Consider the following 68,183-nt stretch of genomic DNA (forward strand, 5'->3'; position numbering starts at 1 on the left):
TGGGATCCAGCACCCCTCAGCGTGCGAATGACAGGCTCTCTTGGCCTTCGGGAGGCAGCAGAGAGAGAGAGCAGCAGCATGTGTGGAGCTGTGAGTGGGGTTGCCTGGAGACTTGAAGAACAGCAAGAGCTTTTTGTCCTGGCTCCTCTGGTGTGCGAGGAATCCCTGGACGTTCGCAAATGCTGAGCTGGGATCCAGCTCCACTCAGTGAGCCAGGGACAGGCTCTCTTGGCCTTCGGGAGGCTGCAGAGAGAGAGAGCAGCAGCATGTGTGGAGCTGTGAGTGGGGTTGACTGGATACTTGAAGAGCAGCAAGAGCTTTTGGTCTTGAGACCCTTTGGAGTGAGAGGAATCCCTGGATGTTCGCAAATGCTGAGCTGGGATCCAGCACCGCTCAGCGTGCGAATAACAGATTCTCTTGGCCTTTGGGAGGCTGCAGGAAGAGAGAGCAGCAGTATGTGTGGAGCTGTGAGTGGGGTTGTCTGGAGACTTGAAGAGCAGCAAGAGCTTTTTGTCCTGTCTCCTCTGGTGTGGGAGGAATCCCTGGACATTCGCAAATGCTGAGCTGGGATCCAGCACCCCTACGCGTGTGAATGACAGTTTCTCTTGGCCTTCGGGAGGCAGCAGAGAAAGAGAGCAGCAGCATGTGTGGAGCTGTGAGTGGGGTTGCCTGGAGACTTGAAGAGCAGCAAGAGCTTTTTGTCCTGGCTCCTCTGGTGTGGGATGAATCCCTGGACATTCGCAAATGCTGAGCTGGGATCCCGCACCTCTCAGCGTGCCAGGGAGAGATTCTCTTAGCCTTCGGGAGACTGCAGAAAGAGAGAGCAGCAGCATGTGTGGAGCTGTGAGTGGGGTTGCCTGGAGACTTGAAGAGCAGCAACAGCTTTTTGTCCTGGCTCCTCTGGCGTGGGAGGAATCCCTGGACGTTCGCAAATGCTGAGCTGGGATCCAGCACCCCTCAGCGTAGGAATGACAGGCTCTCTTGGCCTTTGGGAGGCAGCAGAGAGAGAGAGCAGCAGCATGTGTGGAGCTGTGAGTGGGGTTGCCTGGAGACTGGAAGAGCAGCAAGAGCTTTTGGTCCTGTCTCCTCTGGTGTCTGAGGAATCCCTGGACATTCGCAAATGCTGAACTGGGATCCAGCACCCCTCAGCGTGTGAATGACAGTTTCTCTTGGCCTCCGGGAGGCAGCAGAGAAAGAGAGCAGCAGCATGTGTGGAGCTGGGAGTGGGGTTGCCTGGAGACTTGAAGAGCAGCAAGAGCTTTTGGTCGTGGCTCCTCTGGTGTGGGATGAATCCCTGGACATTCGCAAATGCTGAGCTGGGATCCAGCACCTCTCAGCGTGCCAGGGAGAGATTCTCTTAGCCTTCGGGAGACTGCAGAAAGAGAGAGCAGCAGCATGTGTGGAGCTGTGAGTGGGGTTGCCTGGAGACTTGAAGAGCAGCAACAGCTTTTTGTCCTGGCTCCTCTGGCGTGGGAGGAATCCCTGGACGTTCGCAAATGCTGAGCTGGGATCCAGCACCCCTCAGCGTAGGAATGACAGGCTCTCTTGGCCTTTGGGAGGCAGCAGAGAGAGAGAGCAGCAGCATGTGTGGAGCTGTGAATGCGGTTGCCTGGAGACTTGAAGAGCAGCAAGAGCTTTTGGTCCTGGCTCGTCTGGTGTGAGAGGAATCCCTGGACATTCGCAAATGCTGAGCTGGGATCCAGCACCCCTCAACGTGCGAATGACAGGCTCTCTTGGCCTTCGGGAGGCAGCACAGAAAGAGAGCAGCAGCATGTGTGGAGCTGTGAGTGGGGTTGCCTGGAGACTTGAAGAGCAGCAAGAGCTTTTGGTCCTGTCTCCTCTGGTGTCTGAGGAATCCCTGGACATTCGCAAATGCTGAGCTGGGATCCAGCACCCCTCAGCGTGTGAATGACAGATTGTCTTGGCCTTCGGGAGGCAGCAGAGAAAGAGAGCAGCAGCATGTGTGGAGCTGTGAGTGGGGTTGCCTGGAGACTTGAAGAGCAGCAAGAGCTTTTGGTCTTGACACCCTTTGGAGTGAGAGGAAAACCTGGACGTTCGCAAATGCTGAGCTGGGATCCAGCACCGCTCAGCGTGCCAGGGACAGGCTCTCTTGGCCTTCGGGAGACTGCAGAAAGAGAGAGCAGCAGCATGTGTGGAGCTGTGAGTGGGGTTGCCTGGAGACTTGAAGAGCAGCAACAGCTTTTGGTCCTGGCTCCTCTGGTGTGGGAGGAATGCCTGGACGTTCGCAAATGCTGAGCTGGGATCCAGCACCGCTCAGCGTGCCAGGGACAGGCTCTCTTGGCCTACGGGAGGCAGCAGAAAGAGAGAGCAGCAGCATGTGTGTAGCTGTGAGTGGGGTTGCCTGGAGACTTGAAGAGCAGCAACAGCTTTTTGTCCTGGCTCCTCTGGTGTGGGAGGAATCCCTGGACGTTCGCAAATGCTGAGCTGGGATCCAGCACCGCTCAGCGTGCCAGGGACAGGCTCTCTTGGCCTTCGGGAGGCAGCAGAGAGAGAGAGCAGCAGCATGTGTGGAGCTGTGAATGCGGTTGCCTGGAGACTTGAAAAACAGGAAGAGCTTTTGGTCCTGGCTCCTCTGGTGTGCGAGGAATCCCTGGACGTTCGCAAATGCTGAGCTGGGATCCAGCACCGCTCAGCGGGCCAGGGACAGGCTCTCTTGGCCTTCGGGAGACTGCCGAAAGAGAGAGCAGCAGCATGTGTGGAGCTGTGAGTGGGGTTGCCTGGAGACTTGAAGAGCAGCAAGAGCTTTTTGTCCTGGCTCCTCTGGCGTCGGAGGAATCCCTGGACGTTCGCAAATGCTGAGCTGGGATCCAGCAATCCTCAGCGTGCGAATGACAGATTCTCTTGGCCTTCGGGAGACTGCAGAGAGAGAGAGCAGCAGCATGTGTGGAGCTGGGAGTGGGGTTGCCTGGAGACTTGAAGAACAGCAAGAGCTTTTGGTCGTGACTCCTCTGGTGTGGGAGGAATCCCTGGACGTTCGCAAATGCTGAGCTGGGATCCAGCACGGCTCAGCGTGCGAATGACAGATTCTCTTGGCCTTCGGGAGGCAGCAGAGACAGAGCAGCAGCATGTGTGGAGCTGTGAGTTGGGTTGCCTGGAGACTTGAAGAGCAGCAAGAGCTTTTGGTCTTGAGACTCTTTGGCGTGGGAGGAATCCCTGGACGTTCGCAAATGCTGAGCTGGGATCCAGCACCGCTCAGCATGCGAATGACAGGCTCTCTTGGCCTTCGGGAGACTGCAGAGAGAGAGAGCAGCAGCATGTGTGGAGCTCTGAGTGGGGTTGACTGGATACTTGAAGAGCAGCAAGAGCTTTTTGTCCTGGCTCCTCTGGTGTGGGAGGAATCCCTGGACGTTCGCAAATGCTGAGCTGGGATCCAGCACCGCTCAGCGTGCGAATGACAGATTCTCTTGGCCTTCAGGAGGCAGCAGAGACAGAGCAGCAGCTTGTGTGGAGATGTGAGAGGGGTTGCCTGGAGACTTGAAGAGCAGCAAGAGCTTTTGGTCTTGAGACTCTTTGGCGTGGGAGGAATGCCTGGACGTTCGCAAATGCTGAGCTGGGATCCAGCACCGCTCAGCGAGCCAGGGACAGGCTCTCTTGGCCTTTCGGAGGCTGCAGAAAGAGAGAGAAATAGCGTTCGTAGGGCTGTGAATGGGGTTGCCTGGAGACGTGAGTAGCTGCAAGAGCTTTTTGTCCTGGCTCCTCTGGTGTGGGAGGAATCGCTGGACATTCGCAAATGCTGAGCTGGGATCCAGCACCGCTCAGCGAGCCAGGGAGAGATTCTCTTGGCCTTTGGGAGGCTGCAGAAAGAGAGAGCAGCAGCATGTGTGGAGCTGTGAGTGGGGCTGCCTGGAGACTTGAAGAGCAGCAAGAGCTTTTTGTCCTGGCTCCTCTGGTGTGGGAGGAATCCCTGGACATTCGCAAATGCTGAGCTGGGATCCAGCACCGCTCAGCGAGCCAGGGACAGGCTCTCTTGGCGTTCGGGAGGCAGCAGAGAGAGAGAGCAACAGCATGTGTGGAGCTGGGAGTGGGGTTGCCTGGAGACTTGAAGAGCAGCAAGAGCTTTTTGTCCTCGCTCCTCTGGTGTGGGAGGAATCCCTGGACGTTCGCAAATGCTGAGCTGGGATCCAGCACCGCTCAGCGTGCGAATGACAGGCTCTCTTGGCCTTCGGGAAGCAGCAGAAAGAGAGAGCAGCAGCATGTGTGGAGCTGTGAGTTGGGTTGCCTGGAGACTTGAAGAGCAGCAAGAGCTTTTGGTCCTGGCTCCTCTGGTGTGGGAGGAATCCCTGGACGTTCGCAAATGCTGAGCTGGGATCCAGCACCGCTCAGTGAGCCAGGGACAGAATCTCTTGGCCTTCGGGAGACTGCCGAAAGAGAGAGCAGCAGCATGTGTGGAGCTGTGAGTGGGGTTGCCTGGAGACTTGAAGAGCAGCAAGAGCTTTTTGTCCTGGCTCCTCTGGCGTGGGAGGAATCCCTGGACATTCGCAAATGCTGAGCTGGGATCCAGCAATCCTCAACGTGCGAATGACAGATTCTCTTGGCCTTCGGGAGGCTGCAGAAAGAGAGAGCAGCAGCATGTGTGGAGCTGTGAGTGGGGTTGCCTGGAGACTTGAAGAGCAGCAAGAGCTTTTGGTCTTGAGACCCTTTGGAGTGAGAGGAATCCCTGGACGTTCGCAAATGCTGAGCTGGCATCCAGCACCGCTCAGCGTGCGAATGACAGATTCTCTTGGCCTTTGGGAGGCTGCAGGAAGAGAGAGCAGCAGTATGTGTGGAGCTGTGAGTGGGGTTGGCTGGAGACTCGAAGAGCAGCAAGAGCTTTTAGTCCTGGCTCCTCTGGTGTGGGAGGAATCCCTGGACATTCGCAAATGCTGAGCTGGGATCCAGCACCCCTCAGCGTGTGAATGACAGATTCTCTTGGCCTTCGGGAGACTGCAGAAAGAGAGAGCAGCAGCATGTGTGGAGCTGTGAGTGGGGTTGCCTGGAGACTTGAAGAGCAGCAAGAGCTTTTTGTCCTGGCTCCTCTGGTGTGGGAGGAATCCCTGGACGTTCGCAAATGCTGAGCTGGGATCCAGCACCGCTCAGCGTGCGAATGACAGAATCTCTTGGCCTTCGGGAGGCAGCAGAGAGAGAGAGCAGCAGCATGTGTGGAGCTGTGAGTGGGGTTGCCTGGAGACTTGAAGAGCAGCAAGAGCTTTTTGTCCTGGCTCCTCTGGTGTGGGAGGAATCCCTGGACGTTCGCAAATGCTGAGCTGGGATCCAGCACCTCTCAGCGAGCCAGGGACAGGCTCTCTTGGCCTTCGGGAGACTGCAGAAAGAGAGAGCATCAGCATGTGTGGAGCTGTGAGTGGGGTTGCCTGGAGACTTGAAGAGCAGCAACAGCTTTTGGTCCTGGCTCCTCTGGCGTGGGAGGAATCCCTGGACGTTCGCAAATGCTGAGCTGGGATCCAGCACCGCTCAGCGAGCCAGGGACAGGCTCTCTTGGCGTTCGGGAGGCAGCAGAGAGAGAGAGCAGCAGCATGTGTGGAGCTGTGAGTGGGGTTGCCTGGAGACTTGAAGAGCAGCAAGAAGTTTTGGTCATGTATCCTCTGGTGTGGGAGGAATCCCTGGACGTTCGCAAATGCTGAGCTGGGATCCAGCATCACTCAGCGAGCCAGGGACAGAATCTCTTGGCCTTCGGGAGGCTGCAGGAAGAGAGAGCAGCAGTATGTGTGGAGCTGTGAGTGGGGTTGCCTGGAGACGTGAAGACCAGCAAGACCTTTTGGTCGTGTATCCTCTGGTGTGGGAGGAATCCCTGGACATTCGCAAATGCTGAGCTGGGATCCAGCACCGCTCAGCGTGTGAATGACAGATTCTCTTGGCCTTCGGGAGGCAGCAGAGAAAGAGAGCAGCAGCATGTGTGGAGCTGTGAGTGGGGTTGCCTGGAGACTTGAAGAGCAGCAAGAGGTATTGGTCCTGGCTCCTCTGGCGTGGGAGGAATCCCTGGACGTTCGCAAATGCTGAGCTGGGATCCATCACCTCTCAGCGTGCCAGGGAGAGATTCTCTTGGCCTTTGGGAGGCTGCCGAAAGAGAGAGCAGCAGCATGTGTGGAGCTGTGAGTGGGGTGTCCTGGAGACTTGAAGAGCAGCAAGAGCTTTTTGTCCTGGCTCCTCTAGTGTGGGAGGAATCCCTGGACATTCGCAAATGCTGAGCTGGGATCCAGCACCGCTCAGCATGCGAATAACAGATTCTCTTAGCCTTCGGGAGGCAGCAGAGAGAGAGAGCAGCAGCATGTGTGGAGCTGTGAGTGGGGTTGCCTGGAGACTTGAAGAGCAGCAAGAGCTTTTTGTCCTGGCTCCTCTGGTGTGGGAGGAATCCCTGGACGTTCGCAAATGCTGAGCTGGGATCCAGCACCGCTCAGCGTGCGAATGACAGGCTCTCTTGGCCTTCAGGAGGCAGCAGAGAGAGAGAGCAGCAGCATGTGTGGAGCTGGGAGTGGGGTTGCCTGGAGACTTGAAGAGCAGCAAGAGCTTTTTGTCCTGGCTCCTCTGGTGTGCGAGGAATCCCTGGACGTTCGCAAATGCTGAGCTGGGATCCAGCACCTCTCAGCGAGAGAGGGACAGGCTCTCTTGGCCTTCGGGAGACTGCAGAAAGAGAGAGAATCAGCATGTGTGGAGCTGTGAGTGGGGTTGCCTGGAGACTTGAAGAGCAGCAACAGCTTTTGGTCCTGGCTCCTCTGGCGTGGGAGGAATCCCTGGACGTTCGCAAATGCTGAGCTGGGATCCAGCACCGCTCAGCGAGCCAGGGACAGGCTCTCTTGGCGTTCGGGAGGCAGCAGAGAGAGAGAGCAGCAGCATGTGTGGAGCTGTGAGTGGGGTTGCCTGGAGACTTGAAGAGCAGCAAGAAGTTTTGGTCATGTATCCTCTGGTGTGGGAGGAATCCCTGGACATTCGCAAATGCTGAGCTGGGATCCAGCATCACTCAGCGAGCCAGGGACAGAATCTCTTGGCCTTTGGGAGGCTGCAGGAAGAGAGAGCAACAGTATGTGTGGAGCTGTGAGTGGGGTTGGCTGGAGACTCGAAGAGCAGCAAGAGCTTTTTGTCCTGGCTCCTCTGGTGTGGGAGGAATCCCTGGACATTCGCAAATGCTGAGCTGGGATCCAGCACCGCTCAGCGTGTGAATGACAGATTCTCTTGGCCTTCGGGAGGCAGCAGAGAAAGAGAGCAGCAGCATGTGTGGAGCTGTGAGTGGGGTTGCCTGGAGACTTGAAGAGCAGCAAGAGGTATTGGTCGTGAGACCCTTTGGAGTGAGAGGAATCCCTGGACGTTCGCAAATGCTGAGCTGGGATCCATCACCTCTCAGCGTGCCAGGGAGAGATTCTCTTGGCCTTGGGGAGGCTGCCGAAAGAGAGAGCAGCAGCATGTGTGGAGCTGTGAGTGGGGTTGCCTGGAGACTTGAAGAGCAGCAAGAGCTTTTTGTCCTGGCTCCTCTGGTGTGGGAGGAATCCCTGGACGTTCGCAAATGCTGAGCTGGGATCCAGCACCCCTCAGCGTGCGAATGACAGGCTCTCTTGGCCTTCGGGAGGCAGCAGAGAAAGAGAGCAGCAGCATGTGTGGAGCTGGGAGTGGGGTTGCCTGGAGACTTGAAGAGCAGCAAGAGCTTTTTGTCCTGGCTCCTCTGGCGTGGGAGGAATCCCTGGACGTTCGCAAATGCTGAGCTGGGATCCAGCACCACTGAGCGTGCCAGGGAGAGATTCTCTTCGCCTTTGGGAGGCTGCAGAAAGAGAGAGCAGCAGCATGTGTGGAGCTGTGAATGGGGTTGCCTGGAGACTTGAAGAGCAGCAAGAGCTTTTGGTCTTGAGACCCTTTGGAGTGAGAGGAATCCCTGGACATTCGCAAATGCTGAGCTGGGATCCAGCACCCCTCAGCGAGCCAGGGACAGGCTCTCTTGGCCTTTGGGAGGCTGCAGAAAGACAGAGCAGAAGCATGTGTGGAGCTGGGAGTGGGGTTGCCTGGAGACTTGAAGAGCAGCAAGAGCTTTTTGTCCTGGCTCCTCTGGTGTGGGAGGAATCCCTGGACATTCGCAAATGCTGAGCTGGGATCCAGCACCGCTCAGCGAGCCAGGGAGAGATTCTCTTGGCCTTTGGGAGGCTGCAGAAAGAGAGAGCATCAGCATGTGTGGAGCTGTGAGTGGGGTTGCCTGGAGACTTGAAGAGCAGCAACAGCTTTTTGTCCTGGCTCCTCTGGTGTGCGAGGAATCCCTGGACGTTCGCAAATGCTGAGCTGGGATCCAGCACCGCTCAGCGAGCCAGGGACAGGCTCTCTTGGCCTTCGGGAGGCAGCAGAGAGAGAGAGCAGCAGCATGTGTGGAGCTGTGAGTGGGGTTGCCTGGAGACTTGAAGAGCAGCAAGAGCTTTTTGTTCTGCCTCCTCTGGTGTGGGAGGAATCCCTGGATGTTCGCAAATGCTGAGCTGGGATCCAGCACCGCTCAGCGTGCAAATGTCAGATTCTCTTGGCCTTCGGGAGGCAGCAGAGAGAGAGAGCAGCAGCATGTGTGTAGCTGTGAGTGGGGTTGCCTGGAGACTTGAAGAGCAGCAACAGCTTTTGGTCCTTGCTCCTCTGGCGTGGGAGGAATCCCTGGACGTTCGCAAATGCTGAGCTGGGATCCAGCACCGCTCAGCGTGCCAGGGACAGGCTCTCTTGGCCTTTGGGAGGCTGCAGAAAGAGAGAGCAGCAGCATGTGTGGAGCTGTGAATGCGGTTGCCTGGAGACTTGAAGAACGGCAAGAGCTTTATGTCCTGGCTCCTCTGGTGTGGGAGGAATCCCTGGACGTTCGCAAATGCTGAGCTGGGATCCAGCACCACTCAGCGAGCCAGGGAGAGATTCTCTTGGCCTTCGGGAGACTGCAGAAAGAGAGAGCAGCAGCATGTGTGGAGCTGTGAGTGGGGTTGCCTGGAGACTTGAAGAGCAGCAAGAGCTTTTGGTCTTGAGACCCTTTGGAGTGAGAGGAATCCCTGGACGTTCGCAAATGCTAAGCTGGGATCCAGCACCGCTCAGCGTGCGAATGACAGATTCTCTTGGCCTTTGGGAGGCTGCAGAAAGAGAGAGCAGCAGCATGTGTGGAGCTGTGAGTGGGGTTGGCTGGAGACTTGAAGAGCAGCAAGAGCTTTTTGTCCTGGCTCCTCTGGTGTGGTATGAATCCCTGGACATTCGCAAATGCTGAGCTGGGATCCAGCACCCCTCAGCGTGTGAATGACAGATTCTCTTGGCCTTCGGGAGGCAGCAGAGAAAGAGAGCAGCAGCATGTGTGGAGCTGTGAGTGGGGTTGCCTGGAGACTTGAAGAGCAGCAAGAGCTATTGGTCTTGAGACACTTTGGAGTGAGAGGAATCCCTGGACGTTCGCAAATGCTGAGCTGGGATCCAGCACCTCTCAGCGTGCCAGGGAGAGATTCTCTTGGCCTTTGGGAGGCTGCAGAAAGAGAGAGCAGCAGCATGTGTGGAGCTGTGAGTGGGGTTGCCTGGAGACTTGAAGAGCAGCAAGAGCATTTTGTCCTGGCTCCTCTGGTGTGGGAGGAATCCCTGGACGTTCGCAAATGCTGAGCTGGGATCCAGCACCGCTCAGCGTGCCAGGGACAGGCTCTCTTGGCGTTCAGGAGGCAGCAGAGAGAGAGAGCATCAGCATGTGTGGAGCTGTGAGTGGGGTTGCCTGGAGACTTGAAGAGCAGCAAGAGCTTTTTGTCCTGGCTCCTCTTGTGTGGGAGGAATGCCTGGACGTTCGCAAATGCTGAGCTGGGATCCAGCACCGCTCAGCGTGCCAGGGACAGGCTCTCTTGGCCTTTGGGAGGCTGCAGGAACAGAAGGAAGCAGTATGTGTGGAGCTGTGAATGCGGTTGCCTGGAGACTTGAAGAGCAGCAACAGCTTTTTGTCCTGGCTCCTCTGGTGTGGGAGGAATCCCTGGACGTTCGCAAATGCTGAGCTGGGATCCAGCACCGCTCAGCGTGCGAATGACAGATTCTCTTGGCCTTCGGGAGGCAGCAGAGAGAGAGAGCAGCAGCATGTGTGTAGCTGTGAGTGGGGTTGCCTGGAGACTTGAAGAGCAGCAACAGCTTTTGGTCCTGGCTCCTCTGGCGTGGGAGGAATTCCTGGACGTTCGCCAATGCTGAGCTGGCATCCAGCTCCACTCAGCGAACCAGGGACAGGCTCTCTTGGCCTTTGGGAGGCAGCAGAGAGAGAGAGCAGCAGCACGTGTGTAGCTGTGAGTGGGGTTGCCTGGAGACTTGAAGAACAGCAAGAGCTTTTTTTCCTGGCTCCTCTGGTGTGCGAGGAATCCCTGGACGTTCGCAAATGCTGAGCTGGGATCCAGCACCTCTCAGCGAGCCAGGGACAGGCTCTCTTGGCCTTTGGGAGGCAGCAGAAAGAGAGAGCAGCAGCATGTGTGGAGCTGGGAGAGGGGTTGCCTGGAGACTTGAAGAACAGCAAGAGCTTTTTGTCCTGGCTCCTCTGGTGTGCGAGGAATCCCTGGACGTTCGCAAATGCTGAGCTGGGATCCAGCATAACTCAGCGTGCCAGGGAGAGATTCTCTTGGCCTTCGGGAGACTGCAGAAAGAGAGAGCAGCAGCATGTGTGGAGCTGTGAGTGGGGTTGGCTGGAGACTTGAAGAGCAGCAACAGCTTTTTGTCCTGGCTCCTCTGGCGTGGGAGGAATCCCTGGACGTTCGCAAATGCTGAGCTGGGATCTAGCACCGCTCAGCGAGCCAGGGACAGGCTCTCTTGGCCTTTGGGAGGCTGCAGGAAGAGAGAGCAGCAGCATGTGTGGAGCTGTGAGTGGGGTTGCCTGGAGACTTGAAGAGCAGCAAGAGCTTTTGGTCTTGAGACCCTTTGGAGTGAGAGGAATCCCTGGACATTCGCAAATGCTGAGCTGGGATCCAGCACCGCTCAGCGAGCCAGGGACAGGCTCTCTTGGCCTTCGGGAGACTGCAGAAAGAGAGAGCAGCAGCATGTGTGGAGCTGTGAGTGGGGTGGCCTGGAGACTTGAATAGCAGCAACAGCTTTTTGTCCTGGCTCCTCTGGCGTGGGAGGAATCCCTGGAGATTCGCAAATGCTGAGCTGGGATCCAGCACCGCTCAGCGAGCCAGGGCCAGGCTCTCTTGGCCTTTGGGAGGCTGCAGAAAGAGAGAGCAGCAGCATGTGTGGAGCTGAGAGTGGGGTTGCCTGGAGACTTGAAGAGCAGCAAGAGCGTTTTGTCCTGGCTCCTCTGGTGTGGGAGGAATCCCTGGACGTTCGCAAATGCTGAGCTGGGATCCAGCACCGCTCAGCGAGCCAGGGAGATATTCTCTTGGCCTTTGGGAGGCAGCAGAGAGAGAGAGCAGCAGCATGTGTGTAGCTGTGAGTGGGGTTGCCTGGAGACTTGAAGAGCAGCAAGAGCTTTTTGTCCTGGCTCCTCTGGTGTGCGAGGAATCCCTGGACGTTCGCAAATGCTGAGCTGGGATCCAGCACCGCTCAGCGTGCCAGGGAGAGATTCTCTTGGCCTTTGGGAGGCTGCAGAAAGAGAGAGCAGCAGTATGTGTGGAGCTGTGAATGGGGTTGCCTGGAGACTTGAAGAGCAGCAAGAGCTTTTTGTCGTGGCTCCTCTGGCGTGGGAGGAATCCCTGGACGTTCACAAATGCTGAGCTGGGATCCAGCACCTCTCAGCGAGCCAGGGACAGGCTCTCTTGGCCTTTGGGAGGCTGCAGAAAGAGAGAGCAGCAGCATGTGTGGAGCTGGGAGTGGGGTTGCCTGGAGACTTGAAGAGCAGCAACAGCTTTTGGTCCTGGCTCCTCTGGCGTGGGAGGAATTCCTGGACGTTCGCCAATGCTGAGCTGGCATCCAGCTCCACTCAGCGAACCAGGGACAGGCTCTCTTGGCCTTCGGGAGGCAGCAGAGAGAGAGAGCAGCAGCACGTGTGGAGCTGTGAGTGGGGTTGCCTGGAGACTTGAAGAACAGCAAGAGCTTTTTTTCCTGGCTCCTCTGGTGTGCGAGGAATCCCTGGACGTTCGCAAATGCTGAGCTGGGATCCAGCACCTCTCAGCGAGCCAGGGACAGGCTCTCTTGGCCTTTGGGAGGCTGCAGAAAGAGAGAGCAGCAGCATGTGTGGAGCTGGGAGAGGGGTTGCCTGGAGACTTGAAGAACAGCAAGAGCTTTTTGTCCTGGCTCCTCTGGTGTGCGAGGAATCCCTGGACGTTCGCAAATGCTGAGCTGGGATCCAGCATAACTCAGCGTGCCAGGGAGAGATTCTCTTGGCCTTCGGGAGACTGCAGAAAGAGAGAGCAGCAGCATGTGTGGAGCTGTGAGTGGGGTTGGCTGGAGACTTGAAGAGCAGCAACAGCTTTTTGTCCTGGCTCCTCTGGCGTGGGAGGAATCCCTGGACGTTCGCAAATGCTGAGCTGGGATCTAGCACCGCTCAGCGAGCCAGGGACAGGCTCTCTTGGCCTTTGGGAGGCTGCAGGAAGAGAGAGCAGCAGCATGTGTGGAGCTGTGAGTGGGGCTGCCTGGAGACGTGAAGAGCAGCAAGAGCTTTTTGTCCTGGCTCCTCTGGTGTGGGAGGAATCCCTGGACGTTCGCAAATGCTGAGCTGGGATCCAGCACCGCTCAGCGAGCCAGGGAGAGATTCTCTTGGCCTTTGGGAGACTGCAGAAAAAGAGAGCAGCAGCATGTGTGGAGCTGTGAATGGGGTTGCCTGGAGACTTGAAGAGCAGCAAGAGCTTTTGGTCTTGAGACCCTTTGGAGTGAGAGGAATCCCTGGACATTCGCAAATGCTGAGCTGGGATCTAGCACCGCTCAGCGAGCCAGGGACAGGCTCTCTTGGCCTTCGGGAGACTGCAGAAAGAGAGAGCAGCAGCATGTGTGGAGCTGTGAGTGGGGTGGCCTGGAGACTTGAATAGCAGCAACAGCTTTTTGTCCTGGCTCCTCTGGCGTGGGAGGAATCCCTGGACATTCGCAAATGCTGAGCTGGGATCCAGCACCGCTCAGCGAGCCAGGGCCAGGCTCTCTTGGCCTTTGGGAGGCTGCAGAAAGAGAGAGCAGCAGCATGTGTGGAGCTGTGAGTGGGGTTGCCTGGAGACTTGAAGAGCAGCAAGAGCTTTTTGTCCTGGCTCCTCTGGTGTGGGAGGAATCCCTGGACGTTCGCAAATGCTGAGCTGGGATCCAGCACCGCTCAGCGAGCCAGGGAGAGATTCTCTTGGCCTTTGGGAGGCAGCAGAGAGAGAGAGCAGCAGCATGTGTGTAGCTGTGAGTGGGGTTGCCTGGAGACTTGAAGAGCAGCAAGAGCTTTTTGTCCTGGCTCCTCTGGTGTGCGAGGAATCCCTGGACGTTCGCAAATGCTGAGCTGGGATCCAGCACCGCTCAGCGTGCCAGGGAGAGATTCTCTTGGCCTTTGGGAGGCTGCAGAAAGAGAGAGCAGCAGTATGTGTGGAGCTGTGAATGGGGTTGCCTGGAGACTTGAAGAGCAGCAAGAGCTTTTTGTCGTGGCTCCTCTGGCGTGGGAGGAATCCCTGGACGTTCACAAATGCTGAGCTGGGATCCAGCACCTCTCAGCGAGCCAGGGACAGGCTCTCTTGGCCTTTGGGAGGCTGCAGAAAGAGAGAGCAGCAGCATGTGTGGAGCTGGGAGTGGGGTTGCCTGGAGACTTGAAGAACAGCAAGAGCTTTTTGTCCTGGCTCCTCTGGCGTGGGAGGAATCCCTGGACGTTCGCAAATGCTGAGCTGGGATCCAGCACCCCTCAGCGTGCCAGGGACAGGCTCTCTTGGCATTTGGGAGGCAGTACAGAGAGAGAACAGCAGCATGTGTGGAGCTGTGAGTGGGGTTGCCTGGAGACTTGAAGAACAGCAAGAGCTTTTTTTCCTGGCTCCTCTGGTGTGCGAGGAATCCCTGGACGTTCGCAAATGCTGAGCTGGGATCCAGCACCGCTCAGCGAGCCAGGGACAGGCTCTCTTGGCCTTTGGGAGGCTGCAGAAAGAGAGAGCAGCAGCATGTGTGGAGCTGTGAGTGGGGTTGCCTGGAGACTTGAAGAGCAGCAAGAGCTTTTTGTCCTGGCTCCTCTGGTGTGGGAGGAATCCCTGGACGTTCGCAAATGCTGAGCTGGGATCCAGCACCGCTCAGCGTGCCAGGGAGAGATTCTCTTGGCCTTCGGGAGGCTGCAGAAAGAGAGAGCAGCAGCATGTGTGGAGCTGGGAGTGGGGTTGCCTGGAGACGTGAAGAGCAGCAACAGCTTTTGGTGGTGGTTCGTCTGGTGTGCGAGGAATCCCTGGACGTTCGCAAATGCTGAGCTGGGATCCAGCACCGCTCAGCGTGCCAGGGAGAGATTCTCTTGGCCTTTGGGAGGCTGCAGGAAGAGAGAGCAGCAGTATGTGTGGAGCTGTGAATGGGGTTGCCTGGAGACTTGAAGAGCAGCAAGAGCTTTTTGTCGTGGCTCCTCTGGCGTGGGAGGAATCCCTGGACGTTCACAAATGCTGAGCTGGGATCCAGCACCTCTCAGCGAGCCAGGGACAGGCTCTCTTGGCCTTTGGGAGGCTGCAGAAAGAGAGAGCAGCAGCATGTGTGGAGCTGGGAGTGGGGTTGCCTGGAGACTTGAAGAACAGCAAGAGCTTTTTGTCCTGGCTCCTCTGGTGTGGGAGGAATCCCTGGACGTTCGCAAATGCTGAGCTGGGATCCAGCATAACTCAGCAAGCCAGGGACAGGCTCTCTTGGCCTTCGGGAGACTGCAGAAAGAGAGAGCAGCAGCATGTATGGAGCTGTGAGTGGGGTTGCCTGGAGACTTGAAGAGCAGCAAGAGCTTTTTGTCCTGGCTCCACTGGTGTGGGAGGAATCCCTGGACGTTCGCAAATGCTGAGCTGGGATCCAGCACCGCTCAGCGTGTGAATGACAGATTCTCTTTTCCTTCGGGAGGCAGCAGAGAAAGAGAGCAGCAGCATGTGTGGAGCTGTGAGTGGGGTTGCATGGAGACTTGAAGAGCAGCAAGAGGTATTGGTCGTGAGACCCTTTGGAGTGAGAGGAATCCCTGGACGTTCGCAAATGCTGAGCTGGGATCCATCACCTCTCAGCGTGCCAGGGAGAGATTCTCTTGGCCTTTCGGAGGCTGCAGAAAGAGAGAGCAGCAGCATGTGTTGAGCTGTGAGTGGGGTTGCCTGGACACTTGAAGAGCAGCAACAGCTTTTTGTCCTGGCTCCTCTGGCGTGGGAGGAATCCCTGGACGTTCGCAAATGCTGAGCTGGGATCCAGCACCTCTCAGCGAGCCAGGGACAGGCTCTCTTGGCCTTTGGGAGGCTGCAGAAAGAGAGAGCAGCAGCATGTGTGGAGCTGGGAGTGGGGTTGCCTGGAGACTTGAAGAACAGCAAGAGCTTTTGGTCCTGGCTCGTCTGGTGTGGGAGGAATCCCTGGACGTTCACAAATGCTGAGCTGGCATCCAGCACCGCTCAGCGAGCCAGGGACAGGCTCTCTTGGCCTTTCGGAGGCTGCAGAAAGAGAGAGAAATAGCGTTCGTAGGGCTGTGAATGGGGTTGCCTGGAGACGTGAAGAGCAGCAACAGCTTTTGGTGGTGGCTCCTCTGGTGTGCGAGGAATCCCTGGACATTCGCAAATGCTGAGCTGGGATCCAGCACCGCTCAGCGTGCCAGGGACAGGCTCTCTTGGCGTTCAGGAGGCAGCAGAGAGAGAGAGCATCAGCATGTGTGGAGCTGTGAGTGGGGTTGCCTGGAGACTTGAAGAGCAGCAAGAGCTTTTTGTCCTGGCTCCTCTGGTGTGGGAGGAATGCCTGGACGTTCGCAAATGCTGAGCTGGGATCCAGCACCGCTCAGCGTGCCAGGGACAGGCTCTCTTGGCCTTTGGGAGGCTGCAGGAACAGAAGGAAGCAGTATGTGTGGAGCTGTGAATGCGGTTGCCTGGAGACTTGAAGAGCAGCAACAGCTTTTTGTCCTGGCTCCTCTGGTGTGGGAGGAATCCCTGGACGTTCGCAAATGCTGAGCTGGGATCCAGCACCGCTCAGCGTGCGAATGACAGATTCTCTTGGCCTTCGGGAGGCAGCAGAGAGAGAGAGCAGCAGCATGTGTGTAGCTGTGAGTGGGGTTGCCTGGAGACTTGAAGAGCAGCAACAGCTTTTGGTCCTGGCTCCTCTGGCGTGGGAGGAATTCCTGGACGTTCGCCAATGCTGAGCTGGCATCCAGCTCCACTCAGCGAACCAGGGACAGGCTCTCTTGGCCTTTGGGAGGCAGCAGAGAGAGAGAGCAGCAGCACGTGTGGAGCTGTGAGTGGGGTTGCCTGGAGACTTGAAGAACAGCAAGAGCTTTTTTTCCTGGCTCCTCTGGTGTGCGAGGAATCCCTGGACGTTCGCAAATGCTGAGCTGGGATCCAGCACCTCTCAGCGAGCCAGGGACAGGCTCTCTTGGCCTTTGGGAGGCAGCAGAAAGAGAGAGCAGCAGCATGTGTGGAGCTGGGAGAGGGGTTGCCTGGAGACTTGAAGAACAGCAAGAGCTTTTTGTCCTGGCTCCTCTGGTGTGCGAGGAATCCCTGGACGTTCGCAAATGCTGAGCTGGGATCCAGCATAACTCAGCGTGCCAGGGAGAGATTCTCTTGGCCTTCGGGAGACTGCAGAAAGAGAGAGCAGCAGCATGTGTGGAGCTGTGAGTGGGGTTGGCTGGAGACTTGAAGAGCAGCAACAGCTTTTTGTCCTGGCTCCTCTGGCGTGGGAGGAATCCCTGGACGTTCGCAAATGCTGAGCTGGGATCTAGCACCGCTCAGCGAGCCAGGGACAGGCTCTCTTGGCCTTTGGGAGGCTGCAGGAAGAGAGAGCAGCAGCATGTGTGGAGCTGTGAGTGGGGTTGCCTGGAGACTTGAAGAGCAGCAAGAGCTTTTGGTCTTGAGACCCTTTGGAGTGAGAGGAATCCCTGGACATTCGCAAATGCTGAGCTGGGATCCAGCACCGCTCAGCGAGCCAGGGACAGGCTCTCTTGGCCTTCGGGAGACTGCAGAAAGAGAGAGCAGCAGCATGTGTGGAGCTGTGAGTGGGGTGGCCTGGAGACTTGAATAGCAGCAACAGCTTTTTGTCCTGGCTCCTCTGGCGTGGGAGGAATCCCTGGAGATTCGCAAATGCTGAGCTGGGATCCAGCACCGCTCAGCGAGCCAGGGCCAGGCTCTCTTGGCCTTTGGGAGGCTGCAGAAAGAGAGAGCAGCAGCATGTGTGGAGCTGAGAGTGGGGTTGCCTGGAGACTTGAAGAGCAGCAAGAGCGTTTTGTCCTGGCTCCTCTGGTGTGGGAGGAATCCCTGGACGTTCGCAAATGCTGAGCTGGGATCCAGCACCGCTCAGCGAGCCAGGGAGATATTCTCTTGGCCTTTGGGAGGCAGCAGAGAGAGAGAGCAGCAGCATGTGTGTAGCTGTGAGTGGGGTTGCCTGGAGACTTGAAGAGCAGCAAGAGCTTTTTGTCCTGGCTCCTCTGGTGTGCGAGGAATCCCTGGACGTTCGCAAATGCTGAGCTGGGATCCAGCACCGCTCAGCGTGCCAGGGAGAGATTCTCTTGGCCTTTGGGAGGCTGCAGAAAGAGAGAGCAGCAGTATGTGTGGAGCTGTGAATGGGGTTGCCTGGAGACTTGAAGAGCAGCAAGAGCTTTTTGTCGTGGCTCCTCTGGCGTGGGAGGAATCCCTGGACGTTCACAAATGCTGAGCTGGGATCCAGCACCTCTCAGCGAGCCAGGGACAGGCTCTCTTGGCCTTTGGGAGGCTGCAGAAAGAGAGAGCAGCAGCATGTGTGGAGCTGGGAGTGGGGTTGCCTGGAGACTTGAAGAGCAGCAACAGCTTTTGGTCCTGGCTCCTCTGGCGTGGGAGGAATTCCTGGACGTTCGCCAATGCTGAGCTGGCATCCAGCTCCACTCAGCGAACCAGGGACAGGCTCTCTTGGCCTTCGGGAGGCAGCAGAGAGAGAGAGCAGCAGCACGTGTGGAGCTGTGAGTGGGGTTGCCTGGAGACTTGAAGAACAGCAAGAGCTTTTTTTCCTGGCTCCTCCGGTGTGCGAGGAATCCCTGGACGTTCGCAAATGCTGAGCTGGGATCCAGCACCTCTCAGCGAGCCAGGGACAGGCTCTCTTGGCCTTTGGGAGGCTGCAGAAAGAGAGAGCAGCAGCATGTGTGGAGCTGGGAGAGGGGTTGCCTGGAGACTTGAAGAACAGCAAGAGCTTTTTGTCCTGGCTCCTCTGGTGTGCGAGGAATCCCTGGACGTTCGCAAATGCTGAGCTGGGATCCAGCATAACTCAGCGTGCCAGGGAGAGATTCTCTTGGCCTTCGGGAGACTGCAGAAAGAGAGAGCAGCAACATGTGTGGAGCTGTGAGTGGGGTTGGCTGGAGACTTGAAGAGCAGCAACAGCTTTTTGTCCTGGCTCCTCTGGCGTGGGAGGAATCCCTGGACGTTCGCAAATGCTGAGCTGGGATCTAGCACCGCTCAGCGAGCCAGGGACAGGCTCTCTTGGCCTTTGGGAGGCTGCAGGAAGAGAGAGCAGCAGCATGTGTGGAGCTGTGAGTGGGGCTGCCTGGAGACGTGAAGAGCAGCAAGAGCTTTTTGTCCTGGCTCCTCTGGTGTGGGAGGAATCCCTGGACGTTCGCAAATGCTGAGCTGGGATCCAGCACCGCTCAGCGAGCCAGGGAGAGATTCTCTTGGCCTTTGGGAGACTGCAGAAAAAGAGAGCAGCAGCATGTGTGGAGCTGTGAATGGGGTTGCCTGGAGACTTGAAGAGCAGCAAGAGCTTTTGGTCTTGAGACCCTTTGGAGTGAGAGGAATCCCTGGACATTCGCAAATGCTGAGCTGGGATCTAGCACCGCTCAGCGAGCCAGGGACAGGCTCTCTTGGCCTTCGGGAGACTGCAGAAAGAGAGAGCAGCAGCATGTGTGGAGCTGTGAGTGGGGTGGCCTGGAGACTTGAATAGCAGCAACAGCTTTTTGTCCTGGCTCCTCTGGCGTGGGAGGAATCCCTGGACATTCGCAAATGCTGAGCTGGGATCCAGCACCGCTCAGCGAGCCAGGGCCAGGCTCTCTTGGCCTTTGGGAGGCTGCAGAAAGAGAGAGCAGCAGCATGTGTGGAGCTGTGAGTGGGGTTGCCTGGAGACTTGAAGAGCAGCAAGAGCTTTTTGTCCTGGCTCCTCTGGTGTGGGAGGAATCCCTGGACGTTCGCAAATGCTGAGCTGGGATCCAGCACCGCTCAGCGAGCCAGGGAGAGATTCTCTTGGCCTTTGGGAGGCAGCAGAGAGAGAGAGCAGCAGCATGTGTGTAGCTGTGAGTGGGGTTGCCTGGAGACTTGAAGAGCAGCAAGAGCTTTTTGTCCTGGCTCCTCTGGTGTGCGAGGAATCCCTGGACGTTCGCAAATGCTGAGCTGGGATCCAGCACCGCTCAGCGTGCCAGGGAGAGATTCTCTTGGCCTTTGGGAGGCTGCAGAAAGAGAGAGCAGCAGTATGTGTGGAGCTGTGAATGGGGTTGCCTGGAGACTTGAAGAGCAGCAAGAGCTTTTTGTCGTGGCTCCTCTGGCGTGGGAGGAATCCCTGGACGTTCACAAATGCTGAGCTGGGATCCAGCACCTCTCAGCGAGCCAGGGACAGGCTCTCTTGGCCTTTGGGAGGCTGCAGAAAGAGAGAGCAGCAGCATGTGTGGAGCTGGGAGTGGGGTTGCCTGGAGACTTGAAGAACAGCAAGAGCTTTTTGTCCTGGCTCCTCTGGCGTGGGAGGAATCCCTGGACGTTCGCAAATGCTGAGCTGGGATCCAGCACCCCTCAGCGTGCCAGGGACAGGCTCTCTTGGCATTTGGGAGGCAGTACAGAGAGAGAACAGCAGCATGTGTGGAGCTGTGAGTGGGGTTGCCTGGAGACTTGAAGAACAGCAAGAGCTTTTTTTCCTGGCTCCTCTGGTGTGCGAGGAATCCCTGGACGTTCGCAAATGCTGAGCTGGGATCCAGCACCGCTCAGCGAGCCAGGGACAGGCTCTCTTGGCCTTTGGGAGGCTGCAGAAAGAGAGAGCAGCAGCATGTGTGGAGCTGTGAGTGGGGTTGCCTGGAGACTTGAAGAGCAGCAAGAGCTTTTTGTCCTGGCTCCTCTGGTGTGGGAGGAATCCCTGGACGTTCGCAAATGCTGAGCTGGGATCCAGCACCGCTCAGCGTGCCAGGGAGAGATTCTCTTGGCCTTCGGGAGGCTGCAGAAAGAGAGAGCAGCAGCATGTGTGGAGCTGGGAGTGGGGTTGCCTGGAGACGTGAAGAGCAGCAACAGCTTTTGGTGGTGGTTCGTCTGGTGTGCGAGGAATCCCTGGACGTTCGCAAATGCTGAGCTGGGATCCAGCACCGCTCAGCGTGCCAGGGAGAGATTCTCTTGGCCTTTGGGAGGCTGCAGGAAGAGAGAGCAGCAGTATGTGTGGAGCTGTGAATGGGGTTGCCTGGAGACTTGAAGAGCAGCAAGAGCTTTTTGTCGTGGCTCCTCTGGCGTGGGAGGAATCCCTGGACGTTCACAAATGCTGAGCTGGGATCCAGCACCTCTCAGCGAGCCAGGGACAGGCTCTCTTGGCCTTTGGGAGGCTGCAGAAAGAGAGAGCAGCAGCATGTGTGGAGCTGGGAGTGGGGTTGCCTGGAGACTTGAAGAACAGCAAGAGCTTTTTGTCCTGGCTCCTCTGGTGTGGGAGGAATCCCTGGACGTTCGCAAATGCTGAGCTGGGATCCAGCATAACTCAGCAAGCCAGGGACAGGCTCTCTTGGCCTTCGGGAGACTGCAGAAAGAGAGAGCAGCAGCATGTATGGAGCTGTGAGTGGGGTTGCCTGGAGACTTGAAGAGCAGCAAGAGCTTTTTGTCCTGGCTCCACTGGTGTGGGAGGAATCCCTGGACGTTCGCAAATGCTGAGCTGGGATCCAGCACCGCTCAGCGTGTGAATGACAGATTCTCTTTTCCTTCGGGAGGCAGCAGAGAAAGAGAGCAGCAGCATGTGTGGAGCTGTGAGTGGGGTTGCATGGAGACTTGAAGAGCAGCAAGAGGTATTGGTCGTGAGACCCTTTGGAGTGAGAGGAATCCCTGGACGTTCGCAAATGCTGAGCTGGGATCCATCACCTCTCAGCGTGCCAGGGAGAGATTCTCTTGGCCTTTCGGAGGCTGCAGAAAGAGAGAGCAGCAGCATGTGTTGAGCTGTGAGTGGGGTTGCCTGGACACTTGAAGAGCAGCAACAGCTTTTTGTCCTGGCTCCTCTGGCGTGGGAGGAATCCCTGGACGTTCGCAAATGCTGAGCTGGGATCCAGCACCTCTCAGCGAGCCAGGGACAGGCTCTCTTGGCCTTTGGGAGGCTGCAGAAAGAGAGAGCAGCAGCATGTGTGGAGCTGGGAGTGGGGTTGCCTGGAGACTTGAAGAACAGCAAGAGCTTTTGGTCCTGGCTCGTCTGGTGTGGGAGGAATCCCTGGACGTTCACAAATGCTGAGCTGGCATCCAGCACCGCTCAGCGAGCCAGGGACAGGCTCTCTTGGCCTTTCGGAGGCTGCAGAAAGAGAGAGAAATAGCGTTCGTAGGGCTGTGAATGGGGTTGCCTGGAGACGTGAAGAGCAGCAACAGCTTTTGGTGGTGGCTCCTCTGGTGTGCGAGGAATCCCTGGACATTCGCAAATGCTGAGCTGGGATCCAGCACCGCTCAGCGAGCCAGGGACAGGCTCTCTTGGCCTTTCGGAGGCTGCAGAAAGAGAGAGCATCAGCATGTGTGGAGCTGTGAGTGGGGTTGCCTGGAGACTTGAAGAGCAGCAAGAGCTTTTTGTCCTGGCTCCTCTGGTGTGGGAGGAATCCCTGGACATTCGCAAATGCTGAGCTGGGATCCAGCACCCCTCAGCGTGTGAATGACAGATTCTCTTGGCCTTCGGGAGGCACCAGAGAAAGAGAGCAGCAGCATGTGTGGAGCTGTGAGTGGGCTTGCCTGGAGACTTGAAGAGCAGCAAGAGCTATTGGTCTTGAGACCCTTTGGAGTGAGAGGAATCCCTGGACGTTCGCAAATGCTGAGCTGGGATCCAGCACCACTCAGCGAGCCAGGGACAGGCTCTCTTGGCCTTCGGGAGACTGCAGAAAGAGAGAGCATCAGCATGTGTGGAGCTGTGAGTGGGGTTGCCTGGAGACTTGAAGAGCAGCAAGAGCTTTTTGTCCTGGCTCCTCTGGTGTGGGAGGAATCCCTGGACATTCGCAAATGCTGAGCTGGGATCCAGCACCGCTCAGCGAGCCAGGGACAGGCTCTCTTGGCCTTCGGGAGGCACCAGAGAGAGAGAGCAGCAGCATGTGTGGAGCTGGGAGTGGGGTTGCCTGGAGACTTGAAGAGCAGCAAGAGCTTTTGGTCCTGGCTCCTCTGGCGTGGGAGGAATCCCTGGACGTTCGCAAATGCTGAGCTGGGATCCAGCACCGCTCAGCGAGCCAGGGAGAGATTCTCTTGGCCTTCGGGAGGCTGCAGAAAGAGAGAGCAGCAGCATGTGTGGAGCTGTGAGTGGGGTTGGCTGGAGACTTGAAGAGCAGGAAGAGCAATTTGTCCTGGCTCCTTTGGGGTGGGAAGAATCCCTGGACGTTCGCAAATGCTGAGCTGGGATCCAGCACCGCTCAGCGTGCGAATGACAGATTCTCTTGGCCTTCGGGAGGCAGCAGAGACAGAGCAGCAGCTTGTGTGGAGCTGTGAGAGGGGTTGCCTGGAGACTTGAAGAGCAGCAAGAGCTTTTGGTCTTGAGACTCTTTGGCGTGGGAGGAATCCCTGGACGTTCGCAAATGCTGAGCTGGGATCCAGCACCGCTCAGCGAGCCAGGGAGAGATTCTCTTGGCCTTTGGGAGGCTGCAGAAAGAGAGAGCAGCAGCATGTGTGAGGCTGTGAATGGGGTTGCCTGGAGACTTGAAGAGCAGCAAAAGCTTTTGGTGGTGGCTCGTCTGGTGTGCGAGGAATCTTTGGACGTTCACAAATGCTGAGCTGGGATCCAGCACCGCTCAGCGAGCCAGGGAGAGATTCTCTTGGCCTTTGGGAGGCTGCAGAAAGAGAGAGCAGCAGCATGTGTGGAGCTGTGAGTGGGGTTGCCTGGAGACTTGAAGAGCAGCAAGAGCTTTTGGTCCTGGCTCCTCTGGTGTGGGAGGAATCCCTGGACATTCGCAAATGCTGAGCTGGGATCCAGCACCGCTCAGCGAGCCAGGGACAGGCTCTCTTGGCCTTTGGGAGGCTGCAGAAAGAGAGAGCAGCAGCATGTGTGGAGCTGTGAGTGGGGCTGCCTATAGACTTGAAGAGCAGCAAGAGCTTTTGGTCTTGAGACCCTTTGGAGTGAGAGGAATCCCTGGACGTTCGCAAATGCTGAGCTGGGATCCAGCACCGCTCAGCGTGCGAATGACAGATTCTCTTGGCCTTCGGGAGGCTGCAGGAAGAGAGAGCAGCAGTATGTGTGGAGCTGTGAGTGGGGTTGGCTGGAGACTCGAAGAGCAGCAAGAGCTTTTTGTCCTGTCTCCTCTGGTGTGGGAGGAATCCCTGGACGTTCGCAAATGCTGAGCTGGGATCCAGCACCCCTCAGCGTGTGAATGACAGATTCTCTTGGCCTTCGGGAGGCAGCAGAGAAAGAGAGCAGCAGCATGTGTGGAGCTGTGAGTGGGCTTGCCTGGAGACTTGAAGAGCAGCAAGAGCTATTGGTCTTGAGACCCTTTGGAGTGAGAGGAATCCCTGGACGTTCGCAAATGCTGAGCTGGGATCCAGCACCGCTCAGCATGCCAGGGAGAGATTCTCTTGGCCTTCGGGAGGCTGCAGAAAGAGAGAGCATCAGCATGTGTGGAGCTGTGAGTGGGGTTGCCTGGAGACTTGAAGAGCAGCAAGAGCTTTTTGTCCTGGCTCCTCTGGTGTGGGAGGAATCCCTGGACGTTCGCAAATGCTGAGCTGGGATCCAGCACCGCTCAGCGAGCCAGGGACAGGCTCTCTTGGCCTTTGGGAGGCACCAGAGAGAGAGAGCAGCAGCATGTGTGGAGCTGTGAATGGGGTTGCCTGGAGACTTGAAGAGCAGCAAGAGCTTTTTGTCCTCGCTCCTCTGGTGTGGGAGGAATCCCTGGACGTTCGCAAATGCTGAGCTGGGATCCAGCACCCCTCAGCGTGCAAATGACAGGCTCTCTTGGCCTTCGGGAGGTAGCAGAGAGAGAGAGCAGCAGCATGTGTGGAGCTGTGAGTGGGGTTGCCTGGAGACTTGAAGAGCAGCAAGAGCTTTTTGTCCTGGCTCCTCTGGTGTGCGAGGAATCCCTGGACGTTCGCAAATGCTGAGCTGGGATCCAGCTCCAGTCAGCGAGCCAGGGACAGGCTCTCTTGGCCTTCGGGAGGCTGCAGAGAGAGAGAGCAGCAGCATGTGTGGAGCTGTGAGTGGGGTTGCCTGGAGACTTGAAGAGCAGCAAGAGCTTTTTGTCCTGGCTCCTCTGGTGTGGGAGGAATCCCTGGACATTCGCAAATGCTGAGCTGGGATCCAGCACCGCTCAGCGAGCCAGGGAAAGATTCTCTTGGCCTTCGGGAGGCTGTAAAAAGAGAGAGCAGCAGCATGTGTGGAGCTGTGAGTGGGGTTGACTGGAGACTTGAAGAGCAGCAACAGCTTTTGGTCCTGGCTCCTCTGGCGTGGGAGGAAACCCTGGACGTTCGCAAATGCTGAGCTGGGATCCAGCACCTCTCAGCGAGCCAGGGACAGGCTCTCTTGTCCTTTGGGAGGCTGTAGAAAGAGAGAGCAGCAGCATGTGTGGAGCTGTTAATGGGGCTGCCTGGAGACTTGAAGAGCAGCAAGAGCTTTTGGTCTTGAGACCCTTTGGAGTGAGAGGAATCCCTGGACGTTCGCAAATGCTGAGCTGGGATCCAGCACCCCTCAGCGTGCCAGGGAGAGATTCTCTTGGCCTTCGGGAGGCTGCAGAAAGAGAGAGCAGCAGCATGTGTGGAGCTGTGAGTGGGGTTGCCTGGAGACTTGAAGAGCAGCAAGAGCTTTTTGTCCTGGCTCCTCTGGTGTGGGAGGAATCCCTGGACGTTTGCAAATGCTGAGCTGGGATCCAGCACCGCTCAGCGTGCCAGGGACAGGCTCTCTTGGCCTTTGGGAGGCTGCAGAAAGAGAGAGCAGCAGCATGTGTGGAGCTGTGAATGCGGTTTCCTGGAGCATTGAAGAACAGGAAGAGCTTTTTGTCCTGGCTCCTCTGGTGTGCGAGGAATCCCTGGACGTTCGCAAATGCTGAGCTGGGATCCAGCACCGCTCAGCGAGCCACGGACAGGCTCTCTTGGCCTTCGGGAGACTGCAGAGAGAGAGAGCAGCAGCATGTGTGGAGCTGTGAGTGGGGTTGCCTGGAGACTTGAAGAGCAGCAAAAGCTTTTTGTCCTGGCTCCTCTGGTGTGGGAGGAATCCCTGGACATTCGCAAATGCTGAGCTGGGATCCAGCACCGCTCGGCGTGCCAGGGACAGGCTCTCTTGGCCTTCGGGAGACTGCAGAGAGAGAGAGCAGCAGCATGTGTGGAGCTGGGAGTGGGGTTGCCTGGAGACTTGAAGAGCAGCAAGAGCTTTTGGTCGTGGCTCCTCTGGTGTGGGAGGAATCCCTGGACATTCGCAAATGCTGAGCTGGGATCCAGCACCGCTCAGCGAGCCAGGGACAGGCTCTCTTGGCCTTCGGGAGGCTGCAGAAAGAGAGAGCAGCAGCATGTGTGGAGCTGTGAGTGGGGCTGCCTATAGACTTGAAGAGCAACAAGAGCTTTTGGTCTTGACACCCTTTGGAGTGAGAGGAATCCCCGGACGTTCGCAAATGCTGAGCTGGGATCCAGCACCGCTCAGCGTGCGAAAGACAGATTCTCTTGGCCTTCGGGAGGCTGCAGGAAGAGAGAGCAGCAGTATGTGTGGAGCTGTGAGTGGGGTTGGCTGGAGACTCGAAGAGCAGCAAGAGCTTTTTCTCCTGTCTCCTCTGGTGTGGGAGGAATCCCTGGACGTTCGCAAATGCTGAGCTGGGATCCAGCACCCCTCAGCGTGTGAATGACAGATTCTCTTGGCCTTCGGGAGGCAGCAGAGAAAGAGAGCAGCAGCATGTGTGGAGCTGTGAGTGGGCATGCCTGGAGACTTGAAGAGCAGCAAGAGCTATTGGTCTTGAGACCCTTTGGAGTGAGAGGAATCCCTGGACGTTCGCAAATGCTGAGCTGGGATCCAGCTCCAGTCAGCGAGCCAGGGACAGGCTCTCTTGGCCTTCGGGAGGCTGCAGAGAGAGAGAGCAGCAGCACGTGTGGAGCTGTGAGTGGGGTTGACTGGAGACTTGAAGAGCAGCAAGAGCTTTTTGTCCTGGCTCCTCTGGTGTGGGAGGAATCCCTGGACATTCGCAAATGCTGAGCTGGGATCCAGCACCGCTCAGCGAGCCAGGGACAGGCTCTCTTGGCCTTTGGGAGGCACCAGAGAGAGAGAGCAGCAGCATGTGTGGAGCTGTGAATGGGGTTGCCTGGAGACTTGAAGAGCAGCAAGAGCTTTTTGTCCTCGCTCCTCTGGTGTGCGAGGAATCCCTGGACGTTCGCAAATGCTGAGCTGGGATCCAGCACCGCTCAGCGTGCGAATGACCGGCTCTCTTGGCCTTCGGGAGGCAGCAGAGAGAGAGAGCAGCAGCATGTGTGGAGCTGTGAGTGGGGTTGCCTGGAGACTTGAAGAACAGCAAGAGCTTTTTGTCCTGGCTCCTCTGGTGTGCGAGGAATCCCTGGACGTTCGCAAATGCTGAGCTGGGATCCAGCTCCACTCAGTGAGCCAGGGACAGGCTCTCTTGGCCTTCGGGAGGCTGCAGAGAGAGAGAGCAGCAGCATGTGTGGAGCTGTGAGTGGGGTTGACTGGATACTTGAAGAGCAGCAAGAGCTTTTGGTCTTGAGACCCTTTGGAGTGAGAGGAATCCCTGGATGTTCGCAAATGCTGAGCTGGGATCCAGCACCGCTCAGCGTGCGAATAACAGATTCTCTTGGCCTTTGGGAGGCTGTAGAAAGAGAGAGCAGCAGCATGTGTGGAGCTGTGAGTGGGGCTGCCTGGAGACTTGAAGAGCAGCAAGAGCTTTTTGTCCTGGCTCCTCTGGTGTGGGAGGAATCCCTGGACATTCGCAAATGCTGAGCTGGGATCCAGCACCCCTCAGCGTGTGAATGACAGTTTCTCTTGGCCTTCGGGAGGCAGCAGAGAAAGAGAGCAGCAGCATGTGTGGAGCTGTGAGTGGGGTTGCCTGGAGACTTGAAGAGCAGCAAGAGCTTTTTGTCCTGGCTCCTCTGGTGTGGGATGAATCCCTGGACGTTCGCAAATGCTGAGCTGGGATCCAGCACCTCTCAGCGTGCCAGGGAGAGATTCTCTTAGCCTTCGGGAGACTGCAGAAAGAGAGAGCAGCAGCATGTGTGGAGCTGTGAGTGGGGTTGCCTGGAGACTTGAAGAGCAGCAACAGCTTTTTGTCCTGGCTCCTCTGGCGTGGGAGGAATCCCTGGACGTTCGCAAATGCTGAGCTGGGATCCAGCACCCCTCAGCGTAGGAATGACAGGCTCTCTTGGCCTTTGGGAGGCAGCAGAGAGAGAGAGCAGCAGCATGTGTGGAGCTGTGAATGCGGTTGCCTGGAGACTTGAAGAGCAGCAAGAGCTTTTGGTCCTGGCTCGTCTGGTGTGGGAGGAATCCCTGGACATTCGCAAATGCTGAGCTGGGATCCAGCACCCCTCAACGTGCGAATGACAGGCTCTCTTGGCCTTCGGGAGGCAGCAGAGAAAGAGAGCAGCAGCATGTGTGGAGCTGTGAGTGGGGTTGCCTGGAGACTTGAAGAGCAGCAAGAGCTTTTGGTCCTGTCTCCTCTGGTGTCTGAGGAATCCCTGGACATTCGCAAATGCTGAGCTGGGATCCAGCACCCCTCAGCGTGTGAATGACAGTTTCTCTTGGCCTTCGGGAGGCAGCAGAGAAAGAGAGCAGCAGCATGTGTGGAGCTGTGAGTGGGGTTGCCTGGAGACTTGAAGAGCAGCAAGAGCTTTTGGTCGTGGCTCCTCTGGTGTGGGATGAATCCCTGGACATTCGCAAATGCTGAGCTGGGATCCAGCACCTCTCAGCGTGCCAGGGAGAGATTCTCTTAGCCTTCGGGAGACTGCAGAAAGAGAGAGCAGCAGCATGTGTGGAGCTGTGAGTGGGGTTGCCTGGAGACTTGAAGAGCAGCAACAGCTTTTTGTCCTGGCTCCTCTGGCGTGGGAGGAATCCCTGGACGTTCGCAAATGCTGAGCTGGGATCCAGCACCCCTCAGCGTAGGAATGACAGGCTCTCTTGGCCTTTGGGAGGCAGCAGAGAGAGAGAGCAGCAGCATGTGTGGAGCTGTGAATGCGGTTGCCTGGAGACTTGAAGAGCAGCAATAGCTTTTGGTCCTGGCTCGTCTGGTGTGAGAGGAATCCCTGGACATTCGCAAATGCTGAGCTGGGATCCAGCACCCCTCAACGTGCGAATGACAGGCTCTCTTGGCCTTTGGGAGGCACCAGAGAGAGAGAGCAGCAGCATGTGTGGAGCTGTGAATGGGGTTGCCTGGAGACTTGAAGAGCAGCAAGAGCTTTTTGTCCTCGCTCCTCTGGTGTGCGAGGAATCCCTGGACGTTCGCAAATGCTGAGCTGGGATCCAGCACCCCTCAGCGTGCGAATGACAGGCTCTCTTGGCCTTCGGGAGGCAGCAGAGAGAGAGAGCAGCAGCATGTGTGGAGCTGTGAGTGGGGTTGCCTGGAGACTTGAAGAACAGCAAGAGCTTTTTGTCCTGGCTCCTCTGGTGTGCGAGGAATCCCTGGACATTCGCAAATGCTGAGCTGGGATCCAGCTCCACTCAGTGAGCCAGGGACAGGCTCTCTTGGCCTTCGGGAGGCTGCAGAGAGAGAGAGCAGCAGCATGTGTGGAGCTGTGAGTGGGGTTGACTGGATACTTGAAGAGCAGCAAGAGCTTTTGGTCTTGAGACCCTTTGGAGTGAGAGGAATCCCTGGATGTTCGCAAATGCTGAGCTGGGATCCAGCACCGCTCAGCGTGCGAATAACAGATTCTCTTGGCCTTTGGGAGGCTGCAGGAAGAGAGAGCAGCAGTATCTGTGGAGCTGTGAGTGGGGTTGTCTGGAGACTTGAAGAGCAGCAAGAGCTTTTTGTCCTGTCTCCTCTGGTGTGGGAGGAATCCCTGGACATTCGCAAATGCTGAGCTGGGATCCAGCACCCCTACGCGTGTGAATGACAGTTTCTCTTGGCCTTCGGGAGGCAGCAGAGAAAGAGAGCAGCAGCATGTGTGGAGCTGTGAGTGGGGTTGCCTGGAGACTTGAAGAGCAGCAAGAGCTTTTTGTCCTGGCTCCTCTGGTGTGGGATGAATCCCTGGACGTTCGCAAATGCTGAGCTGGGATCCAGCACCGCTCAGCGTGCCAGGGAGAGATTCTCTTAGCCTTCGGGAGACTGCAGAAAGAGAGAGCAGCAGCATGTGTGGAGCTGTGAGTGGGGTTGCCTGGAGACTTGAAGAGCAGCAACAGCTTTTTGTCCTGGCTCCTCTGGCGTGGGAGGAATCCCTGGACGTTCGCAAATGCTGAGCTGGGATCCAGCACCCCTCAGCGTAGGAATGACAGGCTCTCTTGGCCTTTGGGAGGCAGCAGAGAGAGAGAGCAGCAGCATGTGTGGAGCTGTGAATGCGGTTGCCTGGAGAGTTGAAGAGCAGCAAGAGCTTTTGGTCCTGGCTCGTCTGGTGTGGGAGGAATCCCTGGACATTCGCAAATGCTGAGCTGGGATCCAGCACCCCTCAACGTGCGAATGACAGGCTCTCTTGGCCTTCGGGAGGCAGCAGAGAAAGAGAGCAGCAGCATGTGTGGAGCTGTGAGTGGGGTTGCCTGGAGACTTGAAGAGCAGCAAGAGCTTTTGGTCCTGTCTCCTCTGGTGTCTGAGGAATCCCTGGACATTCGCAAATGCTGAGCTGGGATCCAGCACCCCTCAGCGTGTGAATGACAGTTTCTCTTGGCCTTCGGGAGGCAGCAGAGAAAGAGAGCAGCAGCATGTGTGGAGCTGTGAGTGGGGTTGCCTGGAGACTTGAAGAGCAGCAAGAGCTTTTGGTCGTGGCTCCTCTGGTGTGGGATGAATCCCTGGACATTCGCAAATGCTGAGCTGGGATCCAGCACCTCTCAGCGTGCCAGGGAGAGATTCTCTTAGCCTTCGGGAGACTGCAGAAAGAGAGAGCAGCAGCATGTGTGGAGCTGTGAGTGGGGTTGCCTGGAGACTTGAAGAGCAGCAAGAGCTTTTTGTCCTGGCTCCTCTGGCGTGGGAGGAATCCCTGGACGTTCGCAAATGCTGAGCTGGGATCCAGCACCCCTCAGCGTAGGAATGACAGGCTCTCTTGGCCTTTGGGAGGCAGCAGAGAGAGAGAGCAGCAGCATGTGTGGAGCTGTGAGTGGGGTTGCCTGGAGACTTGAAGAGCAGCAAGAGCTTTTGGTCCTGTCTCCTCTGGTGTGAGAGGAATCCCTGGACATTCGCAAATGCTGAGCTGGGATCCAGCACCCCTCAGCGTGTGAATGACAGATTGTCTTGGCCTTCGGGAGGCAGCAGAGAAAGAGAGCAGCAGCATGTGTGGAGCTGTGAGTGGGGTTGCCTGGAGACTTGAAGAGCAGCAACAGCTTTTTGTCCTGGCTCCTCTGGCGTGGGAGGAATCCCTGGACGTTCGCAAATGCTGAGCTGGGATCCAGCACCCCTCAGCGTGTGAATGACAGATTCTCTTGGCCTTCGGGAGGCAGCAGAGAAAGAGAGCAGCAGCATGTGTGGAGCTGTGAGTGGGCTTGCCTGGAGACTTGAAGAGCAGCAAGAGGTATTGGTCTTGAGACCCTTTGGAGTGAGAGGAATCCCTGGACGTTCGCAAATGCTGAGCTGGGATCCAGCTCCAGTCAGCGAGCCAGGGACAGGCTCTCTTGGCCTTCGGGAGGCTGCAGAGAGAGAGAGCAGCAGCACGTGTGGAGCTGTGAGTGGGGTTGCCTGGAGACTTGAAGAGCAGCAAGAGCTTTTTGTCCTGGCTCCTCTGGTGTGGGAGGAATCCCTGGACATTCGCAAATGCTGAGCTGGGATCCAGCACCGCTCAGCGAGCCAGGGACAGGCTCTCTTGGCCTTTGGGAGGCACCAGAGAGAGAGAGCAGCAGCATGTGTGGAGCTGTGAATGGGGTTGCCTGGAGACTTGAAGAGCAGCAAGAGCTTTTTGTCCTCGCTCCTCTGGTGTGCGAGGAATCCCTGGACGTTCGCAAATGCTGAGCTGGGATCCAGCACCCCTCAGCGTGCGAATGACAGGCTCTCTTGGCCTTCGGGAGGCAGCAGAGAGAGAGAGCAGCAGCATGTGTGGAGCTGTGAGTGGGGTTGCCTGGAGACTTGAAGAACAGCAAGAGCTTTTTGTCCTGGCTCCTCTGGTGTGCGAGGAATCCCTGGACGTTCGCAAATGCTGAGCTGGGATCCAGCTCCACTCAGTGAGCCAGGGACAGGCTCTCTTGGCCTTTGGGAGGCTGCAGAAAGAGAGAGCAGCAGCATGTGTGGAGCTGTGAGTGGGGTTGCCTGGAGACTTGAAGAGCAGCAAGAGCTTTTGGTCTTGAGACCCTTTGGAGTGAGAGGAATCCCTGGATGTTCGCAAATGCTGAGCTGGGATCCAGCACCGCTCAGCGTGCGAATAACAGATTCTCTTGGCCTTTGGGAGGCTGCAGGAAGAGAGAGCAGCAGTATGTGTGGAGCTGTGAGTGGGGTTGTCTGGAGACTTGAAGAGCAGCAAGAGCTTTTTGTCCTGTCTCCTCTGGTGTGGGAGGAATCCCTGGACATTCGCAAATGCTGAGCTGGGATCCAGCACCCCTCAGCGTGTGAATGACAGTTTCTCTTGGCCTTCGGGAGGCAGCAGAGAAAGAGAGCAGCAGCATGTGTGGAGCTGTGAGTGGGGTTGCCTGGAGACTTGAAGAGCAGCAAGAGCTTTTTGTCCTGGCTCCTCTGGTGTGGGATGAATCCCTGGACGTTCGCAAATGCTGAGCTGGGATCCAGCACCTCTCAGCGTGCCAGGGAGAGATTCTCTTAGCCTTCGGGAGACTGCAGAAAGAGAGAGCAGCAGCATGTGTGGAGCTGTGAGTGGGGTTGCCTGGAGACTTGAAGAGCAGCAACAGCTTTTTGTCCTGGCTCCTCTGGCGTGGTAGGAATCCCTGGACGTTCGCAAATGCTGAGCTGGGATCCAGCACCCCTCAGCGTAGGAATGACAGGCTCTCTTGGCCTTTGGGAGGCAGCAGAGAGAGAGAGCAGCAGCATGTGTGGAGCTGTGAATGCGGTTGCCTGGAGACTTGAAGAGCAGCAATAGCTTTTGGTCCTGGCTCGTCTGGTGTGAGAGGAATCCCTGGACATTCGCAAATGCTGAGCTGGGATCCAGCACCCCTCAACGTGCGAATGACAGGCTCTCTTGGCCTTTGGGAGGCACCAGAGAGAGAGAGCAGCAGCATGTGTGGAGCTGTGAATGGGGTTGCCTGGAGACTTGAAGAGCAGCAAGAGCTTTTTGTCCTCGCTCCTCTGGTGTGCGAGGAATCCCTGGACGTTCGCAAATGCTGAGCTGGGATCCAGCACCCCTCAGCGTGCGAATGACAGGCTCTCTTGGCCTTCGGGAGGCAGCAGAGAGAGAGAGCAGCAGCATGTGTGGAGCTGTGAGTGGGGTTGCCTGGAGACTTGAAGAACAGCAAGAGCTTTTTGTCCTGGCTCCTCTGGTGTGCGAGGAATCCCTGGACATTCGCAAATGCTGAGCTGGGATCCAGCTCCACTCAGTGAGCCAGGGACAGGCTCTCTTGGCCTTCGGGAGGCTGCAGAGAGAGAGAGCAGCAGCATGTGTGGAGCTGTGAGTGGGGTTGACTGGATACTTGAAGAGCAGCAAGAGCTTTTGGTCTTGAGACCCTTTGGAGTGAGAGGAATCCCTGGATGTTCGCAAATGCTGAGCTGGGATCCAGCACCGCTCAGCGTGCGAATAACAGATTCTCTTGGCCTTTGGGAGGCTGCAGGAAGAGAGAGCAGCAGTATGTGTGGAGCTGTGAGTGGGGTTGTCTGGAGACTTGAAGAGCAGCAAGAGCTTTTTGTCCTGTCTCCTCTGGTGTGGGAGGAATCCCTGGACATTCGCAAATGCTGAGCTGGGATCCAGCACCCCTACGCGTGTGAATGACAGTTTCTCTTGGCCTTCGGGAGGCAGCAGAGAAAGAGAGCAGCAGCATGTGTGGAGCTGTGAGTGGGGTTGCCTGGAGACTTGAAGAGCAGCAAGAGCTTTTTGTCCTGGCTCCTCTGGTGTGGGATGAATCCCTGGACGTTCGCAAATGCTGAGCTGGGATCCAGCACCGCTCAGCGTGCCAGGGAGAGATTCTCTTAGCCTTCGGGAGACTGCAGAAAGAGAGAGCAGCAGCATGTGTGGAGCTGTGAGTGGGGTTGCCTGGAGACTTGAAGAGCAGCAAGAGCTTTTTGTCCTGGCTCCTCTGGCGTGGGAGGAATCCCTGGACGTTCGCAAATGCTGAGCTGGGATCCAGCACCCCTCAGCGTAGGAATGACAGGCTCTCTTGGCCTTTGGGAGGCAGCAGAGAGAGAGAGCAGCAGCATGTGTGGAGCTGTGAATGCGGTTGCCTGGAGACTTGAAGAGCAGCAAGAGCTTTTGGTCCTGGCTCGTCTGGTGTGGGAGGAATCCCTGGACATTCGCAAATGCTGAGCTGGGATCCAGCACCCCTCAACGTGCGAATGACAGGCTCTCTTGGCCTTCGGGAGGCAGCAGAGAAAGAGAGCAGCAGCATGTGTGGAGCTGTGAGTGGGGTTGCCTGGAGACTTGAAGAGCAGCAAGAGCTTTTGGTCCTGTCTCCTCTGGTGTCTGAGGAATCCCTGGACATTCGCAAATGCTGAGCTGGGATCCAGCACCCCTCAGCGTGTGAATGACAGTTTCTCTTGGCCTTCGGGAGGCAGCAGAGAAAGAGAGCAGCAGCATGTGTGGAGCTGTGAGTGGGGTTGCCTGGAGACTTGAAGAGCAGCAAGAGCTTTTGGTCGTGGCTCCTCTGGTGTGGGATGAATCCCTGGACATTCGCAAATGCTGAGCTGGGATCCAGCACCTCTCAGCGTGCCAGGGAGAGATTCTCTTAGCCTTCGGGAGACTGCAGAAAGAGAGAGCAGCAGCATGTGTGGAGCTGTGAGTGGGGTTGCCTGGAGACTTGAAGAGCAGCAAGAGCTTTTTGTCCTGGCTCCTCTGGCGTGGGAGGAATCCCTGGACGTTCGCAAATGCTGAGCTGGGATCCAGCACCCCTCAGCGTAGGAATGACAGGCTCTCTTGGCCTTTGGGAGGCAGCAGAGAGAGAGAGCAGCAGCATGTGTGGAGCTGTGAGTGGGGTTGCCTGGAGACTTGAAGAGCAGCAAGAGCTTTTGGTCCTGTCTCCTCTGGTGTGAGAGGAATCCCTGGACATTCGCAAATGCTGAGCTGGGATCCAGCACCCCTCAGCGTGTGAATGACAGATTGTCTTGGCCTTCGGGAGGCAGCAGAGAAAGAGAGCAGCAGCATGTGTGGAGCTGTGAGTGGGGTTGCCTGGAGACTTGAAGAGCAGCAAGAGCTTTTGGTCTTGACACCCTTTGGAGTGAGAGGAAAACCTGGACGTTCGCAAATGCTGAGCTGGGATCCAGCACCGCTCAGCGTGCCAGGGACAGGCTCTCTTGGCCTTCGGGAGACTGCAGAAAGAGAGAGCAGCAGCATGTGTGGAGCTGTGAGTGGGGTTGCCTGGAGACTTGAAGAGCAGCAACAGCTTTTGGTCCTGGCTCCTCTGGTGTGGGAGGAATCCCTGGACGTTCGCAAATGCTGAGCTGGGATACAGCACCGCTCAGCGTGCCAGGGACAGGCTCTCTTGGCCTACGGGAGACAGCAGAAAGAGAGAGCAGCAGCATGTGTGTAGCTGTGAGTGGGGTTGCCTGGAGACTTGAAGAGCAGCAACAGCTTTTTGTCCTGGCTCCTCTGGCGTGGGAGGAATCCCTGGACGTTCGCAAATGCTGAGCTGGGATCCAGCACCCCTCAGCGTGTGAATGACAGATTCTCTTGGCCTTCGGGAGGCAGCAGAGAAAGAGAGCAGCAGCATGTGTGGAGCTGTGAGTGGGCTTGCCTGGAGACTTGAAGAGCAGCAAGAGGTATTGGTCTTGAGACCCTTTGGAGTGAGAGGAATCCCTGGACGTTCGCAAATGCTGAGCTGGGATCCAGCTCCAGTCAGCGAGCCAGGGACAGGCTCTCTTGGCCTTCGGGAGGCTGCAGAGAGAGAGAGCAGCAGCACGTGTGGAGCTGTGAGTGGGGTTGCCTGGAGACTTGAAGAGCAGCAAGAGCTTTTTGTCCTGGCTCCTCTGGTGTGGGAGGAATCCCTGGACATTCGCAAATGCTGAGCTGGGATCCAGCACCGCTCAGCGAGCCAGGGACAGGCTCTCTTGGCCTTTGGGAGGCACCAGAGAGAGAGAGCAGCAGCATGTGTGGAGCTGTGAATGGGGTTGCCTGGAGACTTGAAGAGCAGCAAGAGCTTTTTGTCCTCGCTCCTCTGGTGTGCGAGGAATCCCTGGACGTTCGCAAATGCTGAGCTGGGATCCAGCACCCCTCAGCGTGCGAATGACAGGCTCTCTTGGCCTTCGGGAGGCAGCAGAGAGAGAGAGCAGCAGCATGTGTGGAGCTGTGAGTGGGGTTGCCTGGAGACTTGAAGAGCAGCAAGAGCTTTTTGTCCTGGCTCCTCTGGTGTGCGAGGAATCCCTGGACGTTCGCAAATGCTGAGCTGGGATCCAGCTCCACTCAGTGAGCCAGGGACAGGCTCTCTTGGCCTTTGGGAGGCTGCAGAAAGAGAGAGCAGCAGCATGTGTGGAGCTGTGAGTGGGGTTGCCTGGAGACTTGAAGAGCAGCAAGAGCTTTTGGTCTTGAGACCCTTTGGAGTGAGAGGAATCCCTGGATGTTCGCAAATGCTGAGCTGGGATCCAGCACCGCTCAGCGTGCGAATAACAGATTCTCTTGGCCTTTGGGAGGCTGCAGGAAGAGAGAGCAGCAGTATGTGTGGAGCTGTGAGTGGGGTTGTCTGGAGACTTGAAGAGCAGCAAGAGCTTTTTGTCCTGTCTCCTCTGGTGTGGGAGGAATCCCTGGACATTCGCAAATGCTGAGCTGGGATCCAGCACCCCTCAGCGTGTGAATGACAGTTTCTCTTGGCCTTCGGGAGGCAGCAGAGAAAGAGAGCAGCAGCATGTGTGGAGCTGTGAGTGGGGTTGCCTGGAGACTTGAAGAGCAGCAAGAGCTTTTTGTCCTGGCTCCTCTGGTGTGGGATGAATCCCTGGACGTTCGCAAATGCTGAGCTGGGATCCAGCACCTCTCAGCGTGCCAGGGAGAGATTCTCTTAGCCTTCGGGAGACTGCAGAAAGAGAGAGCAGCAGCATGTGTGGAGCTGTGAGTGGGGTTGCCTGGAGACTTGAAGAGCAGCAAGAGCTTTTTGTCCTGGCTCCTCTGGCGTGGGAGGAATCCCTGGACGTTCGCAAATGCTGAGCTGGGATCCAGCAGCCCTCAGCGTAGGAATGACAGGCTCTCTTGGCCTTTGGGAGGCAGCAGAGAGAGAGAGCAGCAGCATGTGTGGAGCTGTGAATGCGGTTGCCTGGAGACTTGTAGAGCAGCAAGAGCTTTTGGTCCTGGCTCGTCTGGTGTGGGAGGAATCCCTGGACATTCGCAAATGCTGAGCTGGGATCTAGCACCCCTCAACGTGCGAATGACAGGCTCTCTTGGCCTTCGGGAGGCAGCAGAGAAAGAGAGCAGCAGCATGTGTGGAGCTGTGAGTGGGGTTGCCTGGAGACTTGAAGAGCAGCAAGAGCTTTTGGTCCTGTCTCCTCTGGTGTCTGAGGAATCCGTGGACATTCGCAAATGCTGAGCTGGGATCCAGCACCCCTCAGCGTGTGAATGACAGTTTCTCTTGGCCTTCGGGAGGCAGCAGAGAAAGAGAGCAGCAGCATGTGTGGAGCTGTGAGTGGGGTTGCCTGGAGACTTGAAGAGCAGCAACAGCTTTTTGTCCTGGCTCCTCTGGCGTGGGAGGAATCCCTGGACGTTCGCAAATGCTGAGCTGGGATCCAGCACCCCTCAGCGTAGGAATGACAGGCTCTCTTGGCCTTTGGGAGGCAGCAGAGAGAGAGAGCAGCAGCATGTGTGGAGCTGTGAATGCGGTTGCCTGGAGACTTGAAGAGCAGCAATAGCTTTTGGTCCTGGCTCGTCTGGTGTGAGAGGAATCCCTGGACATTCGCAAATGCTGAGCTGGGATCCAGCACCCCTCAACGTGCGAATGACAGGCTCTCTTGGCCTTTGGGAGGCACCAGAGAGAGAGAGCAGCAGCATGTGTGGAGCTGTGAATGGGGTTGCCTGGAGACTTGAAGAGCAGCAACAGCTTTTTGTCCTCGCTCCTCTGGTGTGCGAGGAATCCCTGGACGTTCGCAAATGCTGAGCTGGGATCCAGCACCCCTCAGCGTGCGAATGACAGGCTCTCTTGGCCTTCGGGAGGCAGCAGAGAGAGAGAGCAGCAGCATGTGTGGAGCTGTGAGTGGGGTTGCCTGGAGACTTGAAGAACAGCAAGAGCTTTTTGTCCTGGCTCCTCTGGTGTGCGAGGAATCCCTGGACGTTCGCAAATGCTGAGCTGGGATCCAGCTCCACTCAGTGAGCCAGGGACAGGCTCTCTTGGCCTTCGGGAGGCTGCAGAGAGAGAGAGCAGCAGCATGTGTGGAGCTGTGAGTGGGGTTGACTGGATACTTGAAGAGCAGCAAGAGCTTTTGGTCTTGAGACCCTTTGGAGTGAGAGGAATCCCTGGATGTTCGCAAATGCTGAGCTGGGATCCAGCACCGCTCAGCGTGCGAATAACAGATTCTCTTGGCCTTTGGGAGGCTGCAGGAAGAGAGAGCAGCAGTATGTGTGGAGCTGTGAGTGGGGTTGTCTGGAGACTTGAAGAGCAGCAAGAGCTTTTTGTCCTGTCTCCTCTGGTGTGGGAGGAATCCCTGGACATTCGCAAATGCTGAGCTGGGATCCAGCACCCCTCAGCGTGTGAATGACAGTTTCTCTTGGCCTTCGGGAGGCAGCAGAGAAAGAGAGCAGCAGCATGTGTGGAGCTGTGAGTGGGGTTGCCTGGAGACTTGAAGAGCAGCAAGAGCTTTTTGTCCTGGCTCCTCTGGTGTGGGATGAATCCCTGGACGTTCGCAAATGCTGAGCTGGGATCCAGCACCTCTCAGCGTGCCAGGGAGAGATTCTCTTAGCCTTCGGGAGACTGCAGAAAGAGAGAGCAGCAGCATGTGTGGAGCTGTGAGTGGGGTTGCCTGGAGACTTGAAGAGCAGCAACAGCTTTTTGTCCTGGCTCCTCTGGCGTGGGAGGAATCCCTGGACGTTCGCAAATGCTGAGCTGGGATCCAGCACCCCTCAGCGTAGGAATGACAGGCTCTCTTGGCCTTTGGGAGGCAGCAGAGAGAGAGAGCAGCAGCATGTGTGGAGCTGTGAATGCGGTTGCCTGGAGACTTGAAGAGCAGCAAGAGCTTTTGGTCCTGGCTCGTCTGGTGTGGGAGGAATCCCTGGACATTCGCAAATGCTGAGCTGGGATCCAGCACCCCTCAACGTGCGAATGACAGGCTCTCTTGGCCTTCGGGAGGCAGCAGAGAAAGAGAGCAGCAGCATGTGTGGAGCTGTGAGTGGGGTTGCCTGGAGACTTGAAGAGCAGCAAGAGCTTTTGGTCCTGTCTCCTCTGGTGTCTGAGGAATCCCTGGACATTCGCAAATGCTGAGCTGGGATCCAGCACCCCTCAGCGTGTGAATGACAGTTTCTCTTGGCCTTCGGGAGGCAGCAGAGAAAGAGAGCAGCAGCATGTGTGGAGCTGTGAGTGGGGTTGCCTGGAGACTTGAAGAGCAGCAAGAGCTTTTGGTCGTGGCTCCTCTGGTGTGGGATGAATCCCTGGACATTCGCAAATGCTGAGCTGGGATCCAGCACCTCTCAGCGTGCCAGGGAGAGATTCTCTTAGCCTTCGGGAGACTGCAGAAAGAGAGAGCAGCAGCATGTGTGGAGCTGTGAGTGGGGTTGCCTGGAGACTTGAAGAGCAGCAACAGCTTTTTGTCCTGGCTCCTCTGGCGTGGGAGGAATCCCTGGACGTTCGCAAATGCTGAGCTGGGATCCAGCACCCCTCAGCGTGCGAATGACAGGCTCTCTTGGCCTTCGGGAGGCAGCAGAGAGAGAGAGCAGCAGCATGTGTGGAGCTGTGAATGGGGTTGCCTGGAGACTTGAAGAGCAGCAAGAGCTTTTTGTCCTGGCTCCTCTGGTGTGCGAGGAATCCCTGGACGTTCGCAAATGCTGAGCTGGGATCCAGCACCCCTCAGCGTGCGAATGACAGGCTCTCTTGGCCTTCGGGAGGCAGCAGAGAGAGAGAGCAGCAGCATGTGTGGAGCTGTGAGTGGGGTTGCCTGGAGACTTGAAGAACAGCAAGAGCTTTTTGTCCTGGCTCCTCTGGTGTGCGAGGAATCCCTGGACGTTCGCAAATGCTGAGCTGGGATCCAGCTCCACTCAGTGAGCCAGGGACAGGCTCTCTTGGCCTTCGGGAGGCTGCAGAGAGAGAGAGCAGCAGCATGTGTGGAGCTGTGAGTGGGGTTGACTGGATACTTGAAGAGCAGCAAGAGCTTTTGGTCTTGAGACCCTTTGGAGTGAGAGGAATCCCTGGATGTTCGCAAATGCTGAGCTGGGATCCAGCACCGCTCAGCGTGCGAATAACAGATTCTCTTGGCCTTTGGGAGGCTGCAGGAAGAGAGAGCAGCAGTATGTGTGGAGCTGTGAGTGGGGTTGTCTGGAGACTTGAAGAGCAGCAAGAGCTTTTTGTCCTGTCTCCTCTGGTGTGGGAGGAATCCCTGGACATTCGCAAATGCTGAGCTGGGATCCAGCACCCCTCAGCGTGTGAATGACAGTTTCTCTTGGCCTTCGGGAGGCAGCAGAGAAAGAGAGCAGCAGCATGTGTGGAGCTGTGAGTGGGGTTGCCTGGAGACTTGAAGAGCAGCAAGAGCTTTTTGTCCTGGCTCCTCTGGTGTGGGATGAATCCCTGGACGTTCGCAAATGCTGAGCTGGGATCCAGCACCTCTCAGCGTGCCAGGGAGAGATTCTCTTAGCCTTCGGGAGACTGCAGAAAGAGAGAGCAGCAGCATGTGTGGAGCTGTGAGTGGGGTTGCCTGGAGACTTGAAGAGCAGCAACAGCTTTTTGTCCTGGCTCCTCTGGCGTGGGAGGAATCCCTGGACGTTCGCAAATGCTGAGCTGGGATCCAGCACCCCTCAGCGTAGGAATGACAGGCTCTCTTGGCCTTTGGGAGGCAGCAGAGAGAGAGAGCAGCAGCATGTGTGGAGCTGTGAATGCGGTTGCCTGGAGACTTGAAGAGCAGCAAGAGCTTTTGGTCCTGGCTCGTCTGGTGTGGGAGGAATCCCTGGACATTCGCAAATGCTGAGCTGGGATCCAGCACCCCTCAACGTGCGAATGACAGGCTCTCTTGGCCTTCGGGAGGCAGCAGAGAAAGAGAGCAGCAGCATGTGTGGAGCTGTGAGTGGGGTTGCCTGGAGACTTGAAGAGCAGCAAGAGCTTTTGGTCCTGTCTCCTCTGGTGTCTGAGGAATCCCTGGACATTCGCAAATGCTGAGCTGGGATCCAGCACCCCTCAGCGTGTGAATGACAGTTTCTCTTGGCCTTCGGGAGGCAGCAGAGAAAGAGAGCAGCAGCATGTGTGGAGCTGTGAGTGGGGTTGCCTGGAGACTTGAAGAGCAGCAAGAGCTTTTGGTCGTGGCTCCTCTGGTGTGGGATGAATCCCTGGACATTCGCAAATGCTGAGCTGGGATCCAGCACCTCTCAGCGTGCCAGGGAGAGATTCTCTTAGCCTTCGGGAGACTGCAGAAAGAGAGAGCAGCAGCATGTGTGGAGCTGTGAGTGGGGTTGCCTGGAGACTTGAAGAGCAGCAACAGCTTTTTGTCCTGGCTCCTCTGGCGTGGGAGGAATCCCTGGACGTTCGCAAATGCTGAGCTGGGATCCAGCACCCCTCAGCGTAGGAATGACAGGCTCTCTTGGCCTTTGGGAGGCAGCAGAGAGAGAGAGCAGCAGCATGTGTGGAGCTGTGAATGCGGTTGCCTGGAGACTTGAAGAGCAGCAATAGCTTTTGGTCCTGGCTCGTCTGGTGTGAGAGGAATCCCTGGACATTCGCAAATGCTGAGCTGGGATCCAGCACCCCTCAACGTGCGAATGACAGGCTCTCTTGGCCTTTGGGAGGCACCAGAGAGAGAGAGCAGCAGCATGTGTGGAGCTGTGAATGGGGTTGCCTGGAGACTTGAAGAGCAGCAAGAGCTTTTTGTCCTCGCTCCTCTGGTGTGCGAGGAATCCCTGGACGTTCGCAAATGCTGAGCTGGGATCCAGCACCCCTCAGCGTGCGAATGACAGGCTCTCTTGGCCTTCGGGAGGCAGCAGAGAGAGAGAGCAGCAGCATGTGTGGAGCTGTGAGTGGGGTTGCCTGGAGACTTGAAGAACAGCAAGAGCTTTTTGTCCTGGCTCCTCTGGTGTGCGAGGAATCCCTGGACGTTCGCAAATGCTGAGCTGGGATCCAGCACCGCTCAGCATGCGAATGACAGGCTCTCTTGGCCTTCGGGAGACTGCAGAGAGAGAGAGCAGCAGCATGTGTGGAGCTCTGAGTGGAGTTGACTGGATACTTGAAGAGCAGCAAGAGCTTTTTGTCCTGGCTCCTCTGGTGTGGGAGGAATCCCTGGACGTTCGCAAATGCTGAGCTGGGATCCAGCACCGCTCAGCGTGCGAATGACAGATTCTCTTGGCCTTCAGGAGGCAGCAGAGACAGAGCAGCAGCTTGTGTGGAGATGTGAGAGGGGTTGCCTGGAGACTTGAAGAGCAGCAAGAGCTTTTGGTCTTGAGACTCTTTGGCGTGGGAGGAATGCCTGGACGTTCGCAAATGCTGAGCTGGGATCCAGCACCGCTCAGCGAGCCAGGGACAGGCTCTCTTGGCCTTTCGGAGGCTGCAGAAAGAGAGAGAAATAGCGTTCGTAGGGCTGTGAATGGGGTTGCCTGGAGACGTGAGTAGCTGCAAGAGCTTTTTGTCCTGGCTCCTCTGGTGTGGGAGGAATCGCTGGACATTCGCAAATGCTGAGCTGGGATCCAGCACCGCTCAGCGAGCCAGGGAGAGATTCTCTTGGCCTTTGGGAGGCTGCAGAAAGAGAGAGCAGCAGCATGTGTGGAGCTGTGAGTGGGGCTGCCTGGAGACTTGAAGAGCAGCAAGAGCTTTTTGTCCTGGCTCCTCTGGTGTGGGAGGAATCCCTGGACATTCGCAAATGCTGAGCTGGGATCCAGCACCGCTCAGCGAGCCAGGGACAGGCTCTCTTGGCGTTCGGGAGGCAGCAGAGAGAGAGAGCAACAGCATGTGTGGAGCTGGGAGTGGGGTTGCCTGGAGACTTGAAGAGCAGCAAGAGCTTTTTGTCCTCGCTCCTCTGGTGTGGGAGGAATCCCTGGACGTTCGCAAATGCTGAGCTGGGATCCAGCACCGCTCAGCGTGCGAATGACAGGCTCTCTTGGCCTTCGGGAAGCAGCAGAAAGAGAGAGCAGCAGCATGTGTGGAGCTGTGAGTGGGGTTGCCTGGAGACTTGAAGAGCAGCAAGAGCTTTTGGTCCTGGCTCCTCTGGTGTGGGAGGAATCCCTGGACGTTCGCAAATGCTGAGCTGGGATCCAGCACCGCTCAGTGAGCCAGGGACGGAATCTCTTGGCCTTCGGGAGACTGCAGAAAGAGAGAGCAGCAGCATGTGTGGAGCTGTGAGTGGGGTTGCCTGGAGACTTGAAGAGCAGCAAGAGCTTTTTGTCCTGGCTCCTCTGGCGTGGGAGGAATCCCTGGACATTCGCAAATGCTGAGCTGGGATCCAGCAATCCTCAACGTGCGAATGACAGATTCTCTTGGCCTTCGGGAGGCAGTAGAGAGAGAGCATCAGCATGTGTGGAGCTGTGAGTGGGGTTGCCTGGAGACTTGAAGAGCAGCAAGAGCTTTTGGTCTTGAGACTCTTTGGTGTGGGAGGAATCCCTGGACGTTCGCAAATGCTGAGCTGGGATCCAGCACTGCTCAGCGTGCCAGGGAGAGATTCTCTTGGCCTTCGGGAGGCTGCAGAAAGAGAGAGCAGCAGCATGTGTGGAGCTGTGAGTGGGGTTGCCTGGAGACTTGAAGAGCAGCAAGAGCTTTTGGTCTTGAGACCCTTTGGAGTGAGAGGAATCCCTGGACGTTCGCAAATGCTGAGCTGGCATCCAGCACCGCTCAGCGTGCGAATGACAGATTCTCTTGGCCTTTGGGAGGCTGCAGGAAGAGAGAGCAGCAGTATGTGTGGAGCTGTGAGTGGGGTTGGCTGGAGACTCGAAGAGCAGCAAGAGCTTTTTGTCCTGGCTCCTCTGGTGTGGGAGGAATCCCTGGACATTCGCAAATGCTGAGCTGGGATCCAGCACCCCTCAGCGTGTGAATGACAGATTCTCTTGGCCTTCGGGAGGCTGCAGAAAGAGAGAGCAGCAGCATGTGTGGAGCTGTGAGTGGGGTTGCCTGGAGACTTGAAGAGCAGCAAGAGCTTTTTGTCCTGGCTCCTCTGGTGTGGGAGGAATCCCTGGACATTCGCAAATGCTGAGCTGGGATCCAGCAATCGTCAGCGTGCGAATGACAGATTCTCTTGGCCTTCGGGAGGCAGCAGAGAGAGAGAGCAGCAGCATGTGTGGAGCTGTGAGTGGGGTTGCCTGGAGACTTGAAGAGCAGCAAGAGCTTTTTGTCCTGGCTCCTCTGGTGTGCGAGGAATCCCTGGACATTCGCAAATGCTGAGCTGGGATCCAGCACCTCTCAGCGAGCCAGGGACAGGCTCTCTTGGCCTTCGGGAGACTGCAGAAAGAGAGAGAATCAGCATGTGTGGAGCTGTGAGTGGGGTTGCCTGGAGACTTGAAGAGCAGCAACAGCTTTTGGTCCTGGCTCCTCTGGCGTGGGAGGAATCCCTGGACGTTCGCAAATGCTGAGCTGGGATCCAGCACCGCTCAGCGAGCCAGGGACAGGCTCTCTTGGCGTTCGGGAGGCAGCAGAGAGAGAGAGCAGCAGCATGTGTGGAGCTGTGAGTGGGGTTGCCTGGAGACTTGAAGAGCAGCAAGAAGTTTTGGTCATGTATCCTCTGGTGTGGGAGGAATCCCTGGACGTTCGCAAATGCTGAGCTGGGATCCAGCATCACTCAGCGAGCCAGGGACAGAATCTCTTGGCCTTTGGGAGGCTGCAGGAAGAGAGAGCAGCAGTATGTGTGGAGCTGTGAGTGGGGTTGCCTGGAGACTTGAAGAGCAGCAAGAGCTTTTTGTCCTGGCTCCTCTGGTGTGGGAGGAATCCCTGGACATTCGCAAATGCTGAGCTGGGATCCAGCACCGCTCAGCGTGTGAATGACAGATTCTCTTGGCCTTCGGGAGGCAGCAGAGAAAGAGAGCAGCAGCATGTGTGGAGCTGTGAGTGGGGTTGCCTGGAGACTTGAAGAGCAGCAAGAGGTATTGGTCCTGGCTCCTCTGGCGTGGGAGGAATCCCTGGACGTTCGCAAATGCTGAGCTGGGATCCATCACCTCTCAGCGTGCCAGGGAGAGATTCTCTTGGCCTTTGGGAGGCTGCCGAAAGAGAGAGCAGCAGCATGTGTGGAGCTGTGAGTGGGGTGTCCTGGAGACTTGAAGAGCAGCAAGAGCTTTTTGTCCTGGCTCCTCTAGTGTGGGAGGAATCCCTGGACATTCGCAAATGCTGAGCTGGGATCCAGCACCGCTCAGCATGCGAATAACAGATTCTCTTGGCCTTCGGGAGGCAGCAGAGAGAGAGAGCAGCAGCATGTGTGGAGCTGTGAGTGGGGTTGCCTGGAGACTTGAAGAGCAGCAAGAGCTTTTTGTCCTGGCTCCTCTGGTGTGGGAGGAATCCCTGGACGTTCGCAAATGCTGAGCTGGGATCGAGCACCGCTCAGCGTGCGAATGACAGGCTCTCTTGGCCTTCAGGAGGCAGCAGAGAGAGAGAGCAGCAGCATGTGTGGAGCTGTGAGTGGGGTTGCCTGGAGACTTGAAGAGCAGCAAGAGCTTTTTGTCCTGGCTCCTCTGGTGTGGGAGGAATCCCTGGACGTTCGCAAATGCTGAGCTGGGATCCAGCACCTCTCAGCGAGAGAGGGACAGGCTCTCTTGGCCTTCGGGAGACTGCAGAAAGAGAGAGAATCAGCATGTGTGGAGCTGTGAGTGGGGTTGCCTGGAGACTTGAAGAGCAGCAACAGCTTTTTGTCCTGGCTCCTCTGGCGTGGGAGGAATCCCTGGACGTTCGCAAATGCTGAGCTGGGATCCAGCACCGCTCAGCGAGCCAGGGACAGGCTCTCTTGGCGTTCGGGAGGCAGCAGAGAGAGAGAGCAGCAGCATGTGTGGAGCTGGGAGTGGGGTTGCCTGGAGACTTGAAGAGCAGCAAGAAGTTTTGGTCATGTATCCTCTGGTGTGGGAGGAATCCCTGGACATTCGCAAATGCTGAGCTGGGATCCAGCATCACTCAGCGAGCCAGGGACAGAATCTCTTGGCCTTTGGGAGGCTGCAGGAAGAGAGAGCAGCAGTATGTGTGGAGCTGTGAGTGGGGTTGGCTGGAGACTCGAAGAGCAGCAAGAGCTTTTTGTCCTGGCTCCTCTGGTGTGGGAGGAATCCCTGGACATTCGCAAATGCTGAGCTGGGATCCAGCACCGCTCAGCGTGTGAATGACAGATTCTCTTGGCCTTCGGGAGGCAGCAGAGAAAGAGAGCAGCAGCATGTGTGGAGCTGTGAGTGGGGTTGCCTGGAGACTTGAAGAGCAGCAAGAGGTATTGGTCGTGAGACCCTTTGGAGTGAGAGGAATCCCTGGACGTTCGCAAATGCTGAGCTGGGATCCATCACCTCTCAGCGTGCCAGGGAGAGATTCTCTTGGCCTTGGGGAGGCTGCCGAAAGAGAGAGCAGCAGCATGTGTGGAGCTGTGAGTGGGGTTGCCTGGAGACTTGAAGAGCAGCAAGAGCTTTTTGTCCTGGCTCCTCTGGTGTGGGAGGAATCCCTGGACGTTCGCAAATGCTGAGCTGGGATCCAGCACCCCTCAGCGTGCGAATGACAGGCTCTCTTGGCCTTCGGGAGGCAGCAGAGAGAGAGAGCAGCAGCATGTGTGGAGCTGGGAGTGGGGTTGCCTGGAGACTTGAAGAGCAGCAAGAGCTTTTTGTCCTGGCTCCTCTGGCGTGGGAGGAATCCCTGGACGTTCGCAAATGCTGAGCTGGGATCCAGCACCACTGAGCGTGCCAGGGAGAGATTCTCTTCGCCTTTGGGAGGCTGCAGAAAGAGAGAGCAGCAGCATGTGTGGAGCTGTGAATGGGGTTGCCTGGAGACTTGAAGAGCAGCAAGAGCTTTTGGTCTTGAGACCCTTTGGAGTGAGAGGAATCCCTGGACATTCGCAAATGCTGAGCTGGGATCCAGCACCCCTCAGCGAGCCAGGGACAGGCTCTCTTGGCCTTTGGGAGGCTGCAGAAAGACAGAGCAGAAGCATGTGTGGAGCTGGGAGTGGGGTTGCCTGGAGACTTGAAGAGCAGCAAGAGCTTTTTGTCCTGGCTCCTCTGGTGTGCGAGGAATCCCTGGACGTTCGCAAATGCTGAGCTGGGATCCAGCACCGCTCAGCGAGCCAGGGAGAGATTCTCTTGGCCTTTGGGAGGCTGCAGAAAGAGAGAGCATCAGCATGTGTGGAGCTGTGAGTGGGGTTGCCTGGAGACTTGAAGAGCAGCAACAGCTTTTTGTCCTGGCTCCTCTGGTGTGCGAGGAATCCCTGGACGTTCGCAAATGCTGAGCTGGGATCCAGCACCGCTCAGCGAGCCAGGGACAGGCTCTCTTGGCCTTCGGGAGGCAGCAGAGAGAGAGAGCAGCAGCATGTGTGGAGCTGTGAGTGGGGTTGCCTGGAGACTTGAAGAGCAGCAAGAGCTTTTTGTTCTGGCTCCTCTGGTGTGGGAGGAATCCCTGGATGTTCGCAAATGCTGAGCTGGGATCCAGCACCGCTCAGCGTGCAAATGTCAGATTCTCTTGGCCTTTGGGAGGCAGCAGAGAGAGAGAGCAGCAGCATGTGTGTAGCTGTGAGTGGGGTTGCCTGGAGACTTGAAGAGCAGCAACAGCTTTTGGTCCTGGCTCCTCTGGCGTGGGAGGAATCCCTGGACATTCGCAAATGCTGAGCTGGGATCCAGCACCGCTCAGCGTGCCAGGGACAGGCTCTCTTGGCCTTTGGGAGGCTGCAGAAAGAGAGAGCAGCAGCATGTGTGGAGCTGTGAATGCGGTTGCCTGGAGACTTGAAGAACGGCAAGAGCTTTATGTCCTGGCTCCTCTGGTGTGGGAGGAATCCCTGGACGTTCGCAAATGCTGAGCTGGGATCCAGCACCACTCAGCGAGCCAGGGAGAGATTCTCTTGGCCTTCGGGAGACTGCAGAAAGAGAGAGCAGCAGCATGTGTGGAGCTGTGAGTGGGGTTGCCTGGAGACTTGAAGAGCAGCAACAACTTTTGGTCCTGGCTCCTCTGGCGTGGGAGGAATCCCTGGACGTTCGCAAATGCTGAGCTGGGATCCAGCACCGCTCAGCGTGCGAATGACAGATTCTCTTGGCCTTCGGGAGGCAGCAGAGAAAGAGAGCAGCAGCATGTGTGGAGCTGTGAGTGGGGTTGCCTGGAGACTTGAAGAGCAGCAAGAGCTATTGGTCTTGAGACACTTTGGAGTGAGAGGAATCCCTGGACGTTCGCAAATGCTGAGCTGGGATCCAGCACCGGTCAGCGTGCCAGGGAGAGATTCTCTTGGCCTTTGGGAGGCTGCAGAAAGAGAGAGCAGCAGCATGTGTGGAGCTGTGAGTGGGGTTGCCTGGAGACTTGAAGAGCAGCAAGAGCATTTTGTCCTGGCTCCTATGGGGTGGGATGAATCCCTGGACGTTCGCAAATGCTGAGCTGGGATCCAGCACCGCTCAGCGTGCCAGGGACAGGCTCTCTTGGCGTTCAGGAGGCAGCAGAGAGAGAGAGCATCAGCATGTGTGGAGCTGTGAGTGGGGTTGCCTGGAGACTTGAAGAGCAGCAAGAGCTTTTTGTCCTGGCTCCTCTGGTGTGGGAGGAATGCCTGGACGTTCGCAAATGCTGAGCTGGGATCCAGCACCGCTCAGCGTGCCAGGGACAGGCTCTCTTGGCCTTTGGGAGGCTGCAGGAAGAGAAGGCAGCAGTATGTGTGGAGCTGTGAATGCGGTTGCCTGGAGACTTGAAGAGCAGCAACAGCTTTTTGTCCTGGCTCCTCTGGTGTGGGAGGAATCCCTGGACGTTCGCAAATGCTGAGCTGGGATCCAGCACCGCTCAGCGTGCGAATGACAGATTCTCTTGGCCTTCGGGAGGCAGCAGAGAGAGAGAGCAGCAGCATGTGTGGAGCTGTGAGTGGGGTTGCCTGGAGACTTGAAGAGTAGCAACAGCTTTTGGTCGTGGCTCCTCTGGTGTGCGAGGAATCCCTGGACGTTCGCAAATGCTGAGCTGGGATCCAGCACCGCTCAGCGTGCCAGGGAGAGATTCTCTTGGCCTTTGGGAGACTGCAGAAAGAGAGAGCAGCAGCATGTGTGGAGCTGTGAATGGGGTTGCCTGGAGACTTGAAGAGCAGCAAGAGCTTTTGGTCTTGAGACCCTTTGGAGTGAGAGGAATCCCTGGACATTCGCAAATGCTGAGCTGGGATCCAGCAACGCTCAGCGAGCCAGGGCCAGGCTCTCTTGGCCTTTGGGAGGCTGCAGAAAGACAGAGCAGAAGCATGTGTGGAGCTGTGAATGCGGTTGCCTGGAGACTTGAAGAGCAGCAACAGCTTTTTGTCCTGGCTCCTCTGGTGTGGGAGGAATCCCTGGACATTCGCAAATGCTGAGCTGGGATCCAGCACCCCTCAGCGTGCGAATGACAGATTCTCTTGGCCTTTGGGAGGCTGCAGGAAGAGAGAACAGCAGTATGTGTGGAGCTGTGAGTGGGGTTGCCTGGAGACTTGAAGAGCAGCAACAGCTTTTGGTCCTGGCTCCTCTGGCGTGGGAGGAATTCCTGGACGTTCGCCAATGCTGAGCTGGCATCCAGCTCCACTCAGCGAACCAGGGACAGGCTCTCTTGGCCTTCGGGAGGCAGCAGAGAGAGAGAGCAGCAGCACGTGTGGAGCTGTGAGTGGGGTTGCCTGGAGACTTGAAGAACAGCAAGAGCTTTTTTTCCTGGCTCCTCTGGTGTGCGAGGAATCCCTGGACGTTCGCAAATGCTGAGCTGGGATCCAGCACCTCTCAGCGAGCCAGGGACAGGCTCTCTTGGCCTTTGGGAGGCTGCAGAAAGAGAGAGCAGCAGCATGTGTGGAGCTGGGAGAGGGGTTGCCTGGAGACTTGAAGAACAGCAAGAGCTTTTTGTCCTGGCTCCTCTGGTGTGCGAGGAATCCCTGGACGTTCGCAAATGCTGAGCTGGGATCCAGCATAACTCAGCGTGCCAGGGAGAGATTCTCTTGGCCTTCGGGAGACTGCAGAAAGAGAGAGCAGCAGCATGTGTGGAGCTGTGAGTGGGGTTGCCTGGAGACTTGAAGAGCAGCAACAGCTTTTTGTCCTGGCTCCTCTTGCGTGGGAGGAATCCCTGGACGTTCGCAAATGCTGAGCTGGGATCTAGCACCGCTCAGCGAGCCAGGGACAGGCTCTCTTGGCCTTTGGGAGGCTGCAGGAAGAGAGAGCAGCAGCATGTGTGGAGCTGTGAGTGGGGCTGCCTGGAGACGTGAAGAGCAGCAAGAGCTTTTTGTCCTGGCTCCTCTGGTGTGGGAGGAATCCCTGGACGTTCGCAAATGCTGAGCTGGGATCCAGCACCGCTCAGCGAGCCAGGGAGAGATTCTCTTGGCCTTTGGGAGACTGCAGAAAAAGAGAGCAGCAGCATGTGTGGAGCTGTGAATGGGGTTGCCTGGAGACTTGAAGAGCAGCAAGAGCTTTTGGTCTTGAGACCCTTTGGAGTGAGAGGAATCCCTGGACATTCGCAAATGCTGAGCTGGGATCCAGCACCGCTCAGCGAGCCAGGGACAGGCTCTCTTGGCCTTCGGGAGACTGCAGAAAGAGAGAGCAGCAGCATGTGTGGAGCTGTGAGTGGGGTGGCCTGGAGACTTGAATAGCAGCAACAGCTTTTTGTCCTGGCTCCTCTGGCGTGGGAGGAATCCCTGGAGATTCGCAAATGCTGAGCTGGGATCCAGCACCGCTCAGCGAGCCAGGGAGAGATTCTCTTGGCCTTTGGGAGGCAGCAGAGAGAGAGAGCAGCAGCATGTGTGGAGCTGTGAGTGGGGTTGCCTGGAGACTTGAAGAGCAGCAAGAGCTTTTTGTCCTGGCTCCTCTGGTGTGCGAGGAATCCCTGGACGTTCGCAAATGCTGAGCTGGGATCCAGCACCGCTCAGCGTGCCAGGGAGAGATTCTCTTGGCCTTTGGGAGGCTGCAGAAAGAGAGAGCAGCAGTATGTGTGGAGCTGTGAATGGGGTTGCCTGGAGACTTGAAGAGCAGCAAGAGCTTTTTGTCGTGGCTCCTCTGGCGTGGGAGGAATCCCTGGACGTTCACAAATGCTGAGCTGGGATCCAGCACCTCTCAGCGAGCCAGGGACAGGCTCTCTTGGCCTTTGGGAGGCTGCAGAAAGAGAGAGCAGCAGCATGTGTGGAGCTGGGAGTGGGGTTGCCTGGAGACTTGAAGAACAGCAAGAGCTTTTTGTCCTGGCTCCTCTGGCGTGGGAGGAATCCCTGGACGTTCGCAAATGCTGAGCTGGGATCCAGCACCCCTCAGCGTGCAAGGGACAGGCTCTCTTGGCATTTGGGAGGCAGTACAGAGAGAGAACAGCAGCATGTGTGGAGCTGTGAGTGGGGTTGCCTGGAGACTTGAAGAACAGCAAGAGCTTTTTTTCCTGGCTCCTCTGGTGTGCGAGGAATCCCTGGACGTTCGCAAATGCTGAGCTGGGATCCAGCACCGCTCAGCGAGCCAGGGACAGGCTCTCTTGGCCTTTGGGAGGCTGCAGAAAGAGAGAGCAGCAGCATGTGTGGAGCTGGGAGTGGGGTTGCCTGGAGACTTGAAGAACAGCAAGAGCTTTTTGTCCTGGCTCCTCTGGCGTGGGAGGAATCCCTGGACGTTCGCAAATGCTGAGCTGGGATCCAGCACCCCTCAGCGTGCAAGGGACAGGCTCTCTTGGCATTTGGGAGGCAGTACAGAGAGAGAACAGCAGCATGTGTGGAGCTGTGAGTGGGGTTGCCTGGAGACTTGAAGAACAGCAAGAGCTTTTTTTCCTGGCTCCTCTGGTGTGCGAGGAATCCCTGGACGTTCGCAAATGCTGAGCTGGGATCCAGCACCGCTCAGCGAGCCAGGGAGAGATTCTCTTGGCCTTCGGGAGGCTGCAGAAAGAGAGAGCAGCAGCATGTGTGTAGCTGTGAGTGGGGTTGCCTGGAGACGTGAAGAGCAGCAACAGCTTTTGGTGGTGGTTCGTCTGGTGTGCGAGGAATCCCTGGACGTTCGCAAATGCTGAGCTGGGATCCAGCACCGCTCAGCGTGCCAGGGAGAGATTCTCTTGGCCTTTGGGAGGCTGCAGGAAGAGAGAGCAGCAGTATGTGTGGAGCTGTGAATGGGGTTGCCTGGAGACTTGAAGAGCAGCAAGAGCTTTTTGTCGTGGCTCCTCTGGCGTGGGAGGAATCCCTGGACGTTCACAAATGCTGAGCTGGGATCCAGCACCTCTCAGCGAGCCAGGGACAGGCTCTCTTGGCCTTTGGGAGGCTGCAGAAAGAGAGAGCAGCAGCATGTGTGGAGCTGGGAGTGGGGTTGCCTGGAGACTTGAAGAACAGCAAGAGCTTTTTGTCCTGGCTCCTCTGGTGTGGGAGGAATCCCTGGACGTTCGCAAATGCTGAGCTGGGATCCAGCATAACTCAGCAAGCCAGGGACAGGCTCTCTTGGCCTTCGGGAGACTGCAGAAAGAGAGAGCAGCAGCATGTGTGGAGCTGTGAGTGGGGTTGCCTGGAGACTTGAAGAGCAGCAAGAGCTTTTTGTCCTGGCTCCACTGGTGTGGGAGGAATCCCTGGACGTTCGCAAATGCTGAGCTGGGATCCAGCACCGCTCAGCGTGTGAATGACAGATTCTCTTTGCCTTCGGGAGGCAGCAGAGAAAGAGAGCAGCAGCATGTGTGGAGCTGTGAGTGGGGTTGCATGGAGACTTGAAGAGCAGCAAGAGGTATTGGTCGTGAGACCCTTTGGAGTGAGAGGAATCCCTGGACGTTCGCAAATGCTGAGCTGGGATCCATCACCTCTCAGCGTGCCAGGGAGAGATTCTCTTGGCCTTTCGGAGGCTGCAGAAAGAGAGAGCAGCAGCATGTGTTGAGCTGTGAGTGGGGTTGCCTGGACACTTGAAGAGCAGCAACAGCTTTTTGTCCTGGCTCCTCTGGCGTGGGAGGAATCCCTGGACGTTCGCAAATGTTGAGCTGGGATCCAGCACCTCTCAGCGAGCCAGGGACAGGCTCTCTTGGCCTTTGGGAGGCTGCAGAAAGAGAGAGCAGCAGCATGTGTGGAGCTGGGAGTGGGGTTGCCTGGAGACTTGAAGAACAGCAAGAGCTTTTTGTCCTGGCTCCTCTGGTGTGGGAGGAATCCCTGGACGTTCACAAATGCTGAGCTGGGATCCAGCACCGCTCAGCGAGCCAGGGACAGGCTCTCTTGGCCTTTCGGAGGCTGCAGAAAGAGAGAGAAATAGCGTTCGTAGGGCTGTGAATGGGGTTGCCTGGAGACGTGAAGAGCAGCAACAGCTTTTGGTGGTGGTTCGTCTGGTGTGCGAGGAATCCCTGGACATTCGCAAATGCTGAGCTGGGATCCAGCTATCCTCAGCGTGCGAATGACAGATTCTCTTGGCCTTTGTGAGACTGCAGAAAGAGAGAGCATCAGCATGTGTGGAGCTGTGAGTGGGGTTGCCTGGAGACTTGAAGAGCAGCAAGAGCTTTTTGTCCTGGCTCCTCTGGTGTGGGAGGAATCCCTGGACATTCGCAAATGCTGAGCTGGGATCCAGCACCCCTCAGCGTGCGAATGACAGATTCTCTTGGCCTTCGGGAGGCAGCAGATAAAGAGAGCAGCAGCATGTGTGGAGCTGTGAGTGGGGTTGCCTGGAGACTTGAAGAACAGCAAGAGCTTTTTGTCCTGTCTCCTCTGGCGTGCGAGGAATCCCTGGACGTTCGATAATGCTGAGCTGGGATCCAGCACCGCTCAGCGTGTGAATGACAGGCTCTCTTGGCCTTCGGGAGACTGCAGAAAGAGAGAGCAGCAGCATGTGTGGAGCTGGGAGTGGGGTTGCCTGGAGACTTGAAGAGCAGCAAGAGCTTTTTGTCCTGGCTCCTCTGGTGTGGGAGGAATCCCTGGACGTTCGCAAATGCTGAGCTGGGATCCAGCACCGCTCAGCGTGCCAGGGACAGGCTCTCTTGGCCTTTGGGAGGCTGCAGAAAGAGAGAGCAGCAGCATGTGTGGAGCTGTGAATGGGGTTGCCTGGAGACTTGAAGAGCAGCAAGAGCTTTTGGTCGTAAGACCCTTTGGAGTGAGAGGAATCCCTGGACATTCGCAAATGCTGAGCTGGGATCCAGCACCGCTCAGCGTGCGAATGACAGATTCTCTTGGCCTTTGGGAGGCTGCAGGAAGAGAGAGCAGCAGTATGTGTGGAGCTGTGAGTGGGGTTGCCTGGAGACTCGAAGAGCAGCAAGAGCTTTTTGTCCTGGCTCCTCTGGTGTGGGAGGAATCACTGGACATTCGCAAATGCTGAGCTGGGATCCAGCACCCCTCAGCGTGTGAATGACAGATTCTCTTGGCCTTCGGGAGGCAGCAGAGAAAGAGAGCAGCAGCATGTGTGGAGCTGTGAGTGGGGTTGCCTGGAGACGTGAAGAGCAGCAACAGCTTTTGGTGGTGGTTCGTCTGGTGTGCGAGGAATCCCTGGACGTTCGCAAATGCTGAGCTGGGATCCAGCACCGCTCAGCGTGCCAGGGAGAGATTCTCTTGGCCTTTGGGAGGCTGCAGGAAGAGAGAGCAGCAGTATGTGTGGAGCTGTGAATGGGGTTGCCTGGAGACTTGAAGAGCAGCAAGAGCTTTTTGTCGTGGCTCCTCTGGCGTGGGAGGAATCCCTGGACGTTCACAAATGCTGAGCTGGGATCCAGCACCTCTCAGCGAGCCAGGGACAGGCTCTCTTGGCCTTTGGGAGGCTGCAGAAAGAGAGAGCAGCAGCATGTGTGGAGCTGTGAGTGGGGTTGCCTGGAGACTTGAAGAACAGCAAGAGCTTTTTGTCCTGGCTCCTCTGGTGTGGGAGGAATCCCTGGACGTTCGCAAATGCTGAGCTGGGATCCAGCACCGCTCAGCGAGCCAGGGACAGGCTCTCTTGGCCTTCGGGAGGCAGCAGAGAGAGAGAGCAGCAGCATGTGTGGAGCTGTGAGTGGGGTTGCCTGGAGACTTGAAGAGCAGCAAGAGCTTTTTGTCCTGGCTCCTCTGGTGTGGGAGGAATCCCTGGACGTTCGCAAATGCTGAGCTGGGATCCAGCACCGCTCAGCGTGTGAATGACAGATTCTCTTTGCCTTCGGGAGGCAGCAGAGAAAGAGAGCAGCAGCATGTGTGGAGCTGTGAGTGGGGTTGCATGGAGACTTGAAGAGCAGCAAGAGGTATTGGTCGTGAGACCCTTTGGAGTGAGAGGAATCCCTGGACGTTCGCAAATGCTGAGCTGGGATCCATCACCTCTCAGCGTGCCAGGGAGAGATTCTCTTGGCCTTTCGGAGGCTGCAGAAAGAGAGAGCAGCAGCATGTGTTGAGCTGTGAGTGGGGTTGCCTGGACACTTGAAGAGCAGCAACAGCTTTTTGTCCTGGCTCCTCTGGCGTGGGAGGAATCCCTGGACGTTCGCAAATGCTGAGCTGGGATCCAGCACCTCTCAGCGAGCCAGGGACAGGCTCTCTTGGCCTTTGGGAGGCTGCAGAAAGAGAGAGCAGCAGCATGTGTGGAGCTGGGAGTGGGGTTGCCTGGAGACTTGAAGAGCAGCAAGAGCTTTTTGTCCTGGCTCCTCTGGTGTGGGAGGAATCCCTGGACGTTCACAAATGCTGAGCTGGGATCCAGCACCGCTCAGCGAGCCAGGGACAGGCTCTCTTGGCCTTTCGGAGGCTGCAGAAAGAGAGAGAAATAGCGTTCGTAGGGCTGTGAATGGGGTTGCCTGGAGACGTGAAGAGCAGCAACAGCTTTTGGTGGTGGTTCGTCTGGTGTGCGAGGAATCCCTGGACATTCGCAAATGCTGAGCTGGGATCCAGCTATCCTCAGCGTGCGAATGACAGATTCTCTTGGCCTTTGTGAGTCTGCAGAAAGAGAGAGCATCAGCATGTGTGGAGCTGTGAGTGGGGTTGCCTGGAGACTTGAAGAGCAGCAAGAGCTTTTTGTCCTGGCTCCTCTGGTGTGGGAGGAATCCCTGGACATTCGCAAATGCTGAGCTGGGATCCAGCACCCCTCAGCGTGCGAATGACAGATTCTCTTGGCCTTCGGGAGGCAGCAGATAAAGAGAGCAGCAGCATGTGTGGAGCTGTGAGTGGGGTTGCCTGGAGACTTGAAGAACAGCAAGAGCTTTTTGTCCTGTCTCCTCTGGCGTGGGAGGAATCCCTGGACGTTCGATAATGCTGAGCTGGGATCCAGCACCGCTCAGCGTGTGAATGACAGGCTCTCTTGGCCTTCGGGAGACTGCAGAAAGAGAGAGCAGCAGCATGTGTGGAGCTGGGAGTGGGGTTGCCTGGAGACTTGAAGAGCAGCAAGAGCTTTTTGTCCTGGCTCCTCTGGTGTGGGAGGAATCCCTGGACGTTCGCAAATGCTGAGCTGGGATCCAGCACCGCTCAGCGTGCCAGGGACAGGCTCTCTTGGCCTTTGGGAGGCTGCAGAAAGAGAGAGCAGCAGCATGTGTGGAGCTGTGAATGGGGTTGCCTGGAGACTTGAAGAGCAGCAAGAGCTTTTGGTCGTAAGACCCTTTGGAGTGAGAGGAATCCCTGGACATTCGCAAATGCTGAGCTGGGATCCAGCACCGCTCAGCGTGCGAATGACAGATTCTCTTGGCCTTTGGGAGGCTGCAGGAAGAGAGAGCAGCAGTATGTGTGGAGCTGTGAGTGGGGTTGGCTGGAGACTCGAAGAGCAGCAAGAGCTTTTTGTCCTGGCTCCTCTGGTGTGGGAGGAATCACTGGACATTCGCAAATGCTGAGCTGGGATCCAGCACCCCTCAGCGTGTGAATGACAGATTCTCTTGGCCTTCGGGAGGCAGCAGAGAAAGAGAGCAGCAGCATGTGTGGAGCTGTGAGTGGGGTTGCCTGGAGACTTGAAGAGCAGCAAGAGGTATTGGTCGTGAGACCCTTTGGAGTGAGAGGAATCCCCGGACGTTCGCAAATGCTGAGCTGGGATCCATCACCTCTCAGCGTGCCAGGGAGAGATTCTCTTGGCCTTTGGGAGGCTGCAGAAAGAGAGAGCAGCAGCATGTGTGGAGCTGTGAGTGGGGTTGCCTGGAGATGTGAAGAGCAGCAAGAGCTTTTTGTCCTGGCTCATCTAGTGTGGGATGAATCCCTGGACATTCGCAAATGCTGAGCTGGGATCCAGCACCGCTCAGCGAGCCAGGGACAGGCTCTCTTGGCCTTCGGGAGACTGCAGAAAGAGAGAGCAGCAGCATGTGTGGAGCTGTGAGTGGGGTTGCCTGGAGACTTGAAGAGCAGCAACAGCTTTTTGTCCTGGCTCCTCTGGCGTGGGAGGAATCCCTGGAGATTCGCAAATGCTGAGCTGGGATCCAGCACCGCTCAGCGAGCCAGGGAGAGATTCTCTTGGCCTTTGGGAGGCTGCAGAAAGAGAGAGCAGCAGCATGTGTGGAGCTGTGAGTGGGGTTGCCTGGAGACTTGAAGAGCAGCAAGAGCTTTTGGTCCTGGCTCCTCTGGTGTGGGAGGAATCCCTGGACGTTCGCAAATGCTGAGCTGGGATCCAGCACCCCTCAGCGAGCCAGGGACAGGCTCTCTTGGCCTTTCGGAGGCTGCAGAAAGAGAGAGAAATAGCGTTCGTAGGGCTGTGAATGGGGTTGCCTGGAGACGTGAAGAGCAGCAACAGCTTTTGGTGGTGGTTCGTCTGGTGTGCGAGGAATCCCTGGACATTCGCAAATGCTGAGCTGGGATCCAGCACCCCTCAGCGTGCGAATGACAGGCTCTCTTGGCCTTCGGGAGACTGCAGAAAGAGAGAGCAGCAGCATGTGTGGAGCTGTGAGTGGGGTTGCCTGGAGACTTGAAGAGCAGCAAGAGCTTTTTGTCCTGGCTCCTTTGGGGTGGGAAGAATCCCTGGACGTTCGCAAATGCTGAGCTGGGATCCAGCACCGCTCAGCGTGCGAATGACAGATTGTCTTGGCCTTCGGGAGGCTGCAGAAAGAGAGAGCAGCAGCATGTGTGGAGCTGTGAATGGGGCTGCCTGGAGACTTGAAGAGCAGCAAGAGCTTTTGGTCTTGAGACCCTTTGGCGTGGGAGGAATCCCTGGACGTTCGCAAATGCTGAGCTGGGATCCAGCACCGCTCAGCGTGCGAATGACAGATTCTCTTGGCTTTTGGGAGGCTGCAGGAAGAGAGGGCAGTATTATGTGTGTAGCTGTGAGTGGGGTTGCCTGGAGACTTGAAGAGCAGCAAGAGCTTTTTGTCCTGGCTCCTCTGGCGTGGGAGGAATCCCTGGACGTTCGCAAATGCTGAGCTGGGATCCAGCACCCCTCAGCGTGCGAATGACAGATTCTCTTGGCCTTTGGGAGGCTGCAGGAAGAGAGAGCAGCAGTATGTGTGGAGCTGTGAGTGGGGTTGGCTGGAGACTCGAAGAGCAGCAAGAGCTTTTTGTCCTGGCTCCTCTGGTGTGGGAGGAATCCCTGGACATTCGCAAATGCTGAGCTGGGATCCAGCACCCCTCAGCGTGTGAATGACAGATTCTCTTGGCCTTCGGGAGGCTGCAGAAAGAGAGAGCAGCAGCATGTGTGGAGCTGTGAGTGGGGTTGCCTGGAGACTTGAAGAGCAGCAAGAGCTTTTTGTCCTGGCTCCTCTGGTGTGGGAGGAATCCCTGGACATTCGCAAATGCTGAGCTGGGATCCAGCAATCGTCAGCGTGCGAATGACAGATTCTCTTGGCCTTCGGGAGGCAGCAGAGAGAGAGAGCAGCAGCATGTGTGGAGCTGTGAGTGGGGTTGCCTGGAGACTTGAAGAGCAGCAAGAGCTTTTTGTCCTGGCTCCTCTGGTGTGGGAGGAATCCCTGGACGTTCGCAAATGCTGAGCTGGGATCCAGCACCGCTCAGCGTGCGAATGACAGAATCTCTTGGCCTTCGGGAGGCAGCAGAGAGAGAGAGCAGCAGCATGTGTGGAGCTGTGAGTGGGGTTGCCTGGAGACTTGAAGAGCAGCAAGAGCTTTTTCTCCTGTCTCCTCTGGTGTGGGAGGAATCCCTGGACGTTCGCAAATGCTGAGCTGGGATCCAGCACCTCTCAGCGAGCCAGGGACAGGCTCTCTTGGCCTTCGGGAGACTGCAGAAAGAGAGAGAATCAGCATGTGTGGAGCTGTGAGTGGGGTTGCCTGGAGACTTGAAGAGCAGCAACAGCTTTTGGTCCTGGCTCCTCTGGCGTGGGAGGAATCCCTGGACGTTCGCAAATGCTGAGCTGGGATCCAGCACCGCTCAGCGAGCCAGGGACAGGCTCTCTTGGCGTTCGGGAGGCAGCAGAGAGAGAGAGCAGCAGCATGTGTGGAGCTGTGAGTGGGGTTGCCTGGAGACTTGAAGAGCAGCAAGAAGTTTTGGTCATGTATCCTCTGGTGTGGGAGGAATCCCTGGACGTTCGCAAATGCTGAGCTGGGATCCAGCATCACTCAGCGAGCCAGGGACAGAATCTCTTGGCCTTTGGGAGGCTGCAGAAAGACAGAGCAGAAGCATGTGTGGAGCTGTGAATGCGGTTGCCTGGAGACTTGAAGAGCAGCAAGAGCTTTTTGTCCTGGCTCCTCTGGTGTGGGAGGAATCCCTGGACATTCGCAAATGCTGAGCTGGGATCCAGCACCGCTCAGCGTGTGAATGACAGATTCTCTTGGCCTTCGGGAGGCAGCAGAGAGAGAGAGCAGCAGCATGTGTGGAGCTGTGAGTGGGGTTGCCTGGAGACTTGAAGAGCAGCAAGAGGTATTGGTCCTGGCTCCTCTGGCGTGGGAGGAATCCCTGGACGTTCGCAAATGCTGAGCTGGGATCCATCACCTCTCAGCGTGCCAGGGAGAGATTCTCTTGGCCTTTGGGAGGCTGCCGAAAGAGAGAGCAGCAGCATGTGTGGAGCTGTGAGTGGGGTGTCCTGGAGACTTGAAGAGCAGCAAGAGCTTTTTGTCCTGGCTCCTCTGGTGTGGGAGGAATCCCTGGACGTTCGCAAATGCTGAGCTGGGATCCAGCACCTCTCAGCGAGAGAGGGACAGGCTCTCTTGGCCTTCGGGAGACTGCAGAAAGAGAGAGAATCAGCATGTGTGGAGCTGTGAGTGGGGTTGCCTGGAGACTTGAAGAGCAGCAACAGCTTTTGGTCCTGGCTCCTCTGGCGTGGGAGGAATCCCTGGACGTTCGCAAATGCTGAGCTGGGATCCAGCACCGCTCAGCGAGCCAGGGACAGGCTCTCTTGGCGTTCGGGAGGCAGCAGAGAGAGAGAGCAGCAGCATGTGTGGAGCTGTGAGTGGGGTTGCCTGGAGACTTGAAGAGCAGCAAGAAGTTTTGGTCATGTATCCTCTGGTGTGGGAGGAATCCCTGGACATTCGCAAATGCTGAGCTGGGATCCAGCATCACTCAGCGAGCCAGGGACAGAATCTCTTGGCCTTTGGGAGGCTGCAGGAAGAGAGAGCAGCAGTATGTGTGGAGCTGTGAGTGGGGTTGGCTGGAGACTCGAAGAGCAGCAAGAGCTTTTTGTCCTGGCTCCTCTGGTGTGGGAGGAATCCCTGGACATTTGCAAATGCTGAGCTGGGATCCAGCACCGCTCAGCCTGTGAATGACAGATTCTCTTGGCCTTCGGGAGGCAGCAGAGAAAGAGAGCAGCAGCATGTGTGGAGCTGTGAGTGGGGTTGCCTGGAGACTTGAAGAGCAGCAAGAGGTATTGGTCGTGAGACCCTTTGGAGTGAGAGGAATCCCTGGACGTTCGCAAATGCTGAGTTGGGATCCATCACCTCTCAGCGTGCCAGGGAGAGATTCTCTTGGCCTTGGGGAGGCTGCCGAAAGAGAGAGCAGCAGCATGTGTGGAGCTGTGAGTGGGGTTGCCTGGAGACTTGAAGAGCAGCAAGAGCTTTTTGTCCTGGCTCCTCTGGTGTGGGAGGAATCCCTGGACGTTCGCAAATGCTGAGCTGGGATCCAGCACCCCTCAGCGTGCGAATGACAGGCTCTCTTGGCCTTTGGGAGGCAGCAGAAAGAGAGAGCAGCAGCATGTGTGGAGCTGGGAGTGGGGTTGCCTGGAGACTTGAAGAGCAGCAAGAGCTTTTTGTCCTGGCTCCTCTGGCGTGGGAGGAATCCCTGGACGTTCGCAAATGCTGAGCTGGGATCCAGCACCACTGAGCGTGCCAGGGAGAGATTCTCTTCGCCTTTGGGAGGCTGCAGAAAGAGAGAGCAGCAGCATGTGTGGAGCTGTGAATGGGGTTGCCTGGAGACTTGAAGAGCAGCAAGAGCTTTTGGTCTTGAGACCCTTTGGAGTGAGAGGAATCCCTGGACATTCGCAAATGCTGAGCTGGGATCCAGCACCCCTCAGCGAGCCAGGGACAGGCTCTCTTGGCCTTTGGGAGGCTGCAGAAAGACAGAGCAGAAGCATGTGTGGAGCTGGGAGTGGGGTTGCCTGGAGACTTGAAGAGCAGCAAGAGCTTTTTGTCCTGGCTCCTCTGGTGTGCGAGGAATCCCTGGACGTTCGCAAATGCTGAGCTGGGATCCAGCACCGCTCAGCGAGCCAGGGAGAGATTCTCTTGGCCTTTGGGAGGCTGCAGAAAGAGAGAGCATCAGCATGTGTGGAGCTGTGAGTGGGGTTGCCTGGAGACTTGAAGAGCAGCAAGAGCTTTTTGTCCTGGCTCCTCTGGTGTGCGAGGAATCCCTGGACGTTCGCAAATGCTGAGCTGGGATCCAGCACCGCTCAGCGAGCCAGGGACAGGCTCTCTTGGCCTTCGGGAGGCAGCAGAGAGAGAGAGCAGCAGCATGTGTGGAGCTGTGAGTGGGGTTGCCTGGAGACTTGAAGAGCAGCAAGAGCTTTTTGTCGTGGCTCCTCTGGTGTGGGAGGAATCCCTGGATGTTCGCAAATGCTGAGCTGGGATCCAGCACCGCTCAGCGTGCAAATGTCAGATTCTCTTGGCCTTTGGGAGGCAGCAGAGAGAGAGAGCAGCAGCATGTGTGTAGCTGTGAGTGGGGTTGCCTGGAGACTTGAAGAGCAGCAACAGCTTTTGGTCCTGGCTCCTCTGGCGTGGGAGGAATCCCTGGACGTTCGCAAATGCTGAGCTGGGATGCAGCACCGCTCAGCGTGCCAGGGACAGGCTCTCTTGGCCTTTGGGAGGCTGCAGAAAGAGAGAGCAGCAGCATGTGTGGAGCTGTGAATGCGGTTGCCTGGAGACTTGAAGAACGGCAAGAGCTTTATGTCCTGGCTCCTCTGGTGTGGGAGGAATCCCTGGACGTTCGCAAATGCTGAGCTGGGATCCAGCACCACTCAGCGAGCCAGGGAGAGATTCTCTTGGCCTTCGGGAGACTGCAGAAAGAGAGAGCAGCAGCATGTGTGGAGCTGTGAGTGGGGTTGCCTGGAGACTTGAAGAGCAGCAACAACTTTTGGTCCTGGCTCCTCTGGCGTGGGAGGAATCCCTGGACGTTCGCAAATGCTGAGCTGGGATCCAGCACCGCTCAGCGTGCGAATGACAGATTCTCTTGGCCTTTGGGAGGCTGCAGAAAGAGAGAGCAGCAGCATGTGTGGAGCTGTGAGTGGGGTTGGCTGGAGACTTGAAGAGCAGCAAGAGCTTTTTGTCCTGGCTCCTCTGGTGTGGTATGAATCCCTGGACATTCGCAAATGCTGAGCTGGGATCCAGCACCCCTCAGCGTGTGAATGACAGATTCTCTTGGCCTTCGGGAGGCAGCAGAGAGAGAGAGCAGCAGCATGTGTGGAGCTGTGAGTGGGGTGTCCTGGAGACTTGAAGAGCAGCAAGAGCTTTTGGTCTTGAGACCCTTTGGAGTGAGAGGAATCCCTGGACGTTCGCAAATGCTGAGCTGGGATCCAGCACCGGTCAGCGTGCCAGGGAGAGATTCTCTTGGCCTTTGGGAGGCTGCAGAAAGAGAGAGCAGCAGCATGTGTGGAGCTGTGAGTGGGGTTGCCTGGAGACTTGAAGAGCAGCAAGAGCATTTTGTCCTGGCTCCTCTGGGGTGGGAGGAATCCCTGGACGTTCGCAAATGCTGAGCTGGGATCCAGCAACGCTCAGCGAGCCAGGGACAGGCTCTCTTGGCCTTTGGGAGGCTGCAGAAAGAGAGAGCAGCAGCATGTGTGGAGCTGTGAGTGGGGTTGCCTGGAGACTTGAAGAGCAGCAAGAGCATTTTGTCCTGGCTCCTCTGGGGTGGGAGGAATCCCTGGACGTTCGCAAATGCTGAGCTGGGATCCAGCAACGCTCAGCGAGCCAGGGACAGGCTCTCTTGGCCTTTGGGAGGCTGCAGAAAGACAGAGCAGAAGCATGTGTGGAGCTGTGAATGCGGTTGCCTGGAGACTTGAAGAGCAGCAACAGCTTTTGGTCGTGGCTCCTCTGGTGTGGGAGGAATCCCTGGACATTCGCAAATGCTGAGCTGGGATCCAGCACCCCTCAGCGTGCGAATGACAGATTCTCTTGGCCTTTGGGAGGCTGCAGGAAGAGAGAACAGCAGTATGTGTGGAGCTGTGAGTGGGGTTGCCTGGAGACTTGAAGAGCAGCAACAGCTTTTGGTCCTGGCTCCTCTGGCGTGGGAGGAATTCCTGGACGTTCGCCAATGCTGAGCTGGCATCCAGCTCCACTCAGCGAACCAGGGACAGGCTCTCTTGGCCTTCGGGAGGCAGCAGAGAGAGAGAGCAGCAGCACGTGTGGAGCTGTGAGTGGGGTTGCCTGGAGACTTGAAGAACAGCAAGAGCTTTTTTTCCTGGCTCCTCTGGTGTGCGAGGAATCCCTGGACGTTCGCAAATGCTGAGCTGGGATCCAGCACCTCTCAGCGAGCCAGGGACAGGCTCTCTTGGCCTTTGGGAGGCTGCAGAAAGAGAGAGCAGCAGCATGTGTGGAGCTGGGAGAGGGGTTGCCTGGAGACTTGAAGAACAGCAAGAGCTTTTTGTCCTGGCTCCTCTGGTGTGCGAGGAATCCCTGGACGTTCGCAAATGCTGAGCTGGGATCCAGCATAACTCAGCGTGCCAGGGAGAGATTCTCTTGGCCTTCGGGAGACTGCAGAAAGAGAGAGCAGCAGCATGTGTGGAGCTGTGAGTGGGGTTGGCTGGAGACTTGAAGAGCAGCAACAGCTTTTTGTCCTGGCTCCTCTGGCGTGGGAGGAATCCCTGGACGTTCGCAAATGCTGAGCTGGGATCTAGCACCGCTCAGCGAGCCAGGGACAGGCTCTCTTGGCCTTTGGGAGGCTGCAGGAAGAGAGAGCAGCAGCATGTGTGGAGCTGTGAGTGGGGCTGCCTGGAGACGTGAAGAGCAGCAAGAGCTTTTTGTCCTGGCTCCTCTGGTGTGGGAGGAATCCCTGGACGTTCGCAAATGCTGAGCTGGGATCCAGCACCGCTCAGCGAGCCAGGGAGAGATTCTCTTGGCCTTTGGGAGACTGCAGAAAAAGAGAGCAGCAGCATGTGTGGAGCTGTGAATGGAGTTGCCTGGAGACTTGAAGAGCAGCAAGAGCTTTTGGTCTTGAGGCCCTTTGGAGTGAGAGGAATCCCTGGACATTCGCAAATGCTGAGCTGGGATCCAGCACCGCTCAGCGAGCCAGGGACAGGCTCTCTTGGCCTTCGGGAGACTGCAGAAAGAGAGAGCAGCAGCATGTGTGGAGCTGTGAGTGGGGTGGCCTGGAGACTTGAATAGCAGCAACAGCTTTTTGTCCTGGCTCCTCTGGCGTGGGAGGAATCCCTGGAGATTCGCAAATGCTGAGCTGGGATCCAGCACCGCTCAGCGAGCCAGGGCCAGGCTCTCTTGGCCTTTGGGAGGCTGCAGAAAGAGAGAGCAGCAGCATGTGTGGAGCTGTGAGTGGGGTTGCCTGGAGACTTGAAGAGCAGCAAGAGCTTTTTGTCCTGGCTCCTCTGGTGTGGGAGGAATCCCTGGACGTTCGCAAATGCTGAGCTGGGATCCAGCACCGCTCAGCGAGCCAGGGAGAGATTCTCTTGGCCTTTGGGAGGCAGCAGAGAGAGAGAGCAGCAGCATGTGTGTAGCTGTGAGTGGGGTTGCCTGGAGACTTGAAGAGCAGCAAGAGCTTTTTGTCCTGGCTCCTCTGGTGTGTGAGGAATCCCTGGACGTTCGCAAATGCTGAGCTGGGATCCAGCACCGCTCAGCGTGCCAGGGAGAGATTCTCTTGGCCTTTGGGAGGCTGCAGAAAGAGAGAGCAGCAGCATGTGTGGAGCTGTGAATGGGGTTGCCTGGAGACTTGAAGAGCAGCAAGAGCTTTTTGTCGTGGCTCCTCTGGCGTGGGAGGAATCCCTGGACGTTCGCAAATGCTGAGCTGGGATCCAGCACCTCTCAGCGAGCCAGGGACAGGCTCTCTTGGCCTTTGGGAGGCTGCAGAAAGAGAGAGCAGCAGCATGTGTGGAGCTGTGAGTGGGGTTGCCTGGAGACTTGAAGAACAGCAAGAGCTTTTTGTCCTGGCTCCTCTGGCGTGGGAGGAATCCCTGGACGTTCGCAAATGCTGAGCTGGGATCCAGCACCCCTCAGCGTGCCAGGGACAGGCTCTCTTGGCATTTGGGAGGCAGTACAGAGAGAGAACAGCAGCATGTGTGGAGCTGTGAGTGGGGTTGCCTGGAGACTTGAAGAACAGCAAGAGCTTTTTTTCCTGGCTCCTCTGGTGTGCGAGGAATCCCTGGACGTTCGCAAATGCTGAGCTGGGATCCAGCACCGCTCAGCGAGCCAGGGACAGGCTCTCTTGGCCTTTGGGAGGCTGCAGAAAGAGAGAGCAGCAGCATGTGTGGAGCTGTGAGTGGGGTTGCCTGGAGACTTCAAGAGCAGCAAGAGCTTTTGGTCGTGGCTCCTCTGGTGTGGGAGGAATCCCTGGACGTTCGCAAATGCTGAGCTGGGATCCAGCACCGCTCAGCGAGCCAGGGAGAGATTCTCTTGGCCTTCGGGAGGCTGCAGAAAGAGAGAGCAGCAGCATGTGTGTAGCTGTGAGTTGGGTTGCCTGGAGACGTGAAGAGCAGCAACAGCTTTTGGTGGTGGTTCGTCTGGTGTGCGAGGAATCCCTGGACGTTCGCAAATGCTGAGCTGGGATCCAGCACCGCTCAGCGTGCCAGGGAGAGATTCTCTTGGCCTTTGGGAGGCTGCAGGAAGAGAGAGCAGCAGTATGTGTGGAGCTGTGAATGGGGTTGCCTGGAGACTTGAAGAGCAGCAAGAGCTTTTTGTCGTGGCTCCTCTGGCGTGGGAGGAATCCCTGGACGTTCACAAATGCTGAGCTGGGATCCAGTACCTCTCAGCGAGCCAGGGACAGGCTCTCTTGGCCTTTGGGAGGCTGCAGAAAGAGAGAGCAGCAGCATGTGTGGAGCTGGGAGTGGGGTTGCCTGGAGACTTGAAGAACAGCAAGAGCTTTTTGTCCTGGCTCCTCTGGTGTGGGAGGAATCCCTGGACGTTCACAAATGCTGAGCTGGGATCCAGCACCGCTCAGCGAGCCAGGGACAGGCTCTCTTGGCCTTTCGGAGGCTGCAGAAAGAGAGAGAAATAGCGTTCGTAGGGCTGTGAATGGGGTTGCCTGGAGACGTGAAGAGCAGCAACAGCTTTTGGTGGTGGTTCGTCTGGTGTGCGAGGAATCCCTGGACATTCGCAAATGCTGAGCTGGGATCCAGCTATCCTCAGCGTGCGAATGACAGATTCTCTTGGCCTTTGTGAGACTGCAGAAAGAGAGAGCATCAGCATGTGTGGAGCTGTGAGTGGGGTTGCCTGGAGACTTGAAGAGCAGCAAGAGCTTTTTGTCCTGGCTCCTCTGGTGTGGGAGGAATCCCTGGACATTCGCAAATGCTGAGCTGGGATCCAGCACCCCTCAGCGTGCGAATGACAGATTCTCTTGGCCTTCGGGAGGCAGCAGATAAAGAGAGCAGCAGCATGTGTGGAGCTGTGAGTGGGGTTGCCTGGAGACTTGAAGAACAGCAAGAGCTTTTTGTCCTGTCTCCTCTGGCGTGGGAGGAATCCCTGGACGTTCGATAATGCTGAGCTGGGATCCAGCACCGCTCAGCGTGTGAATGACAGGCTCTCTTGGCCTTCGGGAGACTGCAGAAAGAGAGAGCAGCAGCATGTGTGGAGCTGGGAGTGGGGTTGCCTGGAGACTTGAAGAGCAGCAAGAGCTTTTTGTCCTGGCTCCTCTGGTGTGGGAGGAATCCCTGGACGTTCGCAAATGCTGAGCTGGGATCCAGCACCGCTCAGCGTGCCAGGGACAGGCTCTCTTGGCCTTTGGGAGGCTGCAGAAAGAGAGAGCAGCAGCATGTGTGGAGCTGTGAATGGGGTTGCCTGGAGACTTGAAGAGCAGCAAGAGCTTTTGGTCGTAAGACCCTTTGGAGTGAGAGGAATCCCTGGACATTCGCAAATGCTGAGCTGGGATCCAGCACCGCTCAGCGTGCGAATGACAGATTCTCTTGGCCTTTGGGAGGCTGCAGGAAGAGAGAGCAGCAGTATGTGTGGAGCTGTGAGTGGGGTTGGCTGGAGACTCGAAGAGCAGCAAGAGCTTTTTGTCCTGGCTCCTCTGGTGTGGGAGGAATCACTGGACATTCGCAAATGCTGAGCTGGGATCCAGTACCCCTCAGCGTGTGAATGACAGATTCTCTTGGCCTTCGGGAGGCAGCAGAGAGAGAGAGCAGCAGCATGTGTGGAGCTGTGAGTGGGGTTGCCTGGAGACTTGAAGAGCAGCAAGAGGTATTGGTCGTGAGACCCTTTGGAGTGAGAGGAATCCCCGGACGTTCGCAAATGCTGAGCTGGGATCCATCACCTCTCAGCGTGCCAGGGAGAGATTCTCTTGGCCTTTGGGAGGCAGCAGAAAGAGAGAGCAGCAGCATGTGTGGAGCTGTGAGGGGGGTTGCCTGGAGATGTGAAGAGCAGCAAGAGCTTTTTGTCCTGGCTCATCTAGTGTGGGATGAATCCCTGGACATTCGCAAATGCTGAGCTGGGATCCAGCACCGCTCAGCGAGCCAGGGACAGGCTCTCTTGGCCTTTGGGAGGCTGCAGAAAGAGAGAGCAGCAGCATGTGTGGAGCTGTGAGTGGGGTTGCCTGGAGACTTGAAGAGCAGCAACAGCTTTTTGTCCTGGCTCCTCTGGCGTGGGAGGAATCCCTGGAGATTCGCAAATGCTGAGCTGGGATCCAGCACCGCTCAGCGAGCCAGGGACAGGCTCTCTTGGCCTTTGGGAGGCTGCAGAAAGAGAGAGCAGCAGCATGTGTGGAGCTGTGAGTGGGGTTGCCTGGAGACTTGAAGAGCAGCAACAGCTTTTGGTCGTGGCTCCTCTGGTGTGGGAGGAATCCCTGGACGTTCGCAAATGCTGAGCTGGGATCCAGCACCGCTCAGCGTGCCAGGGACAGGCTCTCTTGGCCTTTGGGAGGCTGCAGAAAGAGAGAGCAGCAGCATGTGTGGAGCTGTGAATGGGGTTGCCTGGAGACCTGAAGAGCAGCAAGAGCTTTTGGTCGTAAGACCCTTTGGAGTGAGAGGAATCCCTGGACATTCGCAAATGCTGAGCTGGGATCCAGCACCGCTCAGCGTGCCAGGGAGAGATTCTCTTGGCCTTTGGGAGGCTGCAGGAAGAGAGAGCAGCAGTATGTGTGGAGCTGTGAGTGGGGTTGGCTGGAGACTCGAAGAGCAGCAAGAGCTTTTTGTCCTGGCTCCTCTGGTGTGGGAGGAATCACTGGACATTCGCAAATGCTGAGCTGGGATCCAGCACCCCTCAGCGTGTGAATGACAGATTCTCTTGGCCTTCGGGAGGCAGCAGAGAAAGAGAGCAGCAGCATGTGT

This window comes from Platalea leucorodia (genome assembly GCF_965183815.1).
Source record: "Platalea leucorodia genome assembly, chromosome: 11".
In the NCBI taxonomy this organism is placed as follows: Eukaryota; Metazoa; Chordata; class Aves; order Pelecaniformes; family Threskiornithidae; genus Platalea; species Platalea leucorodia.